This window comes from Medicago sativa, chromosome 5, assembly GCF_051527215.1.
Source record: "Medicago sativa cultivar Bolivia chromosome 5, Bolivia_mono, whole genome shotgun sequence".
Lineage (NCBI taxonomy): Eukaryota > Viridiplantae > Streptophyta > Magnoliopsida > Fabales > Fabaceae > Medicago > Medicago sativa.
Genome location: NC_140753.1, coordinates 7,259,238 through 7,331,326, shown reverse-complemented (window position 1 = coordinate 7,331,326; position 72,089 = coordinate 7,259,238). Strand labels below are relative to the sequence as shown.

The following is a 72,089-nucleotide window of genomic DNA, read 5'->3' as shown; positions in this document are numbered from 1 at the left end:
GAAAAAAAAATCCTGAATCTGTACTTACGAAGTGTTTTTGTCCCTACTTTCACGTCTATTTAAACTACTCTAAATTTTTACAATTACGTCTATCCCCCACTTTCTATACTATAAATTGTACATTCACGATGGATAAATGAAATACAACAGCATTGTTCACTTTTTTTTTTACTAGACAAAAGCATTGTCCACTGTAAGCTACAATTTATGATAAAGAGTGTAGCAACGTGGTATGTGAAAGAGAAAAAAGAAAATGTATTTTGTGCATATTATGTAATGTCAAAAAGAGTAAATTAAATATATGTAATGTATTATGGGCAATGATAAATACACCAATTAAATACTGAACATTTTACCATGTACCCCAACACTTATACCTTTACCCCTACAAATCATAAAAAATCCCAATTTTAACCCTTTTGTCTTATGACTTCACCCTACAATATTTTTTTTGACAGAACAAGTTTTCCGGAAGTTTGAAATCGAACACAAGATTTCTTCAAATTGAAATTTAAACCGTGGCTGAACTGCAGATTTTCGTAGATGAAATTACAGTTGTTTAGGTTACCGAAAAACGTTCTTCATCTTCAACTTTCGTTCACAATTTCTAATTGCATGAATAATCATCAAAATGAAAGGAACTAAAAGAGAATAGAGAATCAATTTTTCAACCTGGATACAAATAATTACCGCTTAATCGAAAATCATTTGATTATGATTTACATGATTTGTCCAAGGTTGTTCATATTTTCCCATGAATCTAATAGTTTTTGCAGAATTTTTTGAAAAATACAACAAATTAAACAAAAGATCTACCATCATACGATGACAAAATCTTTTATTGAGTGTTTGGTTTACTTGTTTAAAAATTCATAAATCTGTCATAGTGTTCTATACAATTTTTGCATAGGAAAAACATGGATCAAGTTTTATGGAATTTTACTCGGTTCTGAAAAAACAAGTATCCATGGGAAATATTTTGTAAGGGTAAAATCAAATTACAAAAGGGACAAATTTGGAAATTTATATGATTTGTAGAGGTGAACATTGGTTCAACCTCGTGAATTTGAGTTTGTGGAAGATTTGTTGTTAATACATCAATGATCATGGAAGAATTTCTTGATTCAAGATTAAGTGAATATGAGTTTGCAGGATGCATGCCATTTCCGGTAAAAAAATATTTAGAGAATTCTGGGTCATCTTTTAATTGGTAGAAATATTTTGTAGGGGTGAAATCAAATCATAAAAAGGGTAAAATTGGAACTTTTTATAATTTGTAGGGGTGAAAGTATAAGTGTAGGGGTATAGGATAAAATTTCCTTAAATACTCCACTTGAAGCCCAAAACTCAAAAATTTGCTTGAGGACAGTTAAATAGATGTAATGTATTAGTGGTTGATGTTTAAATATCAATTCTCCACTTATTCACTTATTAATTTTATTTTTCCTATCTTAAATGAGAGTGTTTTATTCTTGTTGTAGCTGGTTTCTCTATGAAGGGTAGAGAGATGCGCTTTTTGTTAAGTTATTTGATGTCTATCATGGTTTGATTTTGATATCAACAAATTTATTTAGCAGGTTATTTGTAAGATCGATTCTTTATATGTTCTTCATCTTCTTGAACATTGGGATCACTCTCAATGCATGTACACACTTCTTTGTTGATAAATATTTTTGGTTTAAAAGAAGCCTTCATAACATTTCTTTCAACATGTACCTAGAGAGACCAACTATCAAATTATGACGATGAAGATTTCAAAATCTTGTAAGATTATTGTTTGAGAGAATGGAAGAGGAAGAAGATGAATTTCTACAATATACAAAAACTTCAAAAGCAATGTTTGATGCAGCACAATTAGGCACCATCTTAATTTTAGAATTTATTTTCAACTACAATCGGAATATATTTATGAAATTTTTGTTTTGGTTTAACAAGGATAGACAGATAGAGTCATAGAGAAACCAATTAATTGAAAGAAAGCATAAGGATAAAATAGAGAGCAAAAAATGTACATGCTGTAAACTAATAATTTAAGATTTTTAACAAAACAATTATATATTTTATGTAGTATGTGCTAATTAAACGAACATGACAGTATATGCGATATAAAATATGTCAAAAATAGTATTCTCAATCAAACAATTGGAAGACACACGTCTGAGACTGTGTAATCTTTTTTCATTTTTAATATAACAAATACAAAATTTCTAAATTATTTTTCCTACTGGACAAAATTGCTAACTTTAATGATGAAATGAATATAATAAAATAAACAAGTATATACATGTAAATTTGCATGATAGTGAGTGTCATTTTCATTAAATAAACAAATCATTAGAGGCATAACAATATCCATTAATTTTTGTAATGTCACTGCGTGTTGCATAAAAAGGTGCAATGCTAGCAAAAAGAGTCGTCGGGGAGCTTTTGTCTTAGCTTGAGCAGACTTGAATGAAGGCTTCAATCAAGGTTTGCTTTGTGTTTATTTTAATCTTTTATATTATCATCACGTTATTGACACAATGTACCCTCTAAATTTAATTAATATATCTTAATTTCAAGTAGACGAGGGAAAAAAAATTCTAAAATCGTTGTTGTTATGCTTTGAACCTGTTTCTAAATGTATGCACTTGTCAAGGGATTATTATGCTCTGAGTTTGTTCCAAGCAACTTTATTGAACCTAGCATTAAAATATTTACAAAATCAGCTATAATGATACTTGGTGATTCCATGCATTTTCTACCATACAATTCTGAATTATAGATAGAAACAAAGCACCGGCGGCCAAGAGTTTCTTACCAGATTTTTTGACATTCATTTCACTCTATCTATAGGAATATATAAAATAAATAATGTGTTGCTTGTAAACTTGACATAAACGGTTTTTTTACCACTTGCAAATGAAAATTGATCAAGAACATTTATTGTCTTTGTTACTCAATTATGCAATTTGAGCCCACCCTTTTAAAATGATAAATTTAAATATAGTCATGTTATACTTTTTTATAAGCCTTGTCTATGAACGCGAGAATTGGATAATTTAATTAGTTTTTTTGAACAAGTGGATTTAATTAGTTAACAAACACAATTAGATAATTTAATTCATTTCAGCATTTGTTCAAGTCTTTCATTTTTATTAGTTAACAAATACTATTAGATAATTTAATTATTGGATGACTGCCTAATTATAAAATGTTATTTAAAATGATAAAATATAACTAAGATTATACTAAATGATTTTCAAATTAATTTGAATATTATCTGAGTATTTCTATTATATACTATTCTACTCACATAAAAAAAATTGACCAAAAAGAAAGTTCAATAAAGGTAGCCGTCTCATTTTTTTCAACTCATTTGTCATCTAGCTGTTTTTTAGGAGTGTGTAAATTTGAAGTTGTCAACTAAGACAGATATGCAACAACAGAGACAAGTATGTTCACAACAAGTGAACCAGATCAAAGTCAATCCAATAGGTACAAATTCAACTTCTACAGAAAAATTGAGTGTTCCAATATCATGTGAGGATTTCGTCTAATGTGTAATATTCCTTCCGTCCCAAAATAATTGAGCTATTTAATTATTTTACACATTTTAAATAAAGTGTATAAGTAAAAGAGAGAGAGAAATATGATAAGTTTTGGAAGTGGATTTTATAATCAGTTTTGAGCATGTTCTTATTATTGGTGGGCGGTTTAAGAAATGTGATAATTCCTTTATGTTAGCTAATGTTTATGCTTCGTGCGATGGGAGAAGAAAACATGAGCTTTAGAGTAGGTTGAGTAACTTTATTCTTCAGGGAAGTAATTCTAATTAATGTGTTTGTCGGGATTTTAATTCAATTTGTTCTCACAAAGAACGCAGAAAGTAAAGTTGTCAGAACAGTCAGCACAGCTCCTTCAGTCATGCCTTGATCTATGCTTCTGCTGTCTACATTTTCAACTCTGTATTAATCTCAATTAACAAACCTGTCTATAATTCAAATCTGTTTTTGTAACTCCTCCAGCTAGCATATAAGATCAATATCAATATTGTCATTAATCTTATTAAATAAGATTATTGCACAATTGTATATTTATATCCTTGTACTATATTTCAGATTGAAATATAGAAAACAGAAAAGTACCATTCTTTATATGGTATCAGCCTTAGCCTTAGCCTAACAGCATCTCACACGATCCATATATCTTTTACCATGGCTGCAGCCACCACAAACCCATCAAAAACAACTCTTCTTATCCATGCTTCCATCACTCTTAAGCTTTCTCGAGCCAGTCATCGTGCCTGGAAATGTCAGGCTACCTCTCTTCTCTCCGGCATCCAAGTCATTGGTCATATTGATGGAACCACACCTTCTCAATCTCCCACCATTGTCACTGCTGGTGTCTCAACCCAAAATCCAGAATACACAAATTGGTTCACTATTGACCAACTCATCATCAATCTTCTTCTCTCCTCTATGACAGAAGCAGATAGTATATCATTTGCCTCCTATGACACTGCTAAAACCTTGTGGGATGCCATTGAAGCCCAATATGCAAACACCTCTCGATCTCATGTCATGTCCATCAAAAATCAAATTCAGCATTGTACCAAAGGCGAAAAATCCATCACTGATTATCTCTTTTCTGTCAAAAGTCTCGCTGATGAACTAACTGTTATTGACAGAAAAATTTCTGATGATGATCTCACCCTCTATGTTCTCAATGGCCTTGGCACAGAATATCGTGACATTGCTGCATCCATTCGTACCCGTGAGAAACCCTTCACCTTTGAAGAACTTCACAGCCACTTGCTTGCTCATGATGAATATATCCGTCGTGAAACCCAAGTTGAAATTCAAGTTCCTACTGCAAACTTTGCTCAGAGACATTCAAAACAAGATGGTCTGCTGCCTACACCATCTAATGGACGTGGTAATTCATTCTCCATGCCAATTCAGAACAACGCATCTCGTGGACATGCTCATTTTTCTCGCAAGACTCGTGGCTGCAACCCTCGCGGCAACAGAAACCCACCAAGATGCCAATATTGCTCCTATATTGGTCACATCGCCAAATATTGTCCTCAGATTATGCAAAACAGCAACACGCCAGTGGCCAACTATGCATCAGCTCCTAATACAATGTCTCCTAGTTGGGTGTTTGACACCGGTGCCAGTCATCATGTGACCACCAATTTGAACAACATGCATATTCACTCTGAATACGATGGTCCTGAAGAAGTGCACATTGGTGATGGGACAGGTTTGCAAATATCTCATATTGGTTCAACAAAACTTCATGCAACCAATACTGTTTTTAATCTTCATAATGTTCTTTGTGTCCCTCGTGCTAAATATAACCTTATTTCTGTTTCAAAATTTTGCAAATCAAATAACACATATATTGAGTTTCACCCCTCTTTTTTCTGTGTGAAGGATCAAGCAACAGGGGCGATGTTGATGCGCGGTCCAAGTAATGGTGATCTCTACACTTACACTCCAACCTCCTCACCATCTCCCACTGCCCTATCAACCACTTCCTCATCCTCTTCCTTGTGGCATGCTCGCTTTGGTCATCCGTCCTCCAAAACTCTCGCTAAAATGATGTCAAACTGTGGCATTTTTAGTACTTTCAGTAATAACAATTTGCCTTGTAATTCATGTCATATCAATAAAAGTCACAAGCTTCCATTTTCAATATCTTCCATAAAAACCAGTTCTCCTCTTGAGCTTATTTTTTCAGATGTTTGGGGACCCTCTCCTATTACATCAATTAACGGATACAAATATTATCTTGTGTTTGTTGATCATTTTACTAGATACACTTGGCTTTATCCATTAAAAAGTAAAATTGATGTTGCATCTATTTTTCCCCAATTTCATACCAAAGTCGAAACTCTTTTTTCTCACAAAGTCAAATCCATTTACACCGACGGTGGAACTGAGTACATGAAACTTAAACCATACTTCAATTCTCATGGCATTTCTCACTATATTAGTCCCCCATACACTCCTGAACACATTGGCATTGCTGAACGCAAACATCGCCATATAGTAGAAACTGCTCTTACCCTCTTATCCCACTCGTCTGTCCCACAAATTTTCTGGTGCTTTGCTTTTCAAATGGCTGTTTACTTAATCAATCAAATGTCGTCTGTTCAATTAAATAACAAATGTCCTTATGAGATCCTCCTTGGTACCAAACCCAATTATCAAAACCTTCGGGTTTTTGGTTGTTTGTGTTATCCATGGCTTCGTCCATACTCACAAAATAAGTTTTCCAATCGTAGCATGCCTTGTGTCTTCCTTGGTTATTCATCTCAATACCATGCTTATCAATGTTATCACCCCCCCACCAAAAAAATTTATATTTCCAGACATGTGGTGTTCCATGAGACAACTTTCCCTTTTTCTCTTAAACTTTATGCATCTCCTCCCTCTCCAGACTCAAATCATGCCAATGATTCTTCGTTATCTCGCCACCCCCTTATCATTCAACATTTTGACCCACCTGCTCCTCCTACAATCCAGCCTCAAAATCCTCCCTCCTCTCCATCCACACCATCTCCTATTTCAACAATCCCACCTTCTTCTATACCATCAGCTCAATCTGCCCAACACACTCCTTCCTCTTCTATGGGATCACCATCACAGGATTTTAGTACATCAACATCTTCTCTACTGCTTGCATCTTCTCGCCCGGTAACAAGAGTCATGAATCAAATACAAAAGCCTAATCCAAAATATCTCCTCACTACCAAATATCCTCTCCCACCTTCGACCGAACCAACATGTGTTAGTCAAGCTCTCAAATCAATCGAATGGCGTGATGCTATGAGCCAAGAGTTTGATGCTTTGGTCCAACAAAGAACATGGGACTTGGTACCTCAACCTTACGGTGCAAATTTAATAGGCTGCAAATGGGTTTATCGAGTTAAAAGAAAGGCAACTGGAGATATTGACAAATATAAAGCAAGATTAGTGGCCAAAGGTTTTCATCAACGACCAGGCCTTGATTACACACAGACGTTCAGCCCTGTTGTTAAACCAACAACTGTCCGACTTATTTTGTCAATAGCATTACAGAATAATTGGCCTCTTCGTCAACTTGATGTGAACAATGCATTTCTCCATGGTTCTCTCAGTGAAGAAGTATATATGCAACAACCTCCAGGATTTATTGATCCAACAAAGCCTCACCATGTCTGCCGCCTAAGGAAGTCAATCTATGGTCTTAAACAAGCACTGCGGGGCTTGGTTTCAAACCTTGTGCAAGTTTCTATGTGATTACGGTTTTGTCAATTCAAAGTCTGACCCGTCTTTGTTCATTTTTAGAAACAATGGTATTGTTTTATATGCCCTTGTATATGTCGACGATATCATAATCACAGGGAACACTATTAGCAAAGTCACGGAGTGCATTGCAGCCATTGCAACTTCTTTCTCCATCAAGGACTTGGGTAACTTACACTATTTTCTTTGTGACAATCTGAGTGCTACATATCTTACTCACAATCCTGTTTATCACACTCGCATGAAACACATTTCCATTGACATACACTTTGTTCGTGACCTCGTCCAACAAGGAAAGCTCAAAGTTCATCATGTTTGTACAGATGATCAACTGGCTGACTGCTTAACCAAGCCTCTCTCAAAGACTCGACATCAACACTTACGTAACAAGATTGGTGTCGCTGACGGGACTCCAATCTTGCGGGGGCGTGTCAGAACAGTCAGCACAGCTCCTTCAGTCATGCCTTGATCTATGCTTCTGTTGTCTACATTTTCAACTCTACATTAATCTCAATTAACAAACCTGTCTATAATTCAAATCTGTTTTTGTAACTGCTCCAACTAGCATATAAGATCAATATCAATATTGTCATTAATCTTATTAAATAAGATTATTGCACAATTGTATATTTATATCCTTGTACTATATTTCAGATTGAAATATAGAAAACAGAAAAGTACCATTCTTTATAAAAGTGAATGTGATTCATAATGGTGATTCTAATATCTTTAATAGTTTTATTGAATATTCTCTCTTGGATGATTTACCTCTTGTTGGTATACACTTTACTTGGTCCTGTGGGGATAGATTGCCTATGAGCATAATTGAAAGATTCTTGATTTTGAAATAGCGGAGTCAGTTGTAGCCTAATTGTTCTCAGGTAGCTTTACTTTACGGTTTTTCAAATCATTGTCATGGTATGTCGTTTGATGATGAGGCTAACTCGAGGGCTAAGCCCTTTTGTATGTTGAAATGTTGGGTAGAGTTCCCGAGTTATCATGACTTTGTTAGAAACAAGTGAAGGTAGTTTGAGGTCGAAGGTTGGGGTGGATAAGTTCAATAGAAAAAATTTAAATGAATTAAGGTAGCTAGAATGAGTGGCACTTGACCCAAATTTCAAATATTTATAGCAAAATCAAAGGAGAGAAGGACAAGATGTTACAACACGACATCAAAGGAGAAACGATGGGCTTAGATGATGAAGGCCTTAATTTTAGGTATACCAAGGATTTTTAGTTGACATTAAAGAGGATATAATGAGGTTCATTAATGATTTTTATTATAACAACAGGTTGGTGAGAGGTTCTAATTTCACTTTTATCGTTTTTATTCCAAAAGTAAGTAGTCCTAAAAAATTATCCGATTTTCATGTGATCTCATTGGTTGGTTGTATGTACAAGATCTTAGCTAAACTCTTGGGTAATAGATTAAGGATGGTAATTGATAGTGTGATATCTGAAGGAAATTCTAGACGGAATTATAATTGCAAATGAGGTGGGGGATGATGCCAAGAAAAGAAAGAAGGAAATCATTCTTTTGAGGGGGGATACTTATATGCAGTTATGGAAAAGTTAGGTTTTCCATCTAAAAGGCGACGATGAATTATGGAATGCGTTAGTATGACTACTGCGTAAGTTTTGGTAATTGGAAGCCCCACATAGGAATTTCGTATGGGTAGGGGTCTCAGAAAAGGGGACCACTACCGCCATTTCTTTATATCTTAGTTGCGGAGGGTAGGGATGTAAATGGATATCCATGGATGCGGACAGTGTAATATTTGTGTCCGCTCCGTTGAATAAATATGAAATCCATACCCTGTTCATATCCGCGCGGATATCCATTTAGCGGGTAATCCACAGATTTTGAATTATCCGCGGGTTTATACAGATATCCATAGATAACATTTATATTAAAAAAAATTGTTAATTTTTTAGCTGAAAATTAAAAACTAAAGTTCATCACATACATTTTCTTTTCTTTTTAGCAAAACATAATATTCATACATTACAATAACAACAAAGATCATTGACTCAACAAAAACATAAATAAAGTTTCTTACATTTAATAAATTAAAAGTTCTTTGATTTAACAAAAACATAAATAAAGCACAAATTTGAACAGTCGTGTAATAACTAATAACACTCACAGTACCAAAGTTTTTTGCTTAGGAAGTTGAATGTTATTAAGGTTATTTATGTAATTTACTCGGTTTAATAGCGGGTATGGATATCCGCGGGTGCGGATAACATTAAATCCGCATCCGTATCCATTAATTAGCGGGTAGTTAAAATATCCGTTTATTTTATCCATGGATATCCATTAAGGTATCCACTCCATGTCCATGACGGATTTTATCCGCGGATATCCACGGGTGCAGATTTTTTTGCCATCCCTAATGGAGGGTTTGAATGTGATATAAAGTTCTTCGATGGAAGCTTGAACTTTTGAAGGCTATGATGTGGGCACGCCATCCTCTTTTGTAGGCTATGCTACTTTGATTATGGAAGAGAAGAGTTAGGGAATTATTAGAACTTTGAAGGCTAACTTGATCCTTTTCAAAATTATATCATGCTTGAAAGTGAATTTCCCCAAAAGCTTACTAGTTGCAGTTAATATGGAGGATTCTTGGTCGGTGGAAGTGGTTTTTGTGTTGACCTGTAAAATTAGTCATATTCATTTTGTTTATCTTGGTTTACCTTGCATGGGATCCTCCCCGGTTATCTTTTTGGTATCCGTTGAGTGAGAAATTTCGTAAAAAATTAAAGGGTTGGAAAAGTAAAATTTTATCCATGGGTGGTTGGCTTTATGCTTGTTAAATATGTTTTGTCATCGCTTCTGGTTTACTTTCTTTCCTTCTTCAAGGCTCCTACATGTATTATTTCTTTTCTTGAGGTAGCTCGCAAAATTAATTTGATAAATTGGGATACACTGTGCACAATTAAGGATTTTGGTGGTTTGGGAAGGGTTAGGGAGTTCAATTTGACATTGTTAGGGAAGTGATGTTGGAGGTTGCATGTTGATCGGGATGGGGTGGAGTAAGGGGTGTTGTTGCTGTTCAAAGTTTTGGCGGCAAAGTATGGGGTTGTTGAGAAGTGTATTAGGAGATGTGGGGGCAAGACGTCAGTGTGGTGGAAAGATTAGTGTGTAGTAGGTGAGGGGGGTGTAAGGGGACAATGACAAATAATTATATTTAAAGAAGGTTTCGGTCGCATTTTGGGTGATAGAGAATACTTCCTTTGGTTTGACTCGTGGTTAGACGAAAGGGCGTATGCAGTTTCAATTTAGAAGATTATTTGATCTTTGTGTAGACAGTAATGTTATGGTAGCGGAGATATGGATGCAAAGATGGGGAATTGATGGGCTTGGATGGCGGTTGAGAAGTCGTATGTTCACTCGGGAGGAGGAACAATTTGAACAATGTGTTGCCTTGTTAGTTTTTTCTTTTTGCATGTAAATCTGTAGGATAAATGGTTTGGGTATCTTAACTCGGATGTTGGCCACTCAGTCAAAGATGCTTATAAGGTGCTTACTCGAATTGATCAACCGACCCTTGATATTCATTCTCATTTAATTTGAAATAAATTGGTGCCTTTGAAGGTGCGGTTATTTGTGTGGAGAAATCTGAACAAATGGATCTCAACAATGGAACTCTTTTGCGTGTTTTTGCCTCATGGATTGGTTGATCGGGAGGTTGCAAATAGGAGGAAACAATCAATCATCTTTTTGTTGGCTGTGACTTCTTTGGTAGTATCTCAAATCTAGTTTTTCATTGGTTGGACATTCATTTTGTTAACTCAGCTGACATCGGCGAGCACACATTGCGATTTTGTGACACACATTTTCAGAAAGGACATTCGCTCTAGTTTACATGTCATCAGGTTGTCTTCTATCGGGCTCATTTGGAAGGAGCGTAATGCTCGGATTTTTGTAAAATGTAACTTATGTTAGAACAGTTTTACTTGATCGCATAAAACTTTCCTCTTAATGGTGGTTGAAGACTCACAAGCCTAATTCTCTTGTTGATTTTCATTATTGATGAATTAACCCGCTCCTTTTGTTTCGGTTTATTCATTTTGTAATTCTATTTTCAGCGTTTATGCTTTTTAGCATGGTTTCTTATATTGTTGACATTTTTTAATCCTTTTTAGCACACGTTGTACTTCAAAAAGGAGGTTTGTAAAAATAATTTACGTTTGTTCTCTTAAAAAAAAAACTAAAATACAACAAATAGATAGAGTAATATCAAGAGAGATAATAATTGACTGGCATATATAGAACTTTTGTTTGTCAAATATATATATTTATTTTCACAATCGATTGAAAGTTTGATCAACTGCTGGACCTGATGTTTCTAATATTGACAAATCAACTATCAATATCAAATCACTTCTTAGATTATGTGACAAAAGTAACAATAATAATTAAACAATAAAAAAATCCTCAAGAAACTTTTCATGCCAAATGAATTGTGGAAGAAAGTCAAGATTAAATATTTGGTAATTTGATTGAACTTACAATTTGCAAGTTGCAACAACTCCTTGTGAGCTAGCTAGCTCCGAAACGTTAATCATTCAAATATAGTGTTGGCCTGCTTTGACCTATCGATAAAGCTTGCAATAATTAAGTGCTTCATCATATAAATAATGAAGTTTTAAATTGGTCAATAAACAATGTAATTTGAATTCTTAAAAAAAATTGCAATTTGAAGTTACCATAATGATTTTTTATAATATGGATATAACTTTTAAGTTGGTTAAATAAAAGAATAATGTAACAGACAAACAAATAATAAAAGTAATGATAATGCATTAAATTATTCCATTTACATACTTTGTTAACCTTTCATATATTTTTGCTAAAAAAAATCATATATTTCTTAATTATGATATAAATTAGTTAGTGAACGAATTGCAAAAATAATTGTTTTCTCCGAGAATGCACTTGATGTTGGATTGGTCTTAAAGAAATATTTGCCAATGTCGGTCAGATTCAAATCTCTAATCTACGTTATGTATATGTTATAAACAACTTGAATCAAGCTAAAAAAATATTTCTCATATAATTGTTGATCCGTGATTACCTCTCCATTATGACGGGTCATCCGACACAAGCCATATTTTCTCGTTTCCTTTCCACGACGTCCATTTCATTTCGAATGCGAGTAATGTTGGGTCGATCTTTTTTTAGTCATCACATGGCTGGATTGGCAAAGCATGGGACCTTCATATGGGGTCAATAACTCTTGTCGTGCACTACTTTAAACCTTGTGTTGTAGTTGGTGTATACACACTGTTTTTTAACACCTTTGGGATAAGGACTCTATAGTCATGGAGAAAGGTAGAATACGCGGCTATGATACGTGAACAAGATATATGTAAAACTTGAAAGGCCCCACAATCACACCACTCTGCCTGTAGGTCTACCTTGAAAGTTCTCATTGGCCTTCTGTCTCTATAGTTGATGATTTTACGGACAGAGAAAATAAACCTTTCTAGATCAAACTGATCGACTTGATGAACGTTGGACTTACCCACTTCTTCCTTAAGCAATGTTTAGTGAATGGATCACCAGAGCCTGCCATTACAAACGCACTATGTTCCCTTTCTGCAAACAGAAACCCCAACCTACAGTAAGTTGATTGGGCAAGAGCTATAATAGGGAGGTTGCAAGTTTCTTTAAACACAAAGTTCCATGACTCAACAAGGTTGGTTATCATGTGACCCCAATGTTGACCCTGTCATAAACTTAAGTCCATTTTTCTTTGGGTATATTGTCCACCCAATTAATTTAATTCCTACTGATTTGCCTCTCGAGTTATCATAAAAAAAAAAAATAAATAAAATGTCAAATCGCTTGTTGCCAGAAGAAAAAAACGTGCAAAAAAAAAAAAAACAACATTGTATCCCACCATTGACAGTGGCAGGACAAGCACTAGAAGACAAAAAACTAAGAAAGTTGGTCATTTAGGTAAATAATAGGGTAAATTGCATTTTTGGTTCCTTAACTATTTAGGTAGTATCGCTTTGGTCCCTTAATTAAAATTCGATTTATTTTGGTTCTTTAACTTCTCTCTGTTAAACATTTTGGTCCTTTCCGTTAGTTTTAATTCAAAAACGTTAGGTTTCTTCATCTTCTTCTCCTCTTTTTCATCTTCATATCATCTCCATCAACCTTCAACAACAAGAATCCCAGAAAAATTTCAGAAGAAAATGAAGAAAACCTAACGTTTTTTAATTAAAACTATCATAAAGGACCAAAATGTGTAACGGAGAGAAGTTAGGGGACCAAAATAAATTGAATTTTAATTAAGGGACCAAAGCGATACTACCTAAATAGTTAAGGGACCAAAAATGCAATTTAGTCTGAATAATACTCATATTAGGTCGGACTTGTAATATTTTTTCGTTTTAGGATCAGAAAAAAAAATATTCATTTGTACACTCCACCTATCCTAGTTATCACTCTTCAATTTTGAAAGTTGTGTGGGGAAATTGCCATTGGAACCCATCATAACACCAAGCAGTTGTTGATTGTTTGCGCAACAAGGATTGGATACCAATCAATTGGAACTTGAGATTTGAGTGTTAAGAAACTCTTAGATGATAAACAATGCGAAAGTAAGGAGAATAGAGAGAATTATGAAAATTTGATTGTACATTTATATAACGAAAATGCTATTTCTTTAGAAAAATTGTATCAAGAATTTTTCAAGACACAACTGGCAAGTTTTAATTGCATGATTTATTTGTTCATTTCCTATTTTTCAGCTACACCTCCTTGAATTGTGGCAAAGAGTGCATTGTGATTGGCTGCTCTTTATTCTTGAAGAATTTTTGATGTTATTTTTCTAGAGATATAGCATTGCTCCTTATTTAATTGATGACTCAAGTGTTTATGATACAAAGTTATTACCTGAGTGACAAGCTAACTTGTAACAAACTATTAACAACTTCAACTAACTAATAACAATCTTAACAAACTAGCTAGCTTCTCATTTGAATTACACTTAACAGTATTTACCGTTAGTGTAAAGAAAATTACAAGCATCAATCAAATAATATTATGTGTAACTTTTAAGTCTTTAAGATTAAAGTCAATAGCAAATAAAAAGTTATAAAGTCAATAGATTATAAAAAAAATCGACAATTTATGATTAACTTGAAGTGAAAAAGTATTTACATTGACGTTATATATCAAAATTAAATTTGTTCAAAGTAGTTGTATGTGTTTATAACATATACAAGTTCCAGGTACCAAAAAAGGAAGAGTGGAAAAACGATGCATCTCCTCCAAAACGAATGCAATAATAACATTTGTCAAAGAAACTCTATTTTCAGTTTCTATATATGTATAAAGAAAAAGAGGCATTTCGTACTATTTATATGCATATTTCAAGTTGCAAAGTATAATGTATTGTTGTTATAAGCTTGATTCTATATGAGGCATATCCGAGTTGACAGAAAATGAGACTTAAATGCTCTATTGTTTCTATTTGGACTCACATGAGCTATATGTACATTATTAAGAAAACTATAAAACAATGCAGCCATATTTTGATACCTTTGGTACTATAAAGCTAAGAAGTCAAGGCCAAGACTTAAAGCACCTTTCAAACTTTCAACAGCCTTTTGCTTTGTGTTTCAGAACAACTTTGCAAAAGATACTCAATCATGTATTTCAGTGAGAAACTGATTTTGAGAACACGGCTTTTCATGGTACAAAATAATTGTCATTATAATTAAATTCTTGAGATAACATCATATCCTTGGTTCCCTCAAAAAAAAATCAATATTGCTTGGTTGGTTCACAAAAATATTAAATAGTTTTGAGATAACATGACTGTAGTTTTATTTTTTTGAAATGGCTATTGATAGTATTCATTTTATGCTAAGGTGAGAATCAATATATTCACAACCTGCACTTGATCAAGTCAGGTACATGAACTGACATGTCTAGAAATTCTAGTGTTTATTACACTATTTCACACTATTATTAAGATTCTTTTTTCTATAGCTTCCATATATGTAAGAGTGTATAGGTAACACAAGTCAAAAACAAAAGAGTATTGTGCTCAATATATATAATATATAGCAATCAATAATCAAGCAAACGAGTGAAGTTCAAAACAATGGAATGAAAAATGAAAACACAAAAACTAACAAATATATGTGAAAGAAAGTGATCTCATTAGGGTTTTGTTTGACTAACACAAAACTTCTATAGCATTTTTAAATTTACACCCCCCATATACACAAATCCTTTATTGCATTTGCATTCCAAAATACCTAGACTCCTCAAAAGCAATAGCATCTTGTGGAATTGATCCTTGTTGGCAACAACCTTCATAGTCATAAACCAAAGAGTTCATATCTCCCCAACTAGTGCTTTCTGTTGAAGTTGTTGTGATTGTGCTACCACCATTGCTCATGTCAATAGATTCCATTCCATATAAACCATCAATTGTTCTATCCATTATTTGTTGTTGGTTCACACATACAAGCTCACTCAAATCCCTTGGAAAATTTTCAAACCCTTGAAATATATGTGATGGCTGGCAATTTCCACCATTGTTTGTAATTGTATTACTTTCCATGGAAAAAGGGTTTGGAATGTTCATTATGCTTGTTGGATGAAGCAAGCTTGTGAAGGATGTTTGATTGTTCATATCATAATCAATTATGGATGAATTTGAAACTGCCATAGGATGAACATACTCTGCAGGCCAATAAGGAGCTGAACTCATATTATTGACACCCGAAGCCGCCACCATCAAATTCTGATTTATTTCTCTTTTCATCTCTTGTTTCATGTTGCTAACTCGGCGAGCTTGTGCTTGAGCTTGTTGCTCCTTCCTTTGTTTCCCAAGGAGCTTCTTCTTCAACCTAGTGTTCCAGTAGTTCTTTATATCATTATCCGTTCGTCCTGGTAATTGTGCTGCTATAATAGACCACCTACATATACATATTCAAAGAAATTCTAAGTGATCAATTAGAGTCTACAAAGTTATGGTAAGTAAACAATAACGAATTTGATTATTTCCAAGTAGATAGCTCGGTTGGTAAGCTGAAATTAGACAAACTAAGAAATTTTCTAATTAATTATTAAGTTTTAGGGTTCAAAATCAAGAAACTAAAATAACAACTAATTTACTAATGCTTGTCTATAATAAAAAAAAAATATTTTGATTACCTGCTTCCGATGCTAACATAGAGGCTGCAAATAATGTCGTCTTCTTCTTCGGAGAAACCACCATGTTTAATATTTGGTCTAAGATAATTTAACCATCTAAGACGACAGCTTTTCCCACATCTCTTAAGTCCTAGATCACACACATCCCACATAAACAAATAAATAATAAATAAATTAAGATTTCAATATAAAGAATTTTGTGTTCTTAATATATGTTTGTATTATTTCTAAAAAAATAAATAATATATGTTTGTATCAAACATTATGTGTGGAGAAATTAGGAAAAAAAAATTATTTGAAATGTTGAAATGTTTTGATTGATGAATTATTCCATGTAGCATACCTATCTTTTGAGGTAGAGCAATCCAATTTCCACCAGTACCATTCTGTTCTATGTAAGACTTGAGTTTTGCATCTTCTTCAGGTGACCATGGACCTTTTTTGACATTGGCTTTGTCACAGCAAGGAGCTCTTCCCATGTTTGTTGGTATGAGTTTTCAAGTAAAACCAACCTTTATTATGAGATGATGCTTATGATAATGATAATAATGATGTGTTTATATATATAAAGAAGAGTGGGAGGAGGGGCAGAGAGAAATAACCTGGAGAAAGAGAGAGAAATTTGGTTTAGAAAAAGGTGTATGGAAAGAAAAAAGATGTTACTTTATGACTAAATTAATGGATAAATTGGAAATGCCAGTGTAATAGGCCAATGTTTTTCTAATTGTGTCCTTCTTAGTCTAGAATCTCAATCAATATTCAACCTATCCTCTCTCTCTCTCTCTCTTATATTATTTTTAAAAAATAGGAGAGATATGAATTATTGTTGTGGATGGGGAATGGAGATGATGAACCTTTATGCATGGTGAAGGTACTGTGGGACCAAATGGTAGTGGAAGGTTAAAGTGTGATTACTTCATTTGGTTGAATGGTTCTTTGCTACATAACATGCATAATGCCTAGAGGAGGAATCTCTTTTGTTACGCATGAGAAATGAATTGATTGTGTCATCTACATGTCCTATGAAACCTTCTCACCCGTCAAAAAGGTGTGAAAATAGAGACTAAACAAAAGTTTATTTTCTTTAACTTCTTAATTATTTACATTTTCTTTTTATAGTTTTTTTGAGAGCATTTTCTTTTTATAGTTGTCTATCCTTTTTTTTTATTGGTAGTTGCCCTTCCTTTTTGTTTTATACAATCCCATTGTTTGTATATTATTAATTCCTCACCTTTAATGTTTTGACTATAACTCCTAACCTTTAATGTTTGTTTCTATTTGTAAGGAATAAAAAATATATTTATTCTCTAAATTATCGCATTCTTTTAAATTTGACCCATAAATCATATAAATGTAATAAAAGTTAAAAAAACTTTTGGTCCTTATAAATATATTAAATTTCGTTTTTAGTCCATCCAAAAATTTTCAGCAAGTTTTAATACCAAAATATTTTCTATTACAACTTTTGGTCTTTGTAACGCATGTGTATTAATCACATTTTTAATGGATTTCTACATAGATGTTTAAAGTATTATGGCTATCTTTCCCACAAAAATTTAGAATTTCTTTTAACAAAATATGAAATATGGATTTTTAAACGTTAAAAACTAATTTGAAATATGTGTGTAAAATAAACTTTTAATCAGTTTAATAAAACTAATTTTGTCTTAAAACAAATTTGAAATATGTGTGTATGTTTTTGCATATCGTAAGTTTATTTTGATGTCAAAAATTATTAAACTGATTAAAGTTTTGTCTTGAAATTTGACCAAAATAAAATAAAATTGTGTCTTGAAAATGGTTCTTGGCAATGATAAAGGAGGTCGATTTTATTTTTAAATGGTGTATTATTGATTCAAGTGGATTGTCTTCTAAGAACTTGGCATTTTAGTGGGATTTGTAAGGTTTTTATTTTCTTCATTGACATATTTATCTTCGGTTTTATTTTCTTGGTTGTATTTGAGGTTTTGAATACCCTTTTATAACTCTAATTAACATCACATCTTTTTCCTGCTTAGAGAAGAAAATCTTAATAAAAAACATATGCTGCTAGAAACATATCTTACTATACTTTATCCCGAAAAAGACAAGACAACATTAATGTAATTCTCTACTGAATATGATAGTCAACAAGTTGGATTTCCACTATCACATCTATTACGTATACTGCTATTTGTTCAGGTTTTTTTTAGGTGAAAGAGAAATGTTAATATGAATTGCAAAATTGGAACACAAGACCAATTTTTTTTTATAGAAATTATAATTTTTTATCTTAAAATATTTAAAAGGTGACAACTCGATGATGAGCTATGGGACACATAGAAGATGGAATAATGAAGGTTAGAGGTTTGGTCATCTCCCCTATCCCTATTAACAACGGGTCCACTAAAAAAACTTGATAGAAAAAAAAATTAGGCCTAGGAGATGATGCTCAAGTTCAAAGATTTTTATAGTTTCGAATTTTAACGAATCCATTCAATTTTTTTAAAGAAATTGTGCTTTAAATACTAAAATAGTTCGTTATTATTTTGGCATAATATTAAAAAATGACAAATATTATTTTTAAACTTGGTTAATTTGTTCTTTTCATTTCTCACTTCTACATGTTTAAACTATATGCTACTCTTTTCACGTTTCCATCATTTAATTTGGGACTTTTGTTTTCCTTCACACACCATTCACGCCCAACATTATTTCACATCTACTATTTATACGATATATTCATTTTTATAAAATCAATTTGTAAGGTAGGGAGTGTTAATCTTCATAAATTATTTTTTCGACATCTTACAATTTGAGTTCCCTTCACTTATAAATATATGTTTATGTTATATCCCATTCAATGTGAGAGTTATAATGATAGACTCTCATACAACTTATAATTTGGGTTGGATATAACTCAATTCTATCAAAATCGGTACTCCCTCGATTCTATTATAAGAGAAAATTAACTTTTTAGATCCATTCAATAAACGATACATTTAGTTTCTAATATAAACCATAAATATTATTTATTGAATGAATCTAAAAAGTGAATTTTCTCTTATAATAGAGACCGGAGTAATATGTGATGTGAGGACTATTATCCCAACTTATAAACTTATGTTTCATAGTGAGATATGGTATTTCAAAATACATTAATATAACAAACACTAATTTCAGAAATTATATTGCAATTTGCAAGTAATATATTTAAGTCATGTATTTGACTTTTGTTCCAAGCAGCTATACAATTAATTACAGGTCATGCCATACATACTCTTATGCAAGAATGCCATTTTTATCACATATAGTTAGGCTGCTATTTGTTGTCATGATAGGCTTTAAACAAAATTCATGAACTTGTCTTAATCAGGGAGGAGTTTTTATTTAAATGGAACAACCTGTACACTGCCAACAGAAAGAAGATTTTATAGAAATCAGAAAAAGAAAGACAGAAAATAATTCATTTGTAAGGACCGCATATAGAAGCGTGTGTACGAATTTTGTTGTGTATAGTTTACACACCAACTTACAAATTAATTTTTTATTCTCCATAGAATTCTAATTTTAAATAATTTTTTGTCTTAACCTTTATAGGTCGAGAGAAAATGAGTTCTGATATTCCAAAGAAAATGTCGAAATTTTTTATCTTAACCGTCAAAAAATTATTGTTCCAACAAAGATTTGAGTTTACATACTCTCGATCAATTCGACTTTAACCTAAGTTCATTAACCACTTGGTTAGCTACAAACATTTTTTATAATAATTGCATCATTGTATGTATAGAAGGAGTGAAGGACACAAGTCAAACAAAACATTATTTAAAGCAAGAGTGTTGAATTTGATATTAGTTACTATATAAAATTGAGGTTTGTAGAAGAAATGACAAAGTAGACAAACATTTCAACAAAAGTAAGGAAATGGTATTTGCGTTAGGCCACCGTCTCTGATTAGTTCTCACTCTTTTACAATGTCTTTCCATCATAATAAACTAACCATGGTTAACTAAGTTTTTTTAGAAAGGTGAAAAATAAATTGAGGGACATTTTTTTCCATGTTCTGCTTACGTATCGTGGACCTGGTTAATATGTATGAAAGTGTCTTTTTGACAAGGTCCTATGAAATTGTAACAGAATAATACACTAGGGTTGAAGTTGAACATGTCGTCCAATACTTTTATGAAAGTGTAGCAGTAAATACTAAATATATAGTGTGTAAAGAATATACCCTCAAAGTAACGTTTCTTTAATCAGTGCAGAAATCTTATGAGCAATCAGATTGTGAAGAACACCTGTGATATCCAAATTATCATTTACAGGCTAAAAAACAAATTATATGGACACTTAATGGCTACTTTTCATTAATCATCATACAATGAAATTTGTCTCTAATTTAATCCTTGAGTAATTTAGTGAAGTTGAACTTAGATATATATTCTTTTATAGGGCTAATTTTAGTCACTGACTTCTTTAATAATACTTTGTCATACTTGCACTTTGTGGTTGATGTTTGATTTTTTTACATATTTTGCTTTAATGGACATATAATCTCTCTATTTTAACTGAAATATGATTTTAGTCATTCTATTTCTAAGTTTCATAAGTTTTAGGATTTTTCCTTAAAATGTCATTGAAGACTGGTTTTAATTAAAGAGGGATGCTATATCACGCAATAAACAATTTTACGAGAATCTCACAATTGTATATTTTAACACAATTTTGATCGAACTTTAACTCTTGATTTTACGGCATTCATGGAGATGGTCGTACATTTGCAGCAATTAACACTTCTCGGAATTATTTTTTTAAAAAAAACTTTCGCTATACATATTTTTTCCCTTAATTAAAGTAGGGAATTAAAATGTGTTTAAATCGAGATGAAATTAACCTATATGTCGTACTACGTACGTACTCTCAAAGACAATCATCTTCAAGGTCAACAAAATAATAAGAGTAATAGTTCTTCCCACTTCCACAAGTGATTAAATCAACCAACTAGTAATTAAGTCCACGATTACATTGTACATATTGTACTCATTCTCCCCTATCTGACTTTGATGTATCTTTTCTTGCCTGTAAATTTTCAACTCTAACTTGCAACGTCGTTATCTTTAATTAAGTTTCTAGAATATGTGCTAGGCATAATGTGTTGCTCTTAATTTTTCTTTTTTACCATTCAACTAACACGTCAAATCGGTAATCAACTTTGTCAAACATGCAAGATCATGATCAAGTGTGAAGCTGAAAATTAATCCAAATGCATGAAGGGCTAATAAAGTCACGTAAAGAGTGGAATCCAGCAATGTATCTACCTATGAATATGTCTAATAGTGTGCTACAAAAGCTTTATGTCAATTTACTAGCAAATGAATTTAATGTTTTAGTTGAAAAACACGCAAGTTGTATTTTTTCTTATGTATTTTCAAGCAATTAAACTTGAAGACAATATACATATGCCTTTTTATAAAATATCGCACATTATTTAAAAAATAAATAAATAAACAAGTATGAAATGGATTCATAAAGAGTGAGATCCATTTGTATAAAAAAAAATTGGAACCATTACTTTATAAGTTGGTTTTATAAAGATGAGTTATGTTCAATATAAAAATCAAATATGATGTCAAAGCTTATCAATTTGGACCACCCACCATTTATATTCATACACAAATCTTAGTAGTGTTGGCCGTGGAGATGTATTGGGAAGAAGAAAAACTCAAGTTTCATGTTGAATAGAGATAAGGTCTCAAAAGAGTTTATAAAAAGTGTCATCATGTATCTTATAAGATGATTTTGTAAAAATAAGTTAGACCTAATATAAAATCGGCTAAATTACACCGAAGGTCCTTTAAGTTTGAGGTTTGTAACAAATTGGTCTTTTAAGTAATTTTGGTCACACATACGTCTTTTAAGTTTGAGGTTTGTAACAGATTGGTCCTTTAAGTTATTTTGGTCACACATAAGTCATTGAAGTTTGTAAACATTTTCGATTTAGTATTTCTGCCACATCATCATTTTTGTAATGTTTGGTTAACAGAAGGACTAAATTGAAAAAGTTTACAAACACTACTAAAAAAACAAAAATTAGTGAGAGAAGTTTAGTGAGGGAAAACGTGGAATTCCTCTCAAATTCCGTCACTAAATTTTACGACCAAGAAATTTGTGAGAGATTTTAGTTTTTTTGTCACTAATTTCCCTCCCTGATTTTGCTTTTTCTAGTAGTGAAACTTAAAGGACTTATGTGTGATCAAAATAACTTAAAAGACTAATCTGTTATAAACATCAAACTTAAAGGACTTATGTGTGATCAAAATAACTTAAAGGACCAATCTGTTACAAACATCAAACTTAAAGGACTTATGTGTGACCAAAATAACTTAAAGATCAATCTATTACAAACCTCAAACTTAAAAAACCCCTAGTGTAATTTAGCTCAATATTACGTGTGTTATGAACCGAGTAAAGTCCCATGCTCAACAATTACAAGGCTAAAACACAACTTTGCCTCAAGAATTATCTAACGAGCAAAAACCTAATTGTGAGAAGGTCGAAATACCGCATGCATCATTTCTTAAACAAGGGATAATCCTTGTCCCACCCTCCAACCACTACAAGAAATCATTGGAATTCCGAGGCACAGAACTCCTAGGAAAACGTCTGTTTCTCCTCGGAATGTCGCTTTATTTTGAGGAAAATGGGTCCTCGGAAAATCATTGGTTGCAGTTCCGAGGAAATAAAGTTTTCGAGGAACAAATGTCCTCAGAATATTGATTTGACAACTGCACTGACACAAAGTAACAAGCATTTCCGAGGAACCTTGTACTCGGAATGTATGTTATTTTTTATTTTTTTAATTTATAATAAAGCGGCAATATTTGAATATCAAATTTTAAAAAGCGCCGAATGTTTAAAATTTAAAACACCAAAACACTCCGAGAAATTTCCTCAGTATTTATTTTAATTAAAAATAATAAAAACAGAATTTAATTAAAAAAAGTAGATGAATTAATTTTTTAAATGGATTTTTTTCTTGAAACGGTAAATATTATACTCGTCGAGATTGTGTACGGAACACAAAAGCCGGCGGACAAAAATCGAACAAGATCCTGCTAGTACAATGGAATACTAAACTAACACCTACCAAATCCTCTCAAAACCAAGAACTAAAACAAGGGTCTAAACCCAAAATTACTGCTAACAGACGACAAATCACAGCAGCAGCAGCAAAACTGCCAAAACCAAAACTAAATAAATTACCACTAACACAAAAACAGCCCAGCCCCTCAAACAATGATGCTAGCATATTCCAACAAAAGTTCAACCAGCTGCACACTAGCCTGAACAAACAGCAGGCAACAAGCTTCTTGCTGATACTGAAACCACAAATGAGAATACCCCAGCGTCACAGTCAAAAAATCAAAAAACCACCTACAGCGCAAATAAACAACCTGCAACATCATCCACGAAAAGATAATCCATCAGATAAACACATAATTCATGTCTATATAGTATGCTAAACAGAATTAAAGTTCAAGTCTATAATTAACATGAGCACGTTGGATGCTTCATTATAATCATTCCAAATCGGACTTGGGTCTGAATCTTGAAGCAGTTGAAATAGTAATTCCATTTTTTTTACAGAATCTAACCATAATAACACAGTGCACTTCAAATAACAACATTAAACTGAAAAAGCTGTTGTACAACAAATAAAAGTGTTCGACAGAAACTACATAAATTTTAGCCTTCATATTTTTGTGATAAAGTTTTAGGCACAATGGGATACATTGTTTCTATTTTCTGATTTTCACACCCCATGATAATATAAATAAAGCATCATGCTTTCTCACAAACTAAACAATCTAACAATTAAGCAAATTGAACCATGCAAACAATTTTGTAGTCAAATACCATTCATTCCATCACACCCCATTATGATACCAGATAACTTATGGCAAAAAGGTAAAGACTCTACAACCTACCAATAACTTTTCTGGCAGGTAAAACATTGACTTAACCGGGATTCATTTGTGATTACGGTGAACATCATCATTGCGAACAACATACCTCGGTTCATTGCAAAATTTACACTCCTCTAGTGCACCATCATTTGTACCGAATTCATTGTCGTAAAACAACATGCACCCATTACTGCAACAATCAATCCTTTTATATTCTAACCCCAACTTCGACACTAATCTCTTGGCCTCGTAATAACTTTTCAGAAGATTGTCTTTGATGGGAGTAGCATCCAACAGCATTTTCACAAAGTGCTCCAAGCATTTATCAGGTACATTCCAATTTGACTTGGCAGCTAAAAGTCTCGCGCACATGGATAATTTAGAGTCATTTGATCCTTCAAACAACGGTTCATTTATCTTTTCCAACAGGTTGTAAAAATCTTGTGCTTTCTTGTTCGGGGGTAGCTCCTCTTCAACGGGCTCATCATAAGACATGTTCACTCCAAGAGCGTCACCAATCATATCAACCATCATGTCAAACTGTTCAACATTCTCTGTATGTGTTCCACTGCATGAAGCATATGTATTCACATCGAACCCAGTATTAATAGGCGGCATTTGTTCACCATGATTAGTCCACACCCAATAGGAATCCATAAAGCCAACATTTTTTAAATGTTTGATGACATCTTCTCCGCTCTGTATCAATCTACACGTACAAGTAAGACACGAACATCTTATCCCTCCCTCCCTCTCATAAATGGTTTTTGACATGGCGAAAGCAACAAATCCATGAATTCCTTCATCAAATTGTGGTTTAAGTTTGGTTCTCCCCGGAAATGTTCTATCGTACATCCAACTTCGGTAGTAATAATATTGATCCATCTTCTGCACTGTTGACATTTGGTTAAATTCTTTAAAAAAAAAAAACTATTTATGCATTTCTTAAAACAAAATATAATATTTATGCATATTATATTTTTTATATCAATATTCATGCATATTTAATCAATAAAGTTATATATAAATAAATATATAATTAACAATACATATTATATATCACATGTATGTATACTAAAATTTAGGAACTAAGATTTTTGTTACTAAGATTTTTACTAACTAGCATCTTTATTACTACCTATTTACCAACTAACAATTTTTATAATTAAGTAACGTTTTTATTACTAACTAATTTTTTCACTACATTTTAATTACTAATAACTAACATTTTTACTAAGCTAATATTTTAAAATTATTTAACTTTTCACTAATTTTTTTTTACCAACACAAATTCTTTTTAGAAATTAACACTCTTACTACTAATTAACCTTACATTTGAAGAATTAAAAATAAAAAAAATAAAAAAAATTAAGCATCAACAAGAAATTGATAGTGAAATTATAAGTAACTATGCTCAAAAGTATATAAATAATTAATGATAGTGAGATTATAAATAAATTGATAAATTAACATTGTAAAAAAACTAAATCAACAATATTTATAAAATAAAAATACATTTGAAAAACTTACCAATAACAATGATCTGATGCTAAATTTCAATATTTTAAGTGACGATGATTTTTTTCTTCTTGATGAAAATGGAGTCAATACATTGAGCAGATTTTAGTTTGTAGTGTTCAATTGGATGAAAATGTGTTCTGGACAGATGCTTATGCTGCTACTTTGAGGAAAGTGGGTAATAAAATTAATACAAGCTACCAACATTTGTGCAATGCTTTAAAATAGTTAATTCTTCCAACGGTCATATATGCTTTCCAAGGAACGTTTTCCTCCGAATTCAACATGGAAAAGCGTGTGCAGCAGTTTGTGCAGGCGGGACATTAAAGATTTCTGACATATGCATTCCGAGGAAGTTCTTCCTCGAAAAATCTTTATTTTTGCGACAAACCATGCTTCCTCAGAATTTTTTGGTCGGAATTCCAAAGTATTCTTGTAGTGAACGGTCATAAACTTAGGATTCCCTAGAACCGATAACACCTCCGACCATCTTTGTGATCATCCACTCGTTGTATAAAAAAGTTCATGGGCCACAACTCAAGGTACACACTATCTATCTTTTAAACTTTTCACTCTTTATTCTCTTACTGACTTGAGCGTCAAAGTGTTTGTAGATATATTTTCATTTTAGAGATGATGTTTATTTTTTTTAATATGAAATTGGTATGTCCTCGTACGTACTCAAAGAGCCTTTCACAAGTCATGATGAATCAATCAACTAGCTAGTAAGTCCACGGTTATATTGTACTTATTCTTCTCCCCAATCCCATTTTTGTTGTTTCTTTTCTTGCTTGTAAATTTTCAACTCTAACTTGTAGCGTGGTTGCCTTTAATTAAGTTTCTAGAATATCTGCTACTTTTACATACTGCGTCGCTCTTTAATTTTTTATCACGTCAACTCGGTAATCAACTTTGTCAAACATGCAAGGTCATGATCAAGTGTGAAGCTGATAATTAATCCAAATGCATAGAAGGGCTAATAAAGTCAAATAAATAGTGGAATCCAGCGAAGTTTCTACCTATGAATATTTCTAAACTGTATGCATTTAATTACTATAGGCTATAGTGAATGAAGTTTATGTTTGCAGATCATGCTTGTTATATTGTTCTGTGCGGGGTACCCCCTCCATTTTCAAGTAATTAAATTTAAAATACTATACATATGCCTGGTATAAAATGTCACGCATGAGCTGCGACGAAGCTAAGGAAATATTTACGAGGGGGCCAAATAAAAATAATTTTTTTAGACAAAGAAAAATTATATATAAAATTAGGTTTCGAGAAGTCAAATATATTTATAATTGAATATTTGCTAAATAGAATAACAAATTCTTTTTCAACGTAGACAAATAAGTTATTTGTATCAAATTATCATTTATTATGTTTCACTATTGATAATTTATATACCTAAAAATACTTTCTCTATAATTGTTGTAGATACCAAAATGTCTACATAAGACAAATAAGTTTATTAGTCAAGTAATATTTTTTTAACCTTTTAATTTATGCTATTTTTGTGCAAATAAATTTATTTGAGGTAGCTAAAAATATATTATTAGGGTAGCTAGCCATATTAATATACCTAATGATACAATAAAAATAAAAATTTTGGGATAGCCAAAGCTACCCCATCCCATTGAAAGGATTCGCCCCTGCGCATGAGGTCCAGTAATATCTGATTCAACTAACAATACCGATATTGTTAGGCTAAAGATCTTCATCCAAATTCAATCTAGGGTTTCACAGTTGTGTGTAATAATTTCTAGTATTGTTTGTCAGTTCGTCTACAAACTCAAAAAACAAATGTCATGCATGAGCATAAAAATGTTAACTCTTTTCTATTTTTGTTTTTATGAATCGGGTATCATCTACGCGCAACTGCAAAGACTAATCTCTCGAGTCAGATAGAACCATAATGAATAATAAAACTCTCCCTCCATTCTGATTTTGTGCATTGTTAAATTATTAAATATCTAATTAGAATCAATAATTTTGGGGGATATGTGTGATGTGGAAACCGTTCAAATTATGTAAGCATGACAAAAGCTGATTGTAACAAACCAATAGTGTTGTTGAGAAGAAAAAGAAGCAGTGAATCTTCTGTGTCATTTCAGGATCCACTTAAGAGGTTGTTGTCACGAGTCAGCAACGCGGTTTCTTTTTTTCTCCTGGTTGCTTTTGAGGGAGTCAGAAAGTGTAAAAATGAAGATGAAGTAGCAGCAGAGGTCAAAAAGAAAAGAGCATATGAGACAAAGCTTCAGATATATATTTACAATTTCCAAATGGAAAATCTTGTTTTTCTAAGTTAAAGTAATGAAAAATCTATCCACATTTTGTTAGTGGCAAACTCTGCGGGTAAGGGGACACCTGTCAATTGTTATGTAGTAGAACTTATAGAAGATGGGAAACTGATTCTTGATTGTCTGCGTTTTATTCTGTGAGTGGAAGAATTTATGAGATTGATTAATCGATGAGTGGAGCAAGATAAAATCATTTCATTTGTATGTTTAATTTTTTTCTTCTTCGTAATTTCATACCACTAAAGATACTCGGTTGATGAATTGTCAAACAATAAATATAAACAACACTTTCAATTTGATTCAAACCTTTTATTTACCGTGTTATAAAAGACCGTCGTCTTCTGAGCTAAACTAAAATCTTTTTGGTTTTGTATCTCTAACTCTATTTAATAATTTAATTATTTGAAAATCAAAATTATAGTATGCCACATGCTAGGAATCAAAGTTCATATCATACCATAAGATTAGTCATTGCAAAAACAAAACAAAAAAATTGGGTATGTACTTGTAAAAAAAATTCAATAGGGTATCGGTTTCCACCTAACTCCTAAGCTACCTAAGAATTTAACTAAAAAAAATCTTAATAATCCGAAGCTTACGGTGACTACTGACTACAATTGATGGAACAAAGAGCTTGACAACTAGTCAGTCATTGAAGAAATTAGAAGGTCCTCCTGCTACCCTAAAATAAGAAGACCACCAATTGTTAGCTACCATTACGACAATGTGATCATTAGCAATAATACATTTTCAAAAGTCTGACTTTTGTATACATTGAAAATACTACTACTAGCTAAGATTGCAAGTTGTAATTTGGATAGTCAACCCCACAAACATTAAATTTTAAATTTCATATCCACCAAACCATTAGACTAGCACCCTACTACCCTAGGCTCTAGCAGCAAAGTTAAAGCAAAAAAAAATCATAAACCAAAAGGAACAGAAAAAAAATGCTACAAAAGGTAGAAAAATATTGTTTAGGGTAATGTTAACCGGTGCCCTGGGGCACTGGTTAAGGAGTCAAATGTAGTAAGATGTACGTTGAAACTTGTGCTGTCAACTATTCAAAAGCATGAAAAGTGTTACTTTCATTATTAAAACTTCCTTTTTTTAGTTTCCTTAACCAGTGCCCCAGGGGCACTGGTGGGGCACCGGTTAACATGACCCTGTTGTTTATCGTTACAGGTCCTAAACTATCATTACCACTTGCACATCAATTACTGTTTGCTTATGATCGAACATTTAATTCCTCAAACACCCATTTTGCTGGGGTAGGAGCCAGCATTCTTGGAATAAATTGGCATATTTACAAATTCAAACATAAAGTGTGATATTGAAATAAAATTATGTGCTATGCCTGTATGAAATGAAATGCATTTTATCAAATTCTATTTCATTTATTGTTAGTGTTAAAACAATCCAAATTATGATAAAATTTGATATCCTTTAAAAAAAAAATCTCTTTCAATCATTTTTCCAAAATACAAAGCATAACCTAAAATGATGCTGCCATTAGCAACTTAAATCATGTAAAATATTTAAAGATGCAAGTATGTCGAATGAGTAATAGAAATGTTCAAATGTTCCAAGTTACTCATTCACTACTTACGCTACAATGTTATTTGTAATGTTGGGTGGGTTTCAAATACGAGACTAAATCACAATAGCATTGTGATTTTGTTGAAGCTCTAAAAGTAGCTTTTATCCAAATCATGGAGAAACATCGTGATTCCAACTAACTCACATTAATCCAAACACGCGCTAAATAAAATAGGCAAAGCCATACTCGTCAATACATTGTCGCCAGTGAACTATTGAACCTTAACTCGTGAATGTTGGCTCATCGTAATAAGTAGGAAAATTGAACCTTTATCCATGGTTTTTTTACCCCTCTACTACCAACAAAAAATAATAGCCGAAACAACAGAGTAAACATCATCTTATATCTAGGGTACACAAGTACTGCTTCTAGAATGTCTTTTTCAAGCAAAATAGGTTAACTACCCCAGCTGGCAAGAAAATAAACATGCAGAATTATTTTTTTACGTGCTGCTTGCTACATAGTGCATTAAATAAATAGCAATACACACACCACAGTACTATCTACAGCACCCCCATCAAATATTAAAGCTAACAAACTTCTAGAACTTGGACATTCAATAAGATTAAGATTTCAGCAAAAGATGCAGTGCAGGCATTTTTTAGTGTTCTTATCTCAGCTCAACAGTCCAATTCATGTTATCCTCTGCAAGACCCATCTGTAGTCTGGTAAGGCCAGTATAAAGTTGCTGTGAAACTGCTCCAACACCATCTCCATAAGATTTCCTACACAATGTCGAAGAAAAATGTCAACCATTAATTCAAAATAACTTTATAGTCAATGAGAGGAGTCATTTGTTAATGCACCAAATACAAATTGTTTTCTGCAATTACTATGACATACTTCTCGCCAAGATATGTAATACTGCCAACAGGTGATACAACCACAGCTGTTCCTGTGCAGAAGACCTCGTCTGCCTCAAGCAATTCGTCCACTGCCACTAATCGCTCCTCAACCTGCACAGATTAACATGTAAGGTAACATTGGAATAAAACCAATAAGAAACAAGACGTAAAGTTAACTTTAGTCTAAATACAAAAAAGTGGTCTCAATTTAGTTAAGTGGTTTCTGGGAAAATTCATCGCAGGATTGCTGTTACTAACAATGGAATTGAAGAAAAACTTGGCAAGAATCATTGATTAATTAGGAACCAAATAAATAGAGATTAAGATATATAGGTGAAAAACACTTGAACAAAGAGCAACCTAACATGGGAAGCGTGAGAATGTATTTTATATGACAAAACAATTGATCTATGCATGATATTTGCAAAGTGTTGAATTAATAACAGAGATCATGTCAAACAAATACTATCCTCGATTCCTCGTCAAGGGATTGAACAGAAAAGGAGAAAATTAAAAATAAAGAATTGAAAATTGAGAGCTTCCTAAGATGCAAGATTTTCCAACCACACCTGACATTTATTACTTAATGTCTATTGTCTAGGGATCAAAAACCCATATTTACTTCTATTTTTCAAAATTAATTTGAAAAGCACAGCTTAGGAATAAGTGAAATGTAAAGAACACTATATTAGACACAAGACAATCCTTGACTAAAACTCTAGTACCTCAAACCCTTGGCTTCGAGCAACGTCAATTATACTTTTTCGAGTAATGCCAGGCAGGATAGTCCCTTTGATGGATGGAGTTGAAATAACGTTACCCTGAAAGCATATGGAAATTAGGACAGCATAATGCAGTAATCTCTAATGAAATAGTATGCCAAAACAGTATATATAAACTTTTGCATGGGGGAATTGTTACACCAGAATACAGGATGAGGAAAACATGTGACAATACGTGATTTAGAATCTTCATCATCATCTGGACACAAATGATGCCAGATTAACAAATCTATTAACATTAGTGTTAAGAGCCAAAAATTAAACCTACCAGGCCAGCCGTGAGATATGTTTGTAGAATTGTGTGGAAAGTTCACTCCAAATAACACTCTTGTGGCATTAAAGCCAAAAGGAGTTAGACAAACTTACAAGTCATATTGCAATTCTAATTTCAAAAAGATGACAAGAACAAAAAGAAAAAAAAAAATTATACAGGAGAGGATTTCAGTCAAGCTTGCAATTTGCAAGAGGCCACCATACTGATTTTGAAAATGTAGCTAAAAGAGTACCAAAAATCAGGTGATGGAGCTCGCTCTGGAAAATGATAGAAAAATAGCAGCAACACTAAATTGCTTGAAAATTCTGATTGCTAGCTAATGATTTTACTATTCCAGCAGTTGTACATCCAGGTAAATTGTTTTTTGTATTAAGAAAGGAATGAGAAGGTGGAAAATGATATCATGTGTTTAAATGTGATAGTCATACATATTAACAATGACCAGAATATAATCATAATTTAAAATTTTAACTGGTTCATTAAATAGATACCTTAACAACAAATATATTACAGGAAGAAACCTCCTCCAAATATCTTTTGTGCACACAGTCAAGGTACAAAACATCAGAGTAGCCTTTCGCCTTTGCTGCAGACTGTGCCTTAAGAACCTAAGAAGAATCATCACACATGTGCAGAGTGAGTGAACGTCGTGATCTTAAAAAAATGCAATGTATGCCAGTATTAAGAAATGAAAATTAAGAAACTAAACAGATAACTCAAGTTATCTCTGGTATGTTCGTCATAAAGGTCGGGTCTGTCAATGAAAAATATAATAATTGTAAAAAAGAGGAAGAATAATTACAAAAGAATTCTCAACTTTCATCCATATGCTTATTTAGTCAGTACAAGATAGCAATTTTGTTGGTATTTAGTAGAAACATTGCTAATTGAAATTAGAAAAAATAGGATTTTAATCAATAGCATGATCGATTTCAATTTTATTCTAAAAATAACCATTTTATCAAATTCATTCAAGTTTGAATAAACCCATTGGCATAGGAAATGACAATAAAATAAGGGTATAAAAGGAAGTTTACAATTAATAAACCTGAAAATAGGTGTATGTTTCTTATAATAAGGAGCCCAATTGTTTATTATCAAAATGAAAGCATGGAGTATTATTTAAAGGAAAATGCTTATTATTTAAAGAATCATATATAATTATCATATCTTGGAAGGTGTGTAGTCAATGTTCTACAAGTCTAAACAATGCACTTTTTGGATGCAAAGTTTCCGTTTTTTGGAGGGCACTTGTTAGCATGACCCATATTTAATTAAATTTAAGGCAACCAAAGAGAACAACTACAAACACATGTCAGAGGACAAACAAACTGAAAAAGACAAGGACATGCAATCTGACTTACTGCAGCATAGTTTCCAATGGTCTTCACACCTCCAGTGCCACCAGGAGTTGCACGATGTAGTTCACTCTCCACAATCAAATTGATTGGAGCCAAACCTTCCTGTGGTTAAATTGATATTCTGTGAACTTTTGAAAAGATAAAATTGCAACCTTAAAAGATTTATAAAGAGATGAGTTGATTGGTTATGTTAATGATAACATTTATTATGACAACATTGTACTGACAAGCCTAAGGTGTAAGTTAAAGTAAAAAATGAGGCTAAATGCTTCTACAGGTTTCCTTCATCTTTTCAAACTGAACGTTCAACCCATTCAGTTACAACAAAAAAGCTGTATAAATATAAAACGACTGCTGACATTACTATGAGCGATAGTGAGAATATGTGGTTAACAATATTAAGTCAGTTTAAGTTGGTTTAAATTCTCTTGTAATGGTTAGAGTAATTGTGACAGCTGGTAGTCATAGTTCATTGGTATGTATTTTCATTTAGTTGATTTTGATCGTTGAATCAATGAGAATGTTTTCTCCTATTCTCACTTCTGTATAGATTAACATCACTAGCATGGTATTACTACCAATGTAGTGAAGCATAAGCATCCCAGTTCTAATAATATTCAGCAAGTCCCTGACGCTATTACACGATGTCAAACTTGTGAATGAAACACATGAACTGTACAAATTTATGAATCTAGGTAAGGCAGTCGGGTTAAACTCATTCCTTAATAGTTGCGGACTCAAGCATACTCAAACACACAAAATCACAGGTCTAGAGGCAAGTTGACAAGTCTGAAAGGAGATCTAATATCTACTGCTAAATTACCCAACATGACGTCACAAAACTATCGTGTTGCTATAAAACTCTGAAATGCAGTTAAGTATAGGGTTCTCTGCAAATCCAATCTCCAAGTGTGAGAAAGAACACAATTCCTGTCAGGCACCCAATTTCAAACATCATTCTGAAACTAGCTTCAACCCAATATCTATCCATCATGAGTACATTAACCAAGCATGAACTCCACATCTATTTTGGGTCCAGCATTCTGTTTGCTATACTTCAACAAAAAATTCTGCTTTTGTTCTGTTTCAAAATTTTCAATTGGAACCCAGCTTTTGCTCTTTTGAACGAACAACCCGTTGTGTTCTAATTTTAAAAATTAGAAGAAGCCACCAATGGGCCATTGTACTGTGTGAACAAGCCTCAGTTAGTGGGTTGCCTTTGGCATATTTTGATTTGTCTCTATTATGGAATTTGTGAAAAATCATATGTTAAAAGTTAAACACCTGAAGCAATAAAGTTGTTACTTCTAAAACTAGTAAAAATATTACTGGATAAGGTACTAAAGTATGTTTAGATACTATTATAGATTTCTTAAATATCATATTCATATGAGGTAAATGCATGTGAGCCTACGACTTCTTTTTACAGACACTTGATGAGTTTTACATAGACCATCATGTTTGAAAATCTTAAAGCTATTCTAGTAAACCGTTTCAAAGTTCCTTGCTTATGGTATTTACATCGAAAAGAAAATAATGACAAATTTATATAAACTTACATAATAAAGTTTCATATTCCAATGTAGCAATGCAGATACATTACCTTGAAGTAGTTCCCAACAGGTGAAACATATATTAGAAAGGTGTACTCTGGAGCAGGTGCAAGTCCAAGTACAGCTCCACTTCCCATTAGCAAAGGTCTAATATACAATGAACCTTTACCCTGAGGGGGGATCTGAAACCAACATTCACCTAATCAAGCTTATGTATGTTAAAAAATCTAAAAAAATTAGACCAAATCATAGGTACTATATTACCCAACGTTTGTTTGCTAAAACAGTATCTTTCACAGCTTCCACGAACTGTTCTACACTAGGTGATGGCATGCACATCCGCTCTGCACCCGTCTTCATCCGTAAAGCATTTTCTTCCGGACGAAAGAGGAGTATGTTCCCATCGTCTTTACGGTAAGCTTTCAAACCCTCGAATAACCCCTACAATAATTATGAAGCAGAGAAGCACATTCTTTACCAAATAAACAGACAACAAAATTCAATCCAAACATAAAGTACAAAAATAGATTTCAGTTCTAATTAAAATAGTTATAACTCTTTAAAATGTTATACCCTTTCCAGATTAAAAATAAAACAAAGCTCTATTACAATTACAATATGATATCGACTCAATCCAATCTAAAACAAATTCAAAACCAAGTATAGATCAGTATTGTTAAATAGAGGCTATAACGGCACTACAGTAGCAGGATTTGGACCAATAACTATAAGTTCTGTGATATGCTATTTCGTACAAAATGTTAAAGAGTCCTAAATTGGAAGAGATAAGGCCTGAACATAAGTTTATAAGTGATGGGAATCCTCACAGTACTAGCCTGTTTTGTAAGGTTGATTTAGGCCCAACAGCAAGTTTAATATGGTATCAGAGCATATCCAAGATCCATTGGGTCACCTACTATTAGGTCACTGCTATCGGACCAAGCCACTCAAATCACGCTCTAGATGTTCAATCCTAGGCGCGGGGGTTAAGAGTCCCAAATTGGAACAAGTAAAGCGTGAACATGTAGTGAGGGCAATCCTAACCTTACAATCCGGTTTTGTAGGGTTGAGTTAGGCCCAAGCCAAAATTCTAATATAAAATGTTATAAAACAACAGCTATAATAGAGATATAGCCCTCCTGCATATCCAGATTCGAACAAATCACTATTTTCTGCTATCCCCGATTAACAACAATAGTATACTGATTAAGGTCAAAAGCAACTACATCAAGTCAAGTATAAGAAAACATGAATCCAACATGAATAGTATATAACCTACCTGTCCGTAGTTTAAAACACCAGCAGAAGGGTTCAATTCAATGTTCCCAAAACGCTTTAATTCACCCTTAGTGAAAGTTCCACCTTGATCACATTTCATGAAATACATATAATCAGTAGGTTGAAGACCAAATCCCAGGTTGTCCCAATCTATGTCTGCCAACTCAATCGTCTCACTGCATTATTCAATATTATATCACTATCAAAAAACATGGCAAAAAAACAAAAACATCAATCTATCCAAAAAGAATTAACAAAAGGCATGTCTTGTGTCTGTCTATTATGTGTCAGACACCAACCACAACACTGACATATGTGATTACATCTGATTAATTCATTTTGACAAATTATTAGTCGTGTCCATGCGTCAGTGTCTGTGGTGTGTCTGGTATCTGTGTCGATGCTTCGTAGATTAAAACTAAAACAAACAATATTAAAAATAATGAAAATGAAGGAAGAACCTAGCAGAAACAGCAGCAGAAGGTCTGAGAGCATAAGAAGCTTGAAGAACATTGTGGGAAGTGGAAGGAAACTGCTTATGGAGCTGTAAAAAAAAAAGGTGAGGAAGTAAATAGAGAGGAAGGAAAATGAAAGAGAGGGAAATGGAAATAGAAGTTACCTTGAGGGATAGAGAACTGGGTTTTGGCGGAAATGCGGAGGAAAGAAAAGGGGAAGAAAGATGGGAAGGACAGATCGAGGAATTTAGTCGAATGCCAGTAAGTGCGGCGCTGCTCTCCATTGTATTTTCAACCTTCACAGATGATTCGATTCTTACTTTGAATCTCTTTTCTTTGTACGGATGAATGAATGAATGAATGAATCAAATTACCACTATTTTAGGTTGGTTTAATGGCATAGTATGTCACGAGGGGATTAAAGAATTAATTAATACTCCCTCCGTTTCAAAATGAGTGTCGCTTTAGCCAAAAAAATTTGTTTCAAAATGAATGTCACTTTCAGTTTCCAATGCAATAATAACTTTTTCTTTTCAATTGTACCCTCCAATTAATATTATGCACACTACTTCCAAAGTATTACTTTTAAAACTAACCAATAGTTAATAAGGATAGTTTGGTAAAATAGTCATTCTCTTTCTTTTAATCATTGCATTTCTTAATATGTGTGTAAACACCTAAAACGACACTCATTTTGAAACGGAGGGAGTAGAAATGATGCAACAAGGGTGTTATTTTTTACGTTTTCGTAAGTACTCATTTTTTTTTGAATAAATCATCGATTTAATCTCTCAGATTCAGATACCAAGGATTAAATTGATAAATTGATGAAATTTGTAGAATTTAAAATTTATTTAATATATATATATATATATATATATATATAGTTTAAAAACTAAATTTTAAATGGTTTATAAGTACAGATCAGTACTTCACTTGGTAGCTGCAAGAGTCGGAGTTCGAACTTTTAACTCCCTACTTTTTCATATTTAAAATGTTTGAGTCTCAACCACTATGCTATTTAACTCAAAGAAAAATTAAAATAGGAGGATAATTTAGAAAATTAATTGTTTATGGTTGATTTATGATTATGATGAGTTGAATTGGGATAGAGCTATTTAGAATTGGGATAGAGCTACTTTCTCCGTCCCTATATGTAAACACCCTTTTATTAGAGGAAAAGTGTGGTTACATATAGGGACGGAGAGAGTAGTATTTATTTAGCCCCAACTGAAGAGGATGATACCCTACAATCTATATCCATCCATAGGTTAGTTGGTCTACACCATGCCGGTGGGGCAATTGGTTTTTTCTTAAAGTTGCTGGTTTGACTGGTTAACCTATTTATTATGGTAAACAATTTATATTTATAAATAAAACATACAAAAACAAATAAATAAAATAAGGATCTTGTTAACGAGTGCTCCCGGGATACTCTTTAAGCATTTTAAAATGAGAAATTATTTCATATAAAAAGTCAAATGTTTCAATTTCTAATGCATTGATTACATAACTTTGCAAAAAAAAAAAAACCTTTTAAAGGTCTTAAAGAGTGCCTCGGAACACTCGTTAACATTTCCCATAAAATAAATAGTGGCAATTGATCCAAGTCAAAATATTAACCTATATTTATATATTCACACAGATGGTCCAACTCAAAATATTAATTGGTTTATGAATAAAATTGTAAAAAAAAAAACATATTCTTGTAAAGATAGTTTTAAAATAAATAAATAAATAAATGAGTTAGGCTTCAGTACTCATCTAGGTCAGGATATATTTCAATATTTAAAGAGCGTTTATGAATCATCCATTTAGGTTTTGTTTGCGAGTTTGGAGGGGAATTGAGGGGAAGAGTTTGGGGAAAAAAAAGAATGAGTAAGTGCAAGAAATAGATGACATTGAGAGGGGAATGCTTTGGGTTTCATTTTTCTTCATAAAAGAAAATCCTCCTCATTTAGGGAAACTCAAAAACTGTATAGGAGGAGGGTTACGGGGGTTTTGGAGGGTTTACATGAATTCTTCAAATTTAATTCATGTCGTTATAATATTCTTAAAATTAAAAATATATTAATCTTAAGCATTAATTTATTATTCTCTAAAAAAATCCTATTTCAAAAAAATTTAAAAATTTTATCATTTTTCAAAAAATTAAACATATATTAATATTTTTTTAGAGATAAAAAAAAAGATATATTAATCATAAACATTAATTTATTTGATTAATCTATTCATTTTTTTTCATTCATTGATTCTCAATCCACTCTGACTTTTATATAAAATAATTAGAAATTAGATAAATTTTAAATAATCAATTAAAGTGACACTACTAAGTCCTCGTGAGCTTATCTCAGTTGGTATGGATAATGCATAATATATGCAAGGTCCGGGGTTCAAACCCCCGCCACCACCCAAAAGTGGCACTACTAGCTATTTTACAACATTCCTCCGAAGAATTTACACTATGTCATTTTAGGTTATAAGATTAAGTTTTTTTTTTTTGAAGAGGTTACAAGATTAAGCTATTATTGTTGAACTAGCACCTTATAGACCAATTCATCAATTTCCTAATCAAATTGACAAGTCTACGTCAATATTTTAATTTGTGATTTTTAAATAATTTTGAATTAACAAATGTATATATTAGTCATGTTAGTTCAATTACTATGCTTTTCTTTTAGAGTAAATCTTTTTTTTTTTTAGGGAATGCTTTCAGAGTAAATCGACATTTTAATTCTTTAAATTTGTCAAAAAAAAAATCTTTAAATTGTAAAATAGCATAAGTCCTTCAAATTGAAGTTTTAAATGTTAGCCGGTTTAATTCCTCAAATTTGCAAATAAGTCTGTTGAATTGAACTCCTTCAAAAAAAAGTCTGTTGAATTGAATAATGTTAGTCAATTTAGTCTCTCTTTTTTTTTTAAATATTTGAACACTATAATTTATTTATTTCTCCTAGACTATAAATTATTTATTTATATTTTGATGAAAAATTTAATACTACAATTTAGTTAGTCCTTACTTTCGGCAGCCATTATTACAAGCGATGGCTGAAAGATAAAAAATGTAAAAGTGGGAAGGCGAAAGTAAAGAAATGCAGCGATATGTCTGTCAAAGGTAGGTGTAAATATGAAAAATCCATTTTTTTGTTCTTCTAAAAACATGGCCCAAATCCTTAAAAAAAACATTGCCCAATTTTTTCTTTTCACAAAAACATGACCTGCTCGTGGCATAATAATTAGAAAATTTCTCAATCCACCCTCTTTTTTTTTGTGATCGGGATTTGAACCTGAACCTTGCATATATTATGCATTGTCCTTAACAACTGAGTTAATCCACCCTCTAATATAACCTCAAATCTTCCAATTTATCATAACTGTCCCGATCGATTAATCCGGTAGGTATGAATATAACAAGAAGAATGTATATTTTCCCTAAAAAATTGCTATTTTTAAACGTTACAAGAAGAATGTATATTTTCCCTAAAAAATTGCTATTTTTAAACGTTTGGATTTGTTAATCTAGTAGCATAATTCAACGAAATAATAGCATCAGATTATTTTTGTTTCGATAGATATGATTATAATTTCCTTCTTGCCTATTGAAGTTCAACTAATTGAGAAGTCATACACTATCAGATTGATCAATGTGGTGGTGTTATTTCATTTATACGCACCGCCACATTGATAAATTCAAACGTGTTTTTGAGTTGCACTATATTTGCTTTCAATCGAAAATAGTTATGTTTAACAAAAGCAAATAGTGTTGATGGACTCAATGGATAAGAAGATCTACTAAACTAGATAGGAAAATACATGTTCGTTGAAATTCCAATTTTGCCCTCAGAGGGGTATTTTCGTCATTTGGTAATTAGGGGAGTGTTCCCCTATATATATACTAAATTCCCCTCTTTTTGTCATTTCTCCACCCACATTCTCTCACTACAAGACAGATTCTTCTCCTTCTCTCTCTAAAAAAACAAAAACGTGTTCTTCTCCTTCTCTCTTCTCAAACACGGCCTCACCCTCTCTTATCTCCTTTCCATCAAATTTCACACATGCAAATAGGATTTTGTAATCTTCAACAATCTAATGATCTAACAAGTTCTAATTCTTCATTTTACCCACTCAATTCTGATTTATGGTGAGTTTTGTTTGATTGGGTTTTTGTGTTTTTGTTATTGTTAATGAAATTGTTAATTATGTTGTTAATGATGTTGATTTAATTGATGTTTTTTTATTTGATCTTGTGATTTTATACAGAAATAGGGAAAGTGACGGGGAGAAAGGGAAAGTGACGGGGGAGAAACAGAACGAGAGAAGGGAGGGAGAGGAGAAGAAGGAAAAGAAGCCGATGGAGAAAGAAAAGAAGAGGAAACAGTGGGTAACCAAGAGGAAGAAGGGAAATTGGAGAAGAATATTCAAGGTGATTTCTTGTTATATTGTGGGAATGCATAATTGGCTTATGATGAATATTCAAGGTGATTTCTTTAGTTTTTCATGAATCTAATGCCATGCATGTCTCAGATTGAATGAGTTTTGTGTGTTTTATGTTTTATTTTTGTTTTTGCTTTTGTGGTTGTTTTATCTTGGTTTTCGGGTGTCAAACATTGATTACGTTTGAACCTTTCTAACCGGTGATATCTTATTTTTTCTTGGGAAGGGAAAAAGTAAGCAAAACCCTTGAGAATCGAGGTCCGGGAGTTGTTTTCGCTACGGGAAGGTGTTAGGCACCCATAACGACTATAGTATCCTATAGGAACCGTCTTTAATTTCTACGCGCGCGCTTTATTTTTAAATGCTACTTTGAAAGATGATATTAAACCTAAGAATTTTCTAAGTGAAGAATTGGAGGGAGAAGAATGTTTTTGGATTTTTATTTTAGTTGAATTGAAGGAATTTTGTTCCTTGCCTACGTACCCGTTTAAGGGATCAAATCCACCGTAGTTCTCTCTCAAAAAATGTTTTTGTTTTTGTTGGTTGATTTTAAGTTTGAAAATAGAATTTTGAAGAATGGAGATTGAGAGGCCTCAAGGGCATGAGATTTATGAAAGAGTGGGGTTTGATTAGTTATTTGCAAAAACAAGTCAAAGTATGATTAAAGTTTATTGAAATTTGATTAAGAAAATGAAAAGGAAAAATTACAATGGGATTTTGGATCCCAAGGTTTATTGTAAAAAGATTTGAGTGAAGTTTGTTCATATTTTTTGGAAAATTGGTTTTTTCTAAGTATAAGTCCTAGGCATTCATCTAAACATACAATCCTAAACATACATCTAAACATGCATACTCTAACTATATAGTGATGTGTGTGCATGTGTCGGTGCTTGTGTCGGTGTACATCATTAGAGTCCATTGTCCTTTACATCATACCCTAGATACATTCTATGGCCTCTTTGCCAAGAAAATTAAAAGTGCATAAAGGAAAAATATTACAAAACTCCTAAGTGTTTACATTCTAACTTTGGTACAAATTAAGTTGCAAGAAAGAAATAGAGATGAATATGGGATGAAATGAAGATGCTTATGAAATGATGAAACATGAAATGAAAGGAGTTAGTAGCACATGACAATATCAAAGGAAATGAAGTAAGAGAAATACTAGAATATAAAGGATAGAAAATAAGTGCAAACATGGCTAAAATTTGTTCTTAGAATGCAAGAACCATATGACCTATAATTCTCATATTCCAATTCATTTTTAAAGGTTTAGAATCAAGTCTTGGAATGGGAATTAAGGCAACATGATTTACTTGGCAATTTAAAACAAATTTTAAGCATATTTGCATTATCTAACTACACAATGACTTGTAATCTAAGTAGCCTACCAAGATTCACAATTATGCTACAATGTTAAACACAAACAGTAGCTAAACCCTATGAAATCAAGTGGTATAGGTCACCAACATTCATCAAGCAATTTGGATTAACATCAAACAAATTTTCATTCATTTTTAGCACAAAAATACCACAAAATAGTAAGAAAATTAGCCACCTTATTTTTTACCAATTTTATTATGTAAAATTAACACTAAAAGGTCCCAATGTCATCAAGAAATACTCATGAATTTGGTTAGGAATTTTTTAAGAATTTTTTATCACAAGAACATGTAAAATTTCACAAGGTTTAACAAAGGTAACAAAAAAATGCTACATATTTTTTATCCAAGTTCAACACATAACAGCATCACAAAAAGGTCAAGAAACTAGTCAAAAACACATGAAAAATTAATTGGAAATTTTAACTAAGTTTTTGAGCATGTAGGTGTGCAAATAGCAAGAAACAGTGACAAAAATAGCAAAAAAACAAGGAAACACGCAGTAAAACTAAGCCCAAACCCAAGCCCAAGGTGGAAATGGATCCTGGATCCTTCAGGAATCACAGAAGGCCGTTGGATTGATCCAACTGGATCAACCCCTAGATCTAACGGCCAGGACGTAAAGCCAGTGGTCCAAGACTGAACCAAACCGGTTCACATCCATATAAAAGCAAGCATAACCGGTTCAATTCATTCCTAAACCCTATCTCTCCTTCTTCCTCTCAGATTCTCCCGTTCTCTCATGGGTCCCTTCATGGTTTCTTCTCACCACACTCATGGATTTAAACCGTAAGTCATGAAATAACCATGAATCAGCGTAGTTTGTACACAAAACGTTTCGATTTCGTTGATTCTTTGTTCAAACCGTTTCGATCTTGATACTTTTTGAAGAAAATTGCTCGAAACGTTTCGATCTGGATGTTTCTTGAAGGAAATTGTTCGAAACATTTCATTCTACACTGATTCGAACAGGTTTGGTTTCGCAACTTTACGATTTTAGGGTTTTCAACTCTTTTCCTAATTTCTTTCGAAACTAAACCCTAAACCGTTCTAATTCCTTCACTGATGATGATTACACACTCTGATTTGGAAAACAAACGGTGAATCTTCATGATTTTGGAATTAGGGTTTCGACATGGAATTTTTCAAAAGCTTTTTCAGGATTTTCACTTCAATTCACCGTTCATCTTTGATTTCAAACCTTCGATGATGATTTTGAAACGAACGAGAAGGTTTTCATGTGTTTACCTGGATTTTGTTTGGAGATTCGAACAAAGATCCTTGAATAAGCTTCTGATTCTTTCGATGAGAACTGGAACCGAAAATAAATCGGTATTTGATCTTCTCCTTCTTCGAACTGGTTTGATCTTGCTTCAACTTCTCTTCTTCTCTCTTCTTCGAACTGTGATCGCTCGAATTCCTTGAATTGGAGCTTGAATTGCAGTGACCGGTTCAATGATGAAGATTACGCAGGTAATCTCTGAGAACTTAACTGAATTCGAACCTTTTTTGCTGAATTGAACGTATTGTTGCTTCTATCTTTGTAACTTTCGTTGAATTTTGAGTGTTTTTGTGATGAATTTGGTGCAATTGTGTGTGTTTTTGGTGAATTGGAAACGGTTACGGTGGTTTTAGTGGTGGAGAGAGTTTGTTAGAACTCTGGTGTGGTGGCGCGTGAAAGAAAGAACGGTGACTGTGTTTTTTGGTGAGTTGGCAATGAATCTGTGGCTCTGTGATGATGATGTGTTGTATTTATAGCTGACATGTGTACCTGTGAGCCAGTGGCAAACTGCCACGTGTTTTGGACCTATTTTGGACTGGATTCTGGACTTAGGACTTGAGGGACTAATCTGCAATTAAGAAAACTAAAGGGACAAAACTGAAAAATGGAAAAGAGGACTTAATTGCAATTAAAAAAAACTTAAAAGGAAAATTGAAATAAGAAGGACTATTATGCAAAAAATGCGAAATTAAAGGCCTAAAAGGGAAATTAAAGGGACTTAAATGAAATTTTGGGCATTTTGGACTTAAAGAAAAAAACTAAAAATAAAATTGGGAGAAAAGAATGGTAACTTGACTAAACGTAAAGTGAAATGTCTAAAATTTGACAAAACGGACTAAAATGAACCAATGGCCTAAATGAGGTACTTTAAAGTACCTCTCTGCCGAAATTTCGTGTGAAATGACCAAAATGCCCCTGGGGGCTAAAAATGACTCAGATGCGAATTTAAAATGGATTTTTTAACAGGAAAATGAAGCAAGAGCCTATACAAACAAAGTTAAAAGACTCAGAGACAATTTTAGAATTAAAACAGTGATTTGACATTTGAAATGACTAAAATGCCCCTGGGGGCAAAACTGACTCAAAATGACTTCAAATGCAAATTTTGAACTGGATTTTGACATAGAATGAAACAAAGACTTACTCAACCTATTTGAAAGGACTCAAACAAAATTTTGAAAGACTGAGAGAAATTTTGACATAGGAAATGACTAAAATGCCCTTCCATGTGAATTCTGCAACTAACATTGAGATAAGATGCAGAGAAAGATGCAATTGATCAGAGACATATCAAATGACTTAAAATGCAAGAAAGGAAAAATTGATTAGTATTTTTAGGTCCAAAATTAGGGTATAACAGTGGTTTGGTGATTCTGGTTTTTTTTTGTTGTTGATTCTGTTTTTGGTGTGATTATGTTTTTGTTTGTGATGTTTCTATACATGTAACTTGTGAAAAAATTGATTCTTTTGAGATGAAATCACACTTGGTATAAATTGCACATAAGGTGTTTGTGAAATTGACTAAAATTGGTGATGCATGAATTGTTTACTTGATGACTTAAAAATTGATGGCATATTTGTAGTCTCAGTGATATATGAATCTGTTCCGTGGATTATGTTTTTGTTCCAGTATGAAATTCTATTTTTACTGCATGCCTTTAGGATATTATATGAACAAGTTGGTCTTGGTTGGGTTTACGCCATTACAAAATATGAACCAGTAAGTCATCCTACCATACTTAGAAAGATGGAATAGTGAATAAATAATGCACTCTCTTAGATAATTTCAACAATTTAAGTGTTTCAATGCTTTTAGAAGTTTGATTTTTTCCTAATCATTCTGATGGAGAATTGTTTTTAAAGGATTTTTGAACAAACCCAAGAGCTTGATATTAAGATTTTTGAACAAACACAATGTTCCTTTAATATGTGGTAATTGAATTCCCTTTTACAAGTTTATTTGGTACTGTTCTGTGCAGCTGGGTATTGTGCTGGGAAAGGCTAAGAGTGGTGACCAGAGTACTAATAGGAGATTATCATCTTAGGTAACCATAAAGGAAATTATCATCTTAGTTAATTTTCCAGCATTTATGTTTTCAGAGGTTGCTTTTTTAAATTATAATTTCATCAACTGATATTACTTTTGTTGATGCTGCTGCTTTAGTTCACTGGCGGCATATAGAAGAAATGTCTAACTTTTTGGGTTTGCAGCTTATTGTGTTGTTGCAGATGAATCAACTAGAAGACAGGTTCCTATGGCCTTTCGAGAGCGTGTCAAGGATGATTTTGTGTCAAAATATGGTGGTGAAAAGGCTTCTACAGATCCTCCCAATAGCCTTAACAAGGAGTTTGGGTACTAACTTTCTGCTCTAAACTTTTGGAGTTTAATCTGGTAGACTATTTATATTTTGGCTCATGTGTCAACCTCTCTGCACAGGCCAAAGTTGAAGGAACATATGCAATACTGTGTTGATCATTCTGACAAGATAAGCAAGCTTGCAAAGGTGAAAAGCTCAGGTTTCTGAAGTTAAAGGTGTCATGATGGAGAATATTGAAAAGGTAGAGCTAAACTTCACATTATTCAAGTCAATGTTATCATAGAGGTCATCATTGATGAGAATTGATAGAGGTCATTGTTGTTTGATCTGATGCTAATTCTCTAACACAGATGGTTTTTTGGCATAATTGATGAGATATAAAATTGATTACCTTTTTGGTTATATCATTGGTGTTAGTAAAATTGCTTGAATTGTTTATTTGATGGGATAAAAATTTATGGGACAGAAATACTTTTGTTTTTTGCAATATTTGAATGAAGAATTCTACTAAAGTGCATCCTCATCTCTTCTAATCCCCTCTTCCTTCTTTCTCTACATTTTCTCTACTTTTTTTTTCTTTCGTTGAATGTTGACGATGAGCTTAGTTCCACTACAGGTAGTGATTAAGAGCACAAGCACAACAGCAGAGGTTGGACAAAGGTAGTTTTTCACAAGCACTTCTCATCAATGCATGCTGTTAGCATGAGCTATTTCCCCTTCTTTTCTTAATGTTCGAATGATATTTCCCCTTCATTCTTTTTTATTTTCCTTTGAGCCTAATTTATATATTGTTTTATATACATTCATTTAACCATTGGAATTTCTGAATTTTGGCCTGATACGGCTGATACGGACTGGATTTGTCTCAAGTATGGTTTTTGAAGCATGTTTCTATTGTTGCTGTTATAATCATGTAGTCGCCTAAATTGTAGATAGTAATTTTGACCAAAATAATTTGGTGCCTGAAAAGTTATCTTGACTGTGTGCTTCGTTTCAACTTATTGTGATGTTCTATTAATTGCCTCACTATGGCCTTTTTTCTAACTAGCTTTCAAAGCAATTAAAAGCTTTTAACTACAGTAGAGATTCTTGGCTAAGAGAATACACAATTTATGAATGTGTGTCTTATTAATAATTTTCATTACACTACTTAATTAATCAATAAGACAGTAAACAATTATTGGCTATTGATTCTTAGTTAATTGAGGCATTATTTGAATCATTCGCTATGGTTTCCTTGGCATTTCTCTAATGATTTTATCTTACATTGATTACATTGATGCAATTGATGCTCTTCTCATATCAAAATTATGAATCATGATAGTATGCGTATTTTATCTTTGTTGTTAGTTTGGATTTGGCCATAGATTCGGAGGAGTTTAATTTATTTTTGCTTATCCTTTTTGATACATTTGGTTGTTAAGAACCCATTTCATTTGAATTTTATCTATGTTTAAAGAAATCACTATTGTTGAATATAGATTGAAACCCTACTATTTATCAATTCAAATACAAGAATACTATTTTTTTTATTCTATAAATATTTCTGGATGCTTCCCTACTTCAGCATGGTATCACATTTATTCTATGATAGAATTTCTCATTATTGTATTTGAAAGATACTTCTTTTTGAGCATTAGTGCCTATACTTAAAATAAATAGAGTTTTTCCTTAATGCAGGTTACCACAAATGGAATAGCCTCAAGGGTTGATGGATATGGTGTTGATCTCAAGAAAGTGGTAGAAAAAGTAGAACATGGTTTGTAACTGGCCTGGGTATACTGCTTTGTCTATTGCAACCAATGGCTTCTTGAGTATTTGTTGCCTCTTGCAAAAATGTCATAATATATATAAATTTCAGTGAATGAGACTGATTTTCTTAGGGTTTCTGTCATTTCTATGTTTCCCTTTTTTGATTTGTTTTATAGGGATTTTCTTCTTGCTTACCAGTTGAACCCCAAATTTTAGTTTTTGATTTGTTTTATTCGGTTTTAGTTCTTTTCGATAGTGACTTTACATAATTTGATGTTATCATGAAATTTTATTCAAAGTTTGAAAGAATAATGTCATGATTTTTTTTGCCAATTGTGATAACAATGCTAACATCATTTTCCATTGGTAGTAAAATGTCCTCTTTCTAGGAGAGTTTGTTAAAAAATCATGTTTTGATCTGCCTTCTAATTTTAAAATCAAACTATTGTGCAACCTCTAAGATATTGTGCAGCCTCTCAATTGTGATAAGTCTGTCGATTGCTGATTTTTTTTTATCACATTGTATATATCCTTTTTTTTATTTTCTTACAATTTTGCAGGTTTTTTATGGAGAAATTCAAATTGGTACTCATTTGGGAAGTTGTTTTTGCAGGATATTAACTTGAATTGATTTGAGTCTGTTAAATTTTGATGAGTTAATTTATATAAACCTCATATGTCCTGATTTGTATGTGTTGAATGTTGTTTAGGAGAGGTATAGTTGCTTCCAATTCACATGAATAGGGGATGGAAGGTCAAGTACAAGCTTTTATTAGAACTGCTGCATCTTATGCAAGAGGTACTAGCAGCAATGGTTACTTACCTCATATTTGTAAGTTGCTATTAAGCTGCATTCTCTCTGAGCAAACAATAGTTACATGCCTCTGAATTTGGTTCACACATCTCTGACATTATGTTAAACTTTGAGAAATGAGAATGAAAGATGATATCCTTTCATTCAATCATATGGTGTCTCTTCCTAGCAAAAGTGTATTTATAGTATTAAAACAATTTTGATAGCAGCAATAGTAAATGTATAAAAAGGTTGCAATTAAATTGCTGCATGGGTTATGATAGGAAATTAGTTGATTTTGATACATTTTTTTATGGTTGGTTTATTTCTTAACAGTGTCACTGAAACATATTCAAACTTGAGAAGCATATGTGTGTACAAACTTGATAAAAAAGGATCTGATATTATTCATCAATCAATTCCCTAATAAAGACATGAAAAACTTCATAAATGGTTTATGAGACTTGATTCCTGTGGATTTGGTAATGTCCCCTTAAGCTATTATTGTATACTGCAGGCAAGAAGGTTTCTACAGGGTTATGGTTGTGACGGATATAGAATGAGAGAAGAAAATGGTTTTGTAGTAACCTGCTGGCAGGACAGGTCTTTGTTTTCAACAACAGTGTGGAGAGCTAGGAAGTAGTTAAGACTAATTTTCAAGCAAGAATAAGAAGGGAATATTAGAAAGAATAAAAATATGATATGAAGTGAAGAAATAGTCGGTAGACTTTTGAGGGTTTTAATTTTTCTTTTTGTTTTTCTTTGTTTGAATGAAAGAGTTTACCAATATGGTAATGAGTATTCATTTCATCATTGTCAATTTAGAGATACTTTTATTTTCCTACTTAACTGCTACTCATTTTGTTCTTCATGAGTTAATATTGATCTCCAAGCTTTTCATTCCTATGATATTCTTCTATGAATTTATTACATAAGCTTTTCTGATATTTTATTACATTTCATTCCCTTCTGTGAGTTTCTGAGCATTCTGATGTATTATTACTAATAAAAGTGAAACACTTTTCATGTGTTTGTATGAAACAATTTGTTCATTCCTATGGCTTGGTTGGAATATCTGAATAAGTGAAACAGAATGAACAAAATAAAATGACCACAGCATTGTTCACACATTTATGATATATTGAATGAGAGTATTCAAGTGATTAAAACTTAAACTATCTTGTCTTTACATGTGTACCTAATTACTTGCTGTATTCGAAAATAGTTATGTTTAACAAAAGCAAATAGTGTTGATGGACTCAATGGATAAGAAGATCTACTAAACTAGATAGGAAAATACATGTTCGTTGAAATTCCAATTTTGCCCTCAGAGGGGTATTTTCGTCATTTGGTAATTAGGGGAGTGTTCCCCTATATATATACTAAATTCCCCTCTTTTTGTCATTTCTCCACCCACATTCTCTCACTACAAGACAGATTCTTCTCCTTCTCTCTCTAAAAAAACAAAAACGTGTTCTTCTCCTTCTCTCTTCTCAAACACGGCCTCACCCTCTCTTATCTCCTTTCCATCAAATTTCACACATGCAAATAGGATTTTGTAATCTTCAACAATCTAATGATCTAACAAGTTCTAATTCTTCATTTTACCCACTCAATTCTGATTTATGGTGAGTTTTGTTTGATTGGGTTTTTGTGTTTTTGTTATTGTTAATGAAATTGTTAATTATGTTGTTAATGATGTTGATTTAATTGATGTTTTTTTATTTGATCTTGTGATTTTATACAGAAATAGGGAAAGTGACGGGGAGAAAGGGAAAGTGACGGGGGAGAAACAGAACGAGAGAAGGGAGGGAGAGGAGAAGAAGGAAAAGAAGCCGATGGAGAAAGAAAAGAAGAGGAAACAGTGGGTAACCAAGAGGAAGAAGGGAAATTGGAGAAGAATATTCAAGGTGATTTCTTGTTATATTGTGGGAATGCATAATTGGCTTATGATGAATATTCAAGGTGATTTCTTTAGTTTTTCATGAATCTAATGCCATGCATGTCTCAGATTGAATGAGTTTTGTGTGTTTTATGTTTTATTTTTGTTTTTGCTTTTGTGGTTGTTTTATCTTGGTTTTCGGGTGTCAAACATTGATTACGTTTGAACCTTTCTAACCGGTGATATCTTATTTTTTCTTGGGAAGGGAAAAAGTAAGCAAAACCCTTGAGAATCGAGGTCCGGGAGTTGTTTTCGCTACGGGAAGGTGTTAGGCACCCATAACGACTATAGTATCCTATAGGAACCGTCTTTAATTTCTACGCGCGCGCTTTATTTTTAAATGCTACTTTGAAAGATGATATTAAACCTAAGAATTTTCTAAGTGAAGAATTGGAGGGAGAAGAATGTTTTTGGATTTTTATTTTAGTTGAATTGAAGGAATTTTGTTCCTTGCCTACGTACCCGTTTAAGGGATCAAATCCACCGTAGTTCTCTCTCAAAAAATGTTTTTGTTTTTGTTGGTTGATTTTAAGTTTGAAAATAGAATTTTGAAGAATGGAGATTGAGAGGCCTCAAGGGCATGAGATTTATGAAAGAGTGGGGTTTGATTAGTTATTTGCAAAAACAAGTCAAAGTATGATTAAAGTTTATTGAAATTTGATTAAGAAAATGAAAAGGAAAAATTACAATGGGATTTTGGATCCCAAGGTTTATTGTAAAAAGATTTGAGTGAAGTTTGTTCATATTTTTTGGAAAATTGGTTTTTTCTAAGTATAAGTCCTAGGCATTCATCTAAACATACAATCCTAAACATACATTTAAAATTTCACTTTTATTAGTGTTTTTAGTCTTGTATTTAATCTCTAACAAAAAATTAAGGACTAAAATCAAACAAAATCTTAGAAACATAACTCAAAAATTGCAAGTGTTGTGAAAACTAAAAACAAATTTAATCCGAAAATTAATCAATAGATGAAAAAAATGACAATAATTTTTACTTATATGAAATGTAAATTAAAGCAACACCAAAGGATAAAAATTGACAATAGCTATTTAAAAAAGTTGGATAAAATGCATTTCAAGAAGCATATTTTATCCATAATTGACCATTTACTAAATAGATTAATAATGTCTTTTCCAATGTATACAAATAGGTTATTTGCAAGAAACTCAATGTTTATTTAATTTGTTTATGCTAGTTTTTGGCAACTGAATTTGCTTGGGGTGGCTCAATGTTTATTATTTAGGGTAGCCGAATATAAATTTATACCAACCAATTACAGATTAATATGTTTTTTGGGGTAGCCAAGGCTACCCCTTGCCAGTGAAGGGCTACGCCCCTGATTTAAATTCACATGCCTCTTTTTTGCTTTGTTTTCAGGACATGTGGAAAGGAGATGGATACTTCATAATCAAGAACTTTGCAGCTGCAGTTTGGAAAGAGCATATCTATCCCTGTCTTTACAGGAGCTCGAATTGAAGGAGAAGAAAGAACTAAGTAATGCGACTGGTAACTTTAGTCCTACCAATAAAATTGGAGAGGGTGGTTTTGGTTCTGTCTACATGGTAATCTAGACTACTACCTGATCGTTGTTTTTTCGTTCCTTTTCTTATCGTTTAGTATGAAACCTTAATTGTATTACGGTGTAGATGATTACGGACGACTGAAAAATGGAAAGCTTGCTGCTATAAAAGTTCTTTCAGCTGAATCAAGACAAGGGGTGAAAGAGTTCTTGACGGAGATTAGTGTGATCTCTGAAGTAGAGCATGAAAATTTGGTTAAGTTGTATGGTTGTTGTGTTGAAAGAAATAGTAGGATATTAGTCTACAATTACCTTGAGAATAATAGCCTTTCACAAACTCTTCTAATGGAAGTATTCTTTTAAACAATCAGCAAATTTTCTTGAGAGATTATTTCTTACTAAGCAAATTTGCCAAGGATGATTATTGTATTTCAGTAAGTGATAAACCATAATAATATTTGAAGACACTTGTAGTTTTAAGGATCCTTATTATGCAGAAATAGAAATAAGTTGATTTCATGCATCCATAACCCTCACTGATCTTCTAATACTATTCCTTAAATTATCAATATTAGTTGTACCCCTTCGATATAATATTCTTTTAGTTTTTATAACTACAAATTTGTCGAATACACCCGAAGGTATACCTTGCTAACTTACATCTGCGAAATAATGAGTAGGTGTAAGCTAGCAAGTTATAACTAAAAATTTCACACACCTGAAGACGTAACTTGCTTACTTATCTGCCAAAATTTTAATTATATGGGTATAAAATGTTTTGATTTTGGTAACTGAAAACCTATGATTGGCTAAATTTAAGGAATAGTATTTTAGAGGAATAAAAAAAATATCCTTCTTGATTTCAAAGAGGTCATGTGGCAAGGACATTGACGAGGTTAGATTAGCATGGTAATGTTTATTGTTAATCTCTACTGTATTATTACTTTAAAAAGTTTTTAGCACAATAGTTTTTCGGTTGGATCGAGGTCCACTTCTGGAACCCCACCCGCATTAGTAGATGCAATGATCCTTTTTATTTTATAAATGTGCAACTTTGACTGTTTATCATTTTAGAGTTATTAATCTGCAACATTTACATATATGTTCTTAGATAAATTGTATCAACATTATTAAAAAGAGTAGAAACGTGAGCGCAAATACGAATCGATTTTAGTAATAAACAAATTTTCTAAATTTTATTCAAACATATAATAAAGAATTTCAAAACCATGATATTCTAAATGCCCACGGGTACCCGTGGGTAAAATCCTTCACGGGCATGAAGTAGGTAGCTAAACGGGTATCCACGGGTATAATAAACGGGTATTTGACTACCCATTATCATATGGACACAGACACAGATTTGATTGTATCCATAACCACGGGTACCCATACCCAATAATAAATTAAGTAAATTACTAAAATATCTTTATATATCTTTTTTTTAAAAAAAATATCTTTATATATCATATCTTATTATTACTTAAAGTTGTTACCTTATTGAAGAAAATGTTACCGCCCACCTAAAAATCCTCAATAATAACCTATTTTTATTTTAAATTTTTTTAATTCATCTTATTAGGTTCACCGTTTCCACTTCATTCACATCATAAAACATATAGATTATCTAAGAATCATGAATTTCCTATGGATTATGTATGATTTATGAAATTTTGAACAGATTATATATGAATGTTTAAAAGTTGAGGTTTTTTGGTAATTAAAAAAAGTTTTTATTTGTACCAAAAAATAAATAAATTCAAAACTCCATGGGTACCCATGGATACCTGAATACCCACGAGTACCTGTATAGTGGGTACCCGTGAGGCTAGATTGACTCTGCATAGTACATGGGTGGTGGATCAGATCAAATACACAGTTCACAATTATTCTACTAAATTAACTTTACAGTTATTGAGTTGTTGAAAGCCGCTACTTTTCTAATGCACGTTTAGCCTTCTCAATTGTTGTCTTCGCTGCAACTTGCTTTGTATCTCTCTCTACAAAAAAAGTCCTTGACATTTTCATTTGTTATTCGTGATAAGCCGTTTTGAACATTTCATTTTCCAACCCGTGATACAGGAGTACTCTAAATATTGTGTTATAGTTTATAATTATCTGTCATTTCGCAATCTATCCGTCCGATATAATATTTTGTCAAAAAAGTAGCTAACCCCCGTGCGAAGCACGGGTTTGTAACTAGTTATATATTGAAACATAAACACATGAAAAAGGATATGTTTAGGATAATTTCCCAATTCACCCCTTATATTTTGAGAGCCCAAAAGAATTGATTCAAAGGGTTGAAAAATTGTGAGTTTCAAAATTTGGATCAAACCAGCGAATAGACTCCACTATTTTTATTTGCGCTAATGTTGGAAAAATTTTAATGATATTTTTTTTATAAAATTTTGATTTTAATTAAAAGTAAAAATATAAATGTTTTTGCATCAAATTATAACAAATCAAACTAACCATAATTATCTATTTTAATTGACACCAACAATATAACAAAAAATATATATTCTAAAATCTTATTTTTTTAATGACACCAACAACAATCTTTTCCTTCCTTCAAAAAAAAAATCTTCATTATAAAAAAAGTTGTTTAAGGTTGTAATTGGAATAATAAAAATGTAAGTGTATATATACTCATCTAGTTTATTACATTTTTTAAAGGATAAAGGAAAAAAACCTGGACATATATATATACACACTCATATCGTGTTTGTTACACTTTTATTTTAACATTTGAATTTACTCTTATCTATTTGTTATATGTGCTATTTGTATTAAAAATTTAGGGTAATTTTGGAAAGAAAAAAAAGATTATTTTCTTTATGAGAAATGATATTTGTACAACCACTTTTTGACAACTTTTGAAACAATCATCTCTCTCATACTCGCATGTGTTCTTATTCTCTCTTCTTCTTCTTCTTCTTTTTTTCACGCTCTCTATATTGTTTTTGTCCAATTAGAAGAGATGAAAACTAGCTGTCACAAATAAAATTAGTTGTACAAATATCATTCATCTTTCTTTATATATAGGGCAAAAGTTATGGTGCATAAGTCCTTTCTTATGCACCATGCATAAACATATCACAACCGTCAGATCAGGGACACGTGTTATAATCCTGTGCTTCAGCTCTACATTTTCCCATCTCTCTCTGCATTTAACCAACAAACTTCTCTTTCTACAAAGATAATTCCTCTCTCTACTCTCTCTATTATCTCATGAACAACGCTACCTATCACCATCTTCTCCGGCGAATTGTTCTTCTCCGGCGCGGTGGCCGGTGGTGGCACCACCGCGTCGGAGTTACAAAACTCCGTCGTTTCAAAAAGTTTTCACATATTTAAACATCCTTTTCTTCCCTCTATTCATTTTTGAAATCAGTTTTTAGCAAAAACACTTAATAAAGCCTAGATCTAGAAATTACAGGAAAGTAAAATTTCTCAATCCTTTTGTTTTTGACCTTCTTCTCATTTCTGGATTCGTTCTCAGTTTACGCTCTTCTCCTTTTGATGCGCGAGATTTGGTGTACACAGGCTTGGAAACGGTTCCGTTTTGCTCCTTCTTCCCTGGTCCGAACAGCTTCTGTATGTATGAATCTGGCTCGATTTCTGTTGCTGGAATCGAAAATGAATGGTGTGGTTATGGCCATGTTTGAATCCGACTTTGAATGGGTTGAAAAGAAACAATGCGTTGTTGTGATTCGAATTCGGTTTGAAGTTGTTGTGAGTGTGGAATTCGAACTGTTTGTGATGTTACTGTTGCTGGAAGAGAGTTTTGAGGATGATGATTGTGATGAACTAGAAATGATAATTGCTGGAAAATGTTCCTAGTGTTCTTGATGATTTTTTTTGATGATTTTGTGTTTTGATCTGTTTTTGGGCGCTGCCGAACACTAGATCGGTGTAGGAGTGGAGAGAGAAGGCGGAGGAGAGAGACACGGGCGGTTCTGTTTTCAATTGCACAAGAAAACCATTAAGTATATCTAATGGTTTTAGAGTACAACTCACAGAAACCATTCCGACATCAAAATGGTTTTGGAGTCCAACTCACGGAAACCATTTTCACTGCAAAATGATTTTGGAGTACAACTCGTAGAAACCATTCCCACAGCAAAATGGTTTTGGGGTACAACTCACAGAAACCATACCCATAGCAAAACCATTAGACAATTATTTTGCTTTCTCATAGAAGACTATCAAAACCATTAAACCATAATTATGGTTTCAGTAATAATTTCAGTGTATAACATCTTAATCATTATTCAAAACCATCTAACAATAATAATTTCAAAATACCATTTCAAAATACCTTAATTTGATATACTAATATAGGTTAATCTGTACTGAGTATGGATTATGGATGTGATGATAGTGTTGGGTTGGTAACAGTTATAAAGGATTCGAAATACGATACTTTACATTACATGAATTAAGAAAATAATATAACTAATTAAATATAGTCGTGTGACCGAAGCCATGTGAACTGTCAAATGAAGAAAGGTTAGACTAATGAAATAAATATGCAGAAAGTGATGAATTAAACTCAACAGCTAATATATGTATTATACTTAAAAAAAACTAATATATGTATTAATTTGATATACTGATAGCGGTAGAATTAGAAAGCAATTGGGGTGTAGAAAGGTTAAATTGTTTTTGTTGGACTAGGTGTTAATGGGCTGGACTTATGCAAGACTTATTAGAATTAAGTTTTCACTTGAGGTGTAGAAAGCAATTATGTTGGGTGTAAAAAGCAATTATGCACGGTGCATAAGGATCTCCTTATGCACCATAACCACACCCCGCACACGCGCGTGCACACACATCAACCAATATTTTAACAACAACAACAGTAATAATAATAGTAGTCTATAACATCCTTAAAAAAAAAAAAATAGTAGTCTATAACATTGTTTTGGTGCGGTCTCTTTTCCATTCCCAAATTACCATTTATTTAATAACTGTATTTGGTAAATTTGCAACACTATTAACCACCACTTTTGAAATGAAGGGACAATTGATGTCTGCTCTAAATCAAACACAAAACTAAAAAATAAACTTCCTCACATACAAGGTTCTCCAAATTGGAGATATGATCCACTCTCCTTAACATAAAATCTAGCACCAAACCATTTCGGGTTGCTGGTTTGTAGTTGTCCATATATTTTTTCAAGCGTTTGGTCCATACGAGAATCATTAACAAATGCAAGTAATATTGATAATAAACAAAGCGACAATTAGTCATTAGTCAAGAAATAAAAATGTAAGTAATATTGATAATAAACAAAGCGACAATTAGTCAAACAATTAGTCATTAGTCAAGAAATAAAAATGTAAGTAATATTGATAATAAACAAAGCGACAATTAGTCAATTACACAATTAGTCAATTACATATATAGTTTTTTTTGGTAGTGGCCGGGGTTTGAACCCCAGACCTTACATATTTTATGCATTGTCCCAACCAACTGAGCTAAGCTCACGAGAACAGTCAATTACATTTATGATATATCCTAAATAGAAAACATCATTACTTAGTCAATTACATATATACCAAATATAATAGAAACATCATGTAGCCCGCACATATCGGTTTTCCACCGCCTATCCCTCATACCCCAGATGTATCCGAAAAGTATCGGATAATTGTTTTAAAATAAAATAAAATTTAATCTTCGGATACTCTCTTGATACATATTGAAAAGTATCGATGCATGATACGCAGGAGATACGGTATATCATCCATTTTGATGTATCTGGGCTTCAGAGCACATAACCAATTAAACGAAAAGATGGATGGGGTGCACAAGACCAAACTAGGCATGTTGCTAAAAAATAATAATCTAAAAACGGTTTCATAAAGTCAAATTAATATTGAATCCAAATTTTAGTATTATAATAGGATTTAATTTATCTACGCTATTAGTATAAAAAAAGTTACATCATAAATGTCAGATTATTAAAATTATTTAACTTTAAATATAAATATAGACATACATATGAGTGTGTATAATTTATTAATATGAGTTTCCACGGTTTAAAATCGCGTCGAAGCAAATGCTACAACAATTTTTTTTCCAACAAAGCTACAACTAATAGCTTCACAATAAACTTAAAAAGGAAATGGATGAACCAATAAACTTTTAGAAACTTACTGACAAATCACCTTACCCATTCAAAATAAATTATAACCTAGTTTCAATTTTTTACTTCAACAACGTCAAACTAAAGTTGATAGGAATCAATGATAATGTTAGACTATGTGATTAGAAGAGCCAACAAAATGGTCATCTCAACTACGATGATATGAGAATGGTAGTATGTGTTGAGTATCATTGTTCATTGATTGGCTCAATTGCAGCTTAAAAAGATTAATTTAGCTCAATTCATCATGTATTCGTCCGTCCTTTTAGCTATCCCTTAACTTGACACTTAATTGTTTTCGGCTAACAAAATAAAATATTTTTTTATATAAGTAAATTATTTTTTATTTACTTTTGATTGTGTATATTACTTTAATCATAAATATTTTGGGGATAAAATGTTTTGTAGGTGAAAACCAAATTCAATGTGTGTGTTCACACTGCATGCGATATTGTGAGTGTCCGATCAAGATCAAACAGTTCTACAAAATAGCATATTTTATTTTCTTAAAATCAAAAGTTACCAACTTTAAGTCCGAAACGTTCGATCTCAATCAAACGATCATAAAAGGCTGATTGCATGCAATATGAGACCGTGCACAATCCCAATCCTTGCAAGTGGACCTTGTAACACTGCCGACTGCAGTGTCGACACTGAGTTAGTCATTGTTTCCTTGAATAGGACATTAGGTACGCACGCTAAGATGAGACATATAACATTCAAAAAAGGAAAATAATTAAAATTAAACAAGTCTCTTACTAATATATAAATTAGAGGTGAAAAAGAAGAATAAACCAAAAGAAAAGAGTGGATGAAAGAGCAAGAAAGCAACATGGTCGGCTGACCTTAAAGGAAGGAACAAACAAAGAAGGACATCATCACCAAAACCTTATCTTAAATTCTCATCACTTGATCCCATATTCTACGCTCCATAATCATCTACCTCCCACGGAATCAAATGCCCATCATACCAAATCATTGGTGGACCCATGTGTCTATATTTCCTCACACATACCCTCATTATCCTTTCCTCGTGCCCCTCATCTTTACACGCCACATGTATTTTATGGTTACCATTTAAATAAAGATTTAATTCGCAAACTGCGTGAGTGTAAAGTTATTTTACACATTTGACTATATGACACAATTGATAGATAATAGAATCCATTAAACATGTATTTCATTTGGTCATATTTATAAACAAAAATTAACTTTTTAGATTTATTGAATAATCAATATATCTGATAACATTTATATGTCTGATATATTAGTTATTCAATGTATCTAAAAATGTGATTTTTGCTTATTAATGTGACTGAAGGGAGTAGTTATGAGTTTGATTTTTGGTTTGGTATGAAAAAACTTTGGTTGAGACGAAACAAATAATCTATGTATATTGAATGATTAATCTCTAACTTTCGACTAAGATACCTTAGACAATCCAAAAAATGTTTTACACAGTTAGACAACCATAACTATTTGATCATTATAAATATTTGACTTTATTTATAACTATTTTTAAGGTCAATTATTTGATTGTGATTTATTCACATCGTAAAACTTGTTTCTTTATGTATGAATTCAACTCTTAAAATTGTTTATTTTTCAAACATGTACTTCCTCCGTTTCAAAATACTTGTCCAATTCAACCACTTCACACATGCCAATGCACAATTTTGACCGTTAATATCTTTAAGGGTCATGTTAACTTGTGCCCTAAGGGCACAAGTTAAGAAGCTAAAAGGGGAATTAAAATATAACTTTTGTATTGAAAAGATAAAATTTTAAAACTTTAATACATTGAATGCATAATTCTCAAGAAAACATTTCCATGTTTAGTTTCTAAACTTGTGCCTCAAGGGCACAAGTTAACATTTCCCTATCTTTAATTATTTAAAGTAAAAAAATTATAAAAATTTAATATTTTGAAAATATTTGTCGAGACAAATCAAACAACATCTTACATGATAATATTTGTATTTATACATTAGTTAAAAAGTATGGTTAAAGTAAGTCAAGTGAATAGTGCACATTGTAAAAATTGGACATGTATTTTGAAACGGATGGAGTATTATTTAGTGAAAATTATGTGTGGAGATGACATGAGAACCACCACATGTTTGTTTGGTTTTATGTCACTTTGTTTTGTGTGTGAAACCAGATTGCTTAAATTAGTGATATAATTAAGCCAACACCACGGACGCATTTGGTCATTAGTTTGTCATATGAATATTATTGTGATTATACCCAATCATCCCATTAAAGTGTATGTAGAATAATACCTGATATATACTATATATACTATATAATAATGTAAGAAATCTCATGCTCATACGTCCAACCATGTATGAAACCATTTCATATTCATTCTTAGAATTTTAATTTTCTTCACTGTTACAAAGTCAAATCCTATCTATCTGGGTTGGGTCCCAAATCAAAACAAAAGCAACGGTTACCCATCTACTTTTCTTTTTAGTATTCAGCCACTTGCTGACAAAAGCTCCACATAATCCTGTTCTTAATTATTTGGTACGTGACTGACTATCTTACTCGTTCAATGATTAACAAATTGTGATTTATACCCTTTTTAATACCTTAATCTATGGAGATTATTATTTAAGCAAAAAATTCCAATCAACTTAAGCCACTGTAGACTCTTCTTTGAAATACTTTATACATACCTGACGTCATAAATAGTCATCCATGAGGTAATAAATAAGCTCAAATCATCCCCACAATTCACCCCGCATAAATCTAATATACGTTAACTAAGCACAATTGCATACACGCATAAATTATTGTTATACACTCTCCCTTTTTGTATCTGAAAGAAAGATAAAACATTGATTTTATGGGGTAATAGTCATTTTCTTATATGATTATGCATTTTGTTAGTTAAAATAGTCTCTGATGTTAAAATAATCATTCAATACTTACAAAGACTCTTCATATAAAGACTGAAAATGATATTAAGTAAGTACTTATAATATAACAATAAGTGAATATATTAAAAGACTTATATAATAATATTAACGAAATATTTGAATTCCACAAACTATTTTGACTAACGAAATGCACAATCAGATACTATTTTGAAATTTTGATATCGTATCTATTAATTATAAATTACAAAATGAAAAATAATAATTTGGAAGTCACACATATAATATAAATTTGAGGAGCAATTATAAAAGAATTAATTAAATCTATATTTAAAATTAAAAGTGACATTTTCTCTAAGTCAATTCTTTTTAAAATAGTCTTGTTCCGTAAACGAATTTTAACTGCAAAGTATGTGTGTTAAGTTGATTAAATATCATCTAAAACTCACTCACACGCAAGTACGAAGTAGTGAGTTTGAATCCAAACGAAGATGTTTCTAATAATTTTGACATTGTCGGTCCAACTAAGTCTTAATAATAATAATAATAATAATGGTGGTTGATTCCTTCAAAAAAATAAATAATGGTGGTTGATTAGCATTTTCTTTACTATGTCTACTTTTTGACCTTGTAAAGAATATAGAAGATGAGATAGGAATTAGATTCAGGTTCAAAAAGATAAACAAGTTGCATTCTTATTTTCAATATAATCATTTGTACCTGCCCACTTTTTGTGTACCCATGATGATGCATTCCGTTGAACTTTGTACGCCGTAGATGCGTGGGCTTATTCCCATCGAACATACGTACTTCTCAAATAATTCATTGTCTCCGTTACCTATTGATATGATAAAAAGAAATTATTCGATTCCATTTTTACATTCAGCAGCTTAAACTTATGATATATTTCTCTGATTTTTTTTTATTTTAATCATAACAGACCAAGGATATTATCATTCCAATTCCATCTAACAGTTTGTGGTCCATTACACTGATTCCAATTTATTGTATACTAGTGTGGTAAGTGATGCAACTAAGCACGTGAATTCAATTCGTGTTGAGATCCTCTCAATTTCTAAAAGAAATGAAGATGTCCATTACTATGATTTTAACGTATAAATATTTAATTAATGTCGTTAATTCCATAAATACGTGTATTTATATGTAACTTTTTTTTGATCAAGTAACTTTTCTTTTCTTTTGGTACAATTTATGATATGTAGTTACTCTTCAAGTATTTGATATATAGAGATAAAATTGATTTAGAAAATAACTTTATCTCAGTTGAGGATATTGTTGCTAATGATGAATTTAGGTGGTTACATTCAAGGGCTATGTGTGGCTAAAGCTACACATGTACTTTCTCTATTTTTTTAATAAATAAAACGCATGTATAGTGCTCAATTTTATGTTATGCAATTGTGTTGAGCTTGCTCATACATAAGCATTTCAAAAGATGAAGCATGTGATATCTAGTTGAGAATAATAAAACTAAGTACTTTGGTTGCGAAATCTAAAACCTTATTTTCTTTATTAGTAATGTACAAAGTGAGATTAAATACATATTCATATGATCATTTTTTAAAATATGTTCAGATTCTCAAAAAGGTTAAGCCGTTAATATTTGTTTGTTTGTTAAATGTCAAGTGTTGAACTTGTTTTTTCAGCTATGAAAGTTGTCAAGAGTAAGTGTAACATATGTAACAAAATGGGTGATCAGTGGCTAAATGACTGTTTTGTAACTTATATATAAAAAAATGTTATTTTAACAATTAACAATGATATATTTTTAGCTCATTTTCAACAAATAGACATGAGACGATTTTCATTGTAATATATTGTGTCAAACAATGTTACTTACTGTTTCTTTAAAAATTTTGCCCCACATATACCAAATGTCTAGAATCTCTAGATCCACCCTGGTTACATCCAAATTATAAATTAATGTTTAAATTGAGGAAACACGTGAATTTTTTTTTTTTTTAAAGACAGAGCATTACACTATCAAATTACAGGTGATCTTCAATTTGTTTAACATGAGTTTTTTTTTTTTTTGAAAGAACATGAGTTTTGGTTTTAAAGTTCCGTATTTTCGTTCTTTTGTTTTCCTCCTAACTTTCTATCATTTTATCATTTTTAATCAATAAATTTTATTTGTGTATTTAAAAATAAATTCATTCAAAAAAATTAGTTTATTCTCCATTGTAATATCTAATACAATTTCAAAGTTAGAATTTTATTTATTTATTTATGTAATTAAATTTTAATTTGATGTTTGGGAAATTTACTTATCTAATTTAATCAACTTATAAGTTAAAAACTTAAAATAAAAATATTTTAATTTAAAAATATACAATCTATTTTAGATAAACATCTATATGAGCAATGGTTCAAACATGACTTTTACATACAGACAAATAAATATTTATCCATAGACAATGCATAATTGACAACAAAGTTGTTGTCTTTCAGACTTTTACTTACGAAAAATTAACCTTTAGTGACGAATTTTGATCGTAGATACAAGTTTTTTTTTTTTTTTTTTCAAATTTTGATAGCCTCTAAGTTTGAAGTCCTATACTAAGGGCGTTGTTGCTATGGCCGGCCCTGTTGATATACCTAAAAAACATCTAAAACGTGTTTGATATTATGACATATTTATCGAAATTATTGTGAACCACACCATTATTTTGTACAATCATGGTAGGTCATAAAATTTTTAGCAAACTTATTATGATATCAAGCATACTTATAAAAGTTGATGTCAAGTTGCCAACACATGTAATTATTTCCGGCTGATTAATTATTTTATAGGTTTATCATTAACTATGAATGACCTAACTTTGGCTTAGCATAGCCGACATGCAATGCATTATTTGAAGTTCTTATAGAGTTATAGTACTAAGACAAATATGTAGGTCCCAAACACTCCACATCAACTTTCTAGTTAAGCAAAGATCCGAATTCTTGTTGATGAATCATATTCTGGCACCATTATAACTCATTGAAACTCCAATTGTGTGTTGCACCTACTTTCTTTAATCTTATTTCCTATTGGAAACAAACAAACAGTGCACATCCCTTTCTAATCCTACACACCTTCATAATAAGCTAGAGGAAAAACACGTCCAACACCATCCCTCAAATTCAACATTTCATTAAAAAAGTATGCATAATATTGGCAAGCAAAGTGACATGGCACCCATCTCTAACTAGTTCAATCATACACGAAGTGGGAGACAGTGCATGTGGATCTGTTGCATAACTTTGTCACAAACACACATGAACATTTATGTATACACCTGTTTCTAATCATACTTTTTAATTTTTCGATTGTTATATTTATTTTCGGAAATAACTTATGAAGCAATCTTTGGATGATTTAATGCATCCAGATTTTTTCTTGACTCAATCTTATAGATGGGTACTCTATCATTTGATATAGGTGTACATTTGTGTGTGAGAAAGAGGTATAAGGATTGGGCCACCATCTCCTCCTAAGTTTTTTTTAGGTTTAATTGCTCCTTTTGTCTCTTAAGTTTTTTTAGTATCGCTTTGAAAACACCTAAATTAAACCTTTTTTTTTTTTTTTTATAAAAAAGAAGAAAGAGGTATAGAAGAAAAAGGAGAATATATAATAATGACAGAAATTTAAGCTTAAAATGACATATTTTATATATTTTAAAAGCTACTTACATTTTTTAAATAATTTAAAAAATTAAGTTTGAGGGACTAAAACGACTAATTAACCAAGCAATTGAGTTCAAATGATTAATGAACTTTACTAAAGGAAGAATTGTTGAGGAGAACCTCAGTTTAATTCCTGGATTGAACGATTTTTAATCATACTTTATTTATTTTTCAGCCAATCTCCAAATTACCAATCGAAGAGTTAACTCACAAAAATTAAACTATTAATTAAAAAAATATTCAATGATATGTATAACAAATACCATGAATACATAAGCCAAGAAGTTCTGTTTCTTGGGCGTAAGCCCCTTGAAACCACCAAAAATTAATCAAACCTAGAAGGATTAAAGTAGGAGGGACACAAGTAAAAAGGACAATAATTGATGAGTATAAAATTCTTAAAAAAATATAATTGGTGAGTATAATGTGAAGTCAAGCTACTACGTACACTATTTGGCCTCAGTTATAAACACTTGCCTTATAACAATTATAAATACAGCCCTTATGATTTCAACACATTAAAATACATATCAATTAAGTATTTTAAAATACATACATATAATATAATTTATTTTTGTTTTTATATATTTTTCATTTATATGTCTTCAAATCATTTTGATTTAGGATTGTGACTAATCAAATATCAATATTATAAATAAATGTCAATTTAGTAGAAGACGAAAGATTATAATTCACTATATGTTCATGGTGCAACTTTAATTACATCACATTCATTTAAAATTTCTTCAAAAAAAAAAAATCACATTCATTTAAAATCAACCGTTAATTTAAAATGTTAACTAATCCATGTGGTAAACGATCTCAATCATTAATTTAAAGGAAATATTAACTTGTGTCATTGGGGTACAAGTTTAAAAACTAAACATAGAAACTTTTTCTTAAAAATTGTACATTCATTGTATTAAAAGTCTAAAACTTTATATTTTCAATGTAAAAGTTGTCTTTTAATTCTATTTTTAGTTTCTTTAGTTTCTTAACTTGTACCCTAAGGACATAAGTTAACATAACCCTTGATTTAAAATCAGACGATTTAAACTACACAATGACTTTTTACAATTGTAGTCTACCATTGTCATTGATGGTGAGACTAATAAATTTAACAACAGTATATGTATGGGGTGTTCAAATGGTCAACCTTTGTATAAGAATATAGAAAAGACTTTTTTTTTTTTCACTATTTCTTTCCGATATACCAAGATTCGTTCCCTACTTATTAATTCCTCCGTTTGATTATGATTAATAATAATCATAGCCACCCACCCACTCACCCACCCACCCAACGCCCCCACAAAAAGTCTTGTATTCATTCTCCACCTCCCTTTCTCTTCTAACCCTTTATAAAACCTTACCATATTATCTAATTTTCCATTCATCTCCACCTCCTTCATTCTTCTCTCAAGTATCAAAATATGGGTCTTAATAATGATCAAGATTCTCTTCACCTTGTTCTAGGTTTATCTTTGAATACTTCTACTACTCCAAAGGAAATAACTACCACCACCACCACCATGAATCCCTATTCCACCTCCAACGAGCCATCCTTAACGTTAGGACTCTCTGGTGAGAGTTATAACCGTACAAATCACAAACAAGCTCCCAAAGGTTATGGTGAGGAACTTTGTAGACAAACTTCATCACCTCATAGTGTTGTTAATTCATCTTTCTCAAGTGGGAGAGTGCTGCAAGTGAAGAGGGAGAGAGATGAAGAAGAAGAAGTAGAAGAAGAGAGGGTTTCTTCAAGAGTTAGTGATGAAGATGAAGATGCTACAAATGCTAGAAAGAAACTAAGGCTTACCAAAGAACAATCACTATTGCTTGAAGAAAGCTTCAAACTACATAGCACTCTCAATCCTGTAATTATTTTTCTCATCTCTTCTAAATTATAATTAATTAAATTAACTAATTAAATAATTAGAGTAATGATTAATAATAATATTATATTAATATTCTGTTGGATTTGATTTTCAGAAACAAAAACAAGCTTTAGCGAGACAGTTGAATCTAAGGCCGCGACAAGTTGAAGTATGGTTCCAGAATCGGAGAGCCAGGTACGGACATAAACTTTTTCATTATATACCGTACATCACCATTATAGAGTCATGAAAATTAATATTGAGATATATTTAAATAAATTGATACAAAAAAATTATGTAATTATCTACCAAAAATTTAGTAGCTAGACAGAGTTTCTGCATTTTTTTTGTTGCTATTTCTAGATATTTTATGAATATCATGTGGTATATTGTATGTATAAATCTTCTTAAAAAATCTTATATTTAAGGATAATATTTTTGATAAAAAAATTAATAGTAATTTTTTTTAACATCTATTAATTTGTCCTTTTTTTTTTTACAAAACTCATTTTGCATTATTTATTATATTAATTATTTTTTTACTAAATCACCTCTATTTATTTTACATATAGGAAATATAATTTATTTTCTTATCTTATAAGGGTTAATATGAAAGAGAGAGAAAAAATTAGGATAATAATATATACAACTATGTTGCCAATAATTATAAGAGCAATTTTAAAAATCGATACAGATTATTCACAAATTTATTATTATTAACCAAATTAACTATTTTTTATTAGTTAAATAATTTTTTTTATTAAATCCTCTCAAAAAAAGTCGTATATTAAAGTAAGGAGGGAATATAATTTAAAAAGCCTTCCTTTGCTTTTGGATTTGTGGTTGTTAAGTATGGATTTGACAGACTAAGCTAATAAATGTTGGTGCATGTTTGGTGTAACTTATAATAAATAAATTTTGGTTTGAATTTTACAGAACAAAGCTGAAACAAACAGAGGTGGATTGCGAGTTCTTGAAGAAATGTTGTGAAACATTAACAGACGAAAATAGGAGGCTCAAAAAGGAGTTGCAAGAGTTGAAATCATTGAAAGTAGCACAACCTTTGTACATGCCTATGCCTGCAGCTACCCTCTCCATCTGCCCTTCTTGCGAAAGACTCGGCCGCGTCGCCGACGGTGGTGGTGGTTCTAATAAAATCACTGCCTTCACCATGGCTCCAAATACTCATTTCTACAATCCTTTCAACAATCCTTCCGCAGCATGTTAAACAAAAAAAGAACAAATATGTCGAGTATAGTATTTCCCACAACCATTGTATTTTTTTGGTTGAGGGATATATATACGTTTTGCTAAGCTAGGGAAACGTACGTTGTATTTAGTTTAGCTAATACTGTAGAGGATTATAGTAACTGCTAATTATAGTTACTTTTAATTTTGGTTTTTCTTCCTATTGTATTTATATGTTTATAAATCATTATAGAATACCTCGTTCTAAGAATCTAAAGACATTACTAGTATTTTTTCATTTTTTTTTTTGAGACTTGAGAGGTGTAATTTTTCATTGTTGAAGTTTGTTTTCTTCATTTTTCATGTATTAATGCTTTGAAGAATATTTTATCGCGACCCTTTGATCGAAAATGATATAACTATTTCTTGTGTTTCAATTAGTAGTTTTGTTTTGCGCAGCAAATAAGCAAACAAGTATGAACTATGAGTAATTCTTGCAATATAACCATGGGGACAGGTTTTTTTTTTTATTTTGTTTTTTTTTTTATGAAATCTATTACCTATGGGAACAAATTTATTTACGGAATCAATTAGTCAAATAAATTTGTTAAGAAAAAATCATTTCATATATTATTGATATATGCACACACGTATACGTAGTTGATCCAGACGCGTGTAATAGTGCATGTAATAATAGTGATGTATAAATAATTATTAGGTATAGTTCCATTAAAAATACTTATACTGACACAATTTTGAAATTAACTAGTTTCTTCTCACGTGTTGGGATATTTAGAATTCTTTCTACCAAATTGTCTAGTCTAAAATATATTAATAACTTTTTTTTTGACAAAAAAATATATTAATAACTAATGATATATTCGTTGACATTAATAAGTTTCATGCTTTAAATGAATGATTAAATATTTGATTTTACAATAGTTTTTACACATGTTAAGATTATATGATATCTATACTCCCATCTTACACTATTTTTTTTTTTTTTTTTGTTTTTTGAAAGGTCCCATCTTACACTATTTTTAAGCAAACATTTAGTTTACCATATTCCAATATTTTTAAGCAAAAACATTTAGTTTACCATGTTCCACTATTTTTTTTTTCTTCTTGTCCTAATCTTTGTTATAATATTATTGAATAATAAAATGTTGATGATTATAATAATATATGAGTGGGATGGGAGGTTGAGATAATTATTAAGTTAGGGAAAGGTCCAAGGTGTGGATAGTGGATAGGGAAGTTAGGTCACGTGTTTTTGTCTGCAAATCAGTTACTCAAGGAGAGATTGAATGAGTGAGAGAGAAAGAGAAAGGGAAGGTGCTGTCTAGAAAGAAAGGAACGGATGGTGAATCACTCTTTGAAAAAAAAAAGATAGATGATTTTAGAGAAATGATATTTATACAATTATTTTTTAACAACTTTTTTTCTCATATTCATGTTATAATTTTACTTTTTCTTTATTACTTTGGTTTCTGTGCCAATATACACTTTTCTTTGTGAAAATGTGGTTGTTGATTTGATTGTTATATAAATTGATGTTCAAATAACCCTACCTTGATTTTATGTGTATGTGGTACCATGTCATGAGATGCTTTGCCTTTAAGGGAACTTGTGGGACACAACTCCACGTGATGACCCAATGGGAATGAGTCTATCTCAAAATCTTAACATGGGATTTCACTGACCCACCCTACTTTTGGTTGATTAGCAAAAAAACCTGGACCCCTAAACCCCACAAATTCCGGTTCACACGTCATCTCAGGTTCTCTTATATACCCAATTTCAACGGTGGTGATCTCTTTTATTTCAACCCTACACATCGTATACGTGTTCCCCACGCTATCATGATTGGATTTGGAAACTTTGAATGGACACTAGAGCATTCAATACGTAGCCAGAGACGTTCCTAACATCTTACTGCATGTTAGTACATGTAGCAAAATTAATAATACTAGTAGTACATGTAGCAAAATTAATAATACTAGTACTAGTAATAATAATTCAATGGATAAACAATGATATTGATGCATGTATAATGTCATTATCGAACTTGTAAAAACAAATATTTAGTGTCTCATTTGTTAGTCATCTAGTCTAATAAATTGAACTAAACAACGAAATTATATTAGAAGACTAGATGATATAGTTGTTACTTGAGTTTAATAGTTACGAAATTACATAGGAATTAAAGAGAAAAGGATAACAAGTTAGGTTGTTAATTTTTTTAATGACAAAATCAATCCACCTAAAAACAACATTTATAGATTGAAGAGACACAATATTGATATATATGATTGTTTGAACTCTTTGTAGGAGATCAACAACTTATAAGGTAGGAAGCAAAAAATAGCAAACGCAAATGATATAAACGCTTATAAATTGTCAGATCACGTTTTTTTTTTACATTTAGTCACTTTGCTTGAAGCGCTTTGATGTTGTTTAGAATAAAAACTTTGATCACTAATTATAGTAAAAGTTTCCCTCATTCTTATTTAAAAAATGATACGTGGATCAAAATAATTAACAAAAGACACTTGTTGATACATTTATAATTTCAATACATCTAAGGTTTACAAGAAAATAAGTATTAATATTTTCCATTAATGTGACAATGAGTTATACTTTTAGAGATTAAAATGGTATCATACCCTTAACTCATCCATATTATATACTCCATCCGACCACATTTATAAGTAACTTTTGCATTTTCAAATTCATTAAATAATATATGCATCTGAACTATATTACAATTCAAATATATCTATTTTTTTAAGGAAATTCAAATACATCTGTTATTTAATTATCTGAAGAAAACAACAATCATTTATAAATGTTACAGAGTAAGTAAATGGATTTCATTGAAGACAATACAATAAGACATTGAATTAATTTCACACATTACTCATTATATCTGCCTCCTCATATATATCATCACTTTCATCACCGTCGCTATCATGATCATATGAGGCCCGGCGACTTCAATGCCCATGTTAAACTCCAACTCCCATATCATTTTTTATTCATGGCTAAATTAGTTGTATTATTTTGATATCGAAATACAAACGTAGTCTGTCTCATCCTATTCGTTTTTTACTTTCCCTCTTACTATCATTGTTCTAAAATTTACACATTTACACAAAAAATTAAAGAAATTTTTTTAAAGACACTCCATATAACATATAAATTTTAATGTCAAAAAAATCAGAGTACGTCTTGATTAATTTGAAAAATGTGTTTGAATGAAGAAATTTTTTGAGGTGACGATAAATCTACAGAATTTCAAAATGAAAAGATTTTATAAAAGATTTTGTGAAAATTAAATTATAATAAATGAGTGGGATGGGAGGTTGAGATTATGTAGTTAGGGAAGATAAAAAAAATATTAACAAAGAGAACTAGTGGTCCTAAAAAGAAGCTCAAAAAGCAAAAAAATGATTTTTTTTTAGTCTAAAGAAAAATGTGCATTTTGATAAAAATAGACCTTGATGAAAAAGAGTTAATATGTTTTATCTTCTTCATTCACCGAGTGGTTTTATGTCATTTTTGAACCTAAAATCTTCTAAGTGCATCTTTTCCCTATCTTCTAAGCTAAATAAGTAGTTTTCATATTGATCAAATTTATCTTTCGGTTTTTTTTCTTCTTCGTGATTTCGTCGTTTTAATGCGACTCTGTTTGATTTTTATCTTGGTGTGGTGCTCGTTTGATTTTTCATTTTGATGCGGTGTTCATTTGATTTGGTTGTGTTTGTATCTGATGCTCTATGCCAATTTGAATGAATGTTTTTTCGTCATAAATCCTAACTACTCTTTGCAATAATGATGGTAGAACAAAGTTCTACGTTTGTATGATTTAATATGTTGAATGCAAAATTTGTCTTTTAATTCATTTTTTAACCCACTAACTTGTGCCCTCGTCTGCCTTAAGGACATAAGTTGATATGATCCTTAGTATTATGGAACATGCTAAAAAGTTCCCTTATGACATTTGTTAAAATGACAAAAATAAATATATTGTTTTGCAAAATTGTGAAAAATGATAAATTTAACTTCTTAAAAATTAAGATATTGTTGAACTCATTGCAAACTTAGCACAACCCTAGTATTATTCATGTGAATATTTGTGGTGTTTGTGCATCTTTGGTTCTTGCACTTTTTATTTCAAGCATGATCAACCTAGGAGTATATTTAAAGTTATGAAAATGCTTGATAAATGGATCTCAAATCTCAATAACTAATTTGGTAACTTAGTTTAGTGGACATATTCAACCAACCTAATCACTCAGGTATAAGGATTAGGACCATGAAGAGATATAACAAGCTTAAACCTTAATGAATGGAGTTAATGAGTGCTTAGACATGAGAGAATCCTAAATCCATTTTATTATCTTATGTTATTGAAAAACACATTAGGTTAAATTCGAATATGAGATGTCATCACACCACACCACACCATTGTTACTACGCAAGTCATTAGGGA

At 31.7% G+C, this 72,089-nt stretch overlaps 3 protein-coding genes and 2 long non-coding RNA genes across 19 annotated transcripts; 3 read left to right on the top strand and 2 right to left on the bottom strand.

Annotated features, from left to right (window-relative positions):
* Positions 1 to 15,343: 15,343 nt before the first annotated feature.
* Positions 15,344 to 17,491, bottom strand: MYB68 (myb domain protein 68). The gene is made up of 3 exons (XM_085713031.1): positions 16,811 to 17,491; positions 16,468 to 16,597; positions 15,344 to 16,229 (listed from the first exon to the last, which is right to left on the bottom strand). Exons 1-3 carry the CDS (start codon positions 16,944 to 16,946, stop codon positions 15,539 to 15,541), a joined length of 957 nt encoding a protein of 318 aa, XP_085569157.1. The 5' UTR covers positions 16,947 to 17,491; the 3' UTR covers positions 15,344 to 15,538.
* A 12,649-nt stretch (positions 17,492 to 30,140) lies between these two features.
* On the bottom strand, positions 30,141 to 36,734 carry ATBCAT-5 (branched-chain amino acid aminotransferase 5 / branched-chain amino acid transaminase 5 (BCAT5)). Its single transcript, XM_085713033.1, has 10 exons — positions 36,541 to 36,734; positions 36,383 to 36,465; positions 35,923 to 36,097; positions 34,908 to 35,084; positions 34,694 to 34,825; positions 33,094 to 33,192; positions 32,221 to 32,337; positions 31,399 to 31,494; positions 30,672 to 30,784; positions 30,141 to 30,553 (listed from the first exon to the last, which is right to left on the bottom strand). The coding sequence occupies exons 1-10, from the start codon at positions 36,658 to 36,660 to the stop codon at positions 30,439 to 30,441; spliced, it is 1,227 nt and encodes a 408-aa protein (XP_085569159.1). The 5' UTR covers positions 36,661 to 36,734; the 3' UTR covers positions 30,141 to 30,438.
* A 3,435-nt stretch (positions 36,735 to 40,169) lies between these two features.
* On the top strand, positions 40,170 to 40,751 carry LOC146919611 (uncharacterized). The gene is made up of 2 exons (XR_015011553.1): positions 40,170 to 40,517; positions 40,637 to 40,751. It is a non-coding gene; the product is annotated as an uncharacterized LOC146919611 (long non-coding RNA).
* Positions 40,752 to 45,126: 4,375 nt separating this feature from the next.
* On the top strand, positions 45,127 to 49,246 carry LOC146919610 (uncharacterized). 15 transcript variants are annotated; one of them, XR_015011551.1, is made up of 8 exons: positions 45,127 to 45,194; positions 45,454 to 45,519; positions 45,686 to 45,827; positions 45,912 to 46,033; positions 46,409 to 46,452; positions 47,473 to 47,551; positions 48,255 to 48,343; positions 48,855 to 49,246. It is a non-coding gene; the product is annotated as an uncharacterized LOC146919610 (long non-coding RNA). The 15 variants fall into 15 exon arrangements; XR_015011550.1 differs by having other exon boundaries at positions 48,674 to 49,246; XR_015011549.1 differs by having other exon boundaries at positions 48,255 to 48,376.
* A 16,674-nt stretch (positions 49,247 to 65,920) lies between these two features.
* LOC146919609 (homeobox-leucine zipper protein HAT22-like) lies at positions 65,921 to 67,865 on the top strand. Its single transcript, XM_085713030.1, has 3 exons — positions 65,921 to 66,406; positions 66,522 to 66,601; positions 67,343 to 67,865. The coding sequence occupies exons 1-3, from the start codon at positions 65,963 to 65,965 to the stop codon at positions 67,632 to 67,634; spliced, it is 816 nt and encodes a 271-aa protein (XP_085569156.1). The 5' UTR covers positions 65,921 to 65,962; the 3' UTR covers positions 67,635 to 67,865.
* The last annotated feature ends 4,224 nt before the right edge of the window (positions 67,866 to 72,089 follow it).

Bases quoted from the DNA above. Each gene is read 5' to 3' on its own strand.
- ATBCAT-5 (XM_085713033.1), bottom strand. From the start codon at position 36,660: ATGGAGAGCAGCGCCGCACTTACTGGCATTCGACTAAATTCCTCGATC. The intron at 36,466-36,540 runs GTAACTTCTATT...TTTTTTTTACAG, and splicing joins CCAGTTCTCTATCCCTCAAG to CTCCATAAGCAGTTTCCTTC. The intron at 32,338-33,093 runs GTAAGTCAGATT...GATTCTTCTTAG, and splicing joins CCATTGGAAACTATGCTGCA to GTTCTTAAGGCACAGTCTGC.
- MYB68 (XM_085713031.1), bottom strand. From the start codon at position 16,946: ATGGGAAGAGCTCCTTGCTGTGACAAAGCCAATGTCAAAAAAGGTCCA. The intron at 16,598-16,810 runs GTATGCTACATG...TGTGTGATCTAG, and splicing joins TGCTCTACCTCAAAAGATAG to GACTTAAGAGATGTGGGAAA. The intron at 16,230-16,467 runs GTAATCAAAATA...ATGTATATGTAG, and splicing joins TATGTTAGCATCGGAAGCAG to GTGGTCTATTATAGCAGCAC.
- LOC146919609 (XM_085713030.1), top strand. From the start codon at position 65,963: ATGGGTCTTAATAATGATCAAGATTCTCTTCACCTTGTTCTAGGTTTA. The intron at 66,407-66,521 runs GTAATTATTTTT...TTTGATTTTCAG, and splicing joins TACATAGCACTCTCAATCCT to AAACAAAAACAAGCTTTAGC. The intron at 66,602-67,342 runs GTACGGACATAA...TGAATTTTACAG, and splicing joins TTCCAGAATCGGAGAGCCAG to AACAAAGCTGAAACAAACAG.